This window comes from Phoenix dactylifera, chromosome 16 (assembly GCF_051530095.1).
Source record: "Phoenix dactylifera cultivar Ajwa chromosome 16, Ajwa_hap1_PhDact_Kaust_v1.1, whole genome shotgun sequence".
NCBI classification, from domain to species: domain Eukaryota; kingdom Viridiplantae; phylum Streptophyta; class Magnoliopsida; order Arecales; family Arecaceae; genus Phoenix; species Phoenix dactylifera.
The window spans coordinates 16,457,525-16,529,613 of NC_143205.1; the positions used below are offsets into that span (position 1 = coordinate 16,457,525).

Consider the following 72,089-nt stretch of genomic DNA (forward strand, 5'->3'; position numbering starts at 1 on the left):
TTCTCGGCCACTAGCAAGGCCAGCTCAGTTGCATTCGATCAGTAGCATCTTTGAGCCCGTTACAGTGCCTCTTGGCTAACTAAGACTTTATAAACTTACATGCATGATTAAAATATCAGTATCATCATGTCGCATACATAGCCATAGCTTCTGGGATCATGCAAGTTACTTATGCATTGTAACATATCAGGCATGAAACATATATACTTAAAATAAATGCTTAGGAAACATTAATAACATAATATGATCCATAACAGGATTAGGACAGGTTACTTACATTCTTCACTAATCATGCATACAATTCAAATTGTATAAAAAAACACTGGTTCATCTTATAAAACGTATTACAAGATCTACGATAGGATTAAGACAGATTACTTACCTCAATTCGCTTTCCAAATTGCTCAAGTCCAGGTGACTAATCTTCAATCACCTAAAACAACATCATAGGGATTACATTATTCCCCCTTCATTTATTATAAAATTTCTTAGTTCATCATACTATGAACTTACTTGCTTGGGTCCTATCCAAGGATTTAGCCCAAGTCCAATTTGAAGCCTTTGGGATTCGATTTAAAACCAGATTGGGTCCACCTGGGTTGATTGGGTTTTTAATTAAAGGATTGGGCCTCGTTTATAATTGGGTCCAACCTTTTCTAGCCAATTGGGTCCTCTGATTTGGTCAACGTGGCTCATTTGGGTCTGAGTCAGGATTAGCCCAAGGTCAATTCGACCTTCTGTCAGTTAAATTGGGCTTGAATTGGGCCTGATTTACAATCAATTAGGTATGCTGAGACCAACTCAGCTTAATTGGATTCGGACCCAATTTAATTTGGGCTTAACGTGTTTCGGATCCGAACCCGATTCCGGCCCGTTAACCCACTCTTTTCTTTTCTCTTCTCATTTTCTTTCTTTTCTTTTCTTTTTCTTTTTCTTTTCTTTTCTTCTCTTCTCCTTTTTCTTTTCTTCTCCTTCCCGACGCTTCCTTCCTCCCTTCTTCTTTCATCCCGATCTCCTCCTCTCTTCTCCGACGAAGGCAGGACGGCGAGCGGAGGGGAGGATGGCGAGCGGAGGGGGACGGGCCACGACCGGCGGCGTCCGCGGCCAAGCCCCACGGCATCCCCGGCCGAGCCCGCGGCCGAGCTCTCGGCTTCCCCGGTCTTCTTCTTCTCCTCCGGCCGGATCTACGGCCTCTTCCTCCTCTCTCTTTCTTTCTTTCTTTCTTTTCTTTGGTCCTTCCCCTCCGGCACCACCCCATATTCTCTCTCTCTCTTACTCCCAAACCCTCTCTCTTCCTCTCTCCATTTTCCCCTGTGAAGGAAGAAGGGGGGTTTGGGAGGGCCGAGCCACAGTCGGCAGTGCCACCACCGAGCTCGCGGCGTCCACAGCCGCGCCTGCGGCTGAGCCCACGGCCGCGCCTGCGGCTGATCCCGTCGGCGCGGGCGTCGGCTGCTGGCAGACCAAGGGAGCGGCCGCACGCGGTGAGCCCTGTTTCTTCCCCTTCCTTTCTGTCTTTGTTTCTTTCTTTATTATCTTGAATAAATCAGGAGGAGAGAAGGCAGGGGGCTTACCTAGCTTTTGGAAGAAGTCACGAGCCTCTCCTCCGGCGACGGAAGTAGGTTGGCAAACCCTCTCTCTCTTTCTCTCGTTCGGTGTTTAGGGGGGTCTGTGATTTGGGGTTGCCGGCAGAGGCTTAATTGATTATTTAGAGGATGAGACCCCCCTCTAAGAGGTCCCATCCTCTCCATTCCCTCCTGCTCCGGGACTGGCCGCCGCCTCCCCTTGTCTCCGGCGCGCCGGCAGCGGCTGTCAGCAGGGGTGAGGGTCACCCCTCCCTGTCGGTCTTATCCCTTCGTTTTTATTTCTTTTTTTTTTTAAATATGATAACAGCACTGCCCACAGTGAAATTTGGGCCCAACCCTTAACTGGGCCCATTTCTTATTGGGCCTAGTAGGTTCTGGGCCCGGACATTACAGCAATATAGCTAAGGGTGGCAATCGGATTGGGCCGCGTCAGATATAGGTCGGATTGGATGTGGGTCGGATTCATCAATCGAAACCCGACCTGTTTATTAAACAGTTCAAAATTTCAAATTTGAATCCGACCTATTTATTAGATAGGTAACCCAATCCGTCCCACATAACTTATTTATTAAATAGATTAAACGGGTTACTTATAACGAGTTAAATGGGTTTAAATAGATTAAACAGGTGAAGCATGATTCAAACAGGTTAAACGGGCTGGATCATAACCCGATCTAATTATTAAACGAGTCAAAATGGGTTAAACAGTTCAAAGGTTTGAATCTGAACCCAACCCATTTAATAAGCAGATTTAGACGGATTAGCTCATTTACAATTTAAATCTATTTATGTCAAACCCAAATCTACTTAAAGCAGATCGTTTATAAGTTGAATTGACGAGTTGGATCATAAATTACCATCTTTAAATATAGTTGATCTGAAAAATACCGAATCTAATTTTTGCCGAGACAGGCATCTAGCAAAATTTTAGATATGCTTTGTTTCAGCCTCATCATCGTTCAAAAGTGAGTTGAAAAGCATCCGCCTATAAAATAGCAGCAAACTATGGATGGGCTTGAATAACAAAGTCGGACGTCCTAGCATTAATTGTTTGCTAAATAATCATGAGCAGCTAGCCTCACGATATGAATGAGAAATCCGAAGAGTATGAAAAGTATTTTTCCAAGCCAACAAATCCTGTAACAGAGGGTGCAGCTTTGGACTAGTAGCAGAGGTTTTAGAGAGCCATTGCATTGCCGTTAGTGACATCCTCGTACTGTGTAATAGGTGACGAGGTCACCTTTGCATGTTTATAAAGCATTGCAAATATCTCAAAATATTAAATCAGAAGATACAAATATTCTTTGAGATATGTCAAGTTTATTTATTTTATATTTCTTGAAATATGATAAGTAGTTCTACAGAAATCTTTTTCCTTCATGAGGATATCTTTTGGAACTTCCTCGAAAATTATCCTGATGTCATCAACTCGGGTTGGCTTCAGATCATTGCATCTCACGCTTCAAATTTTCAGAATGTAGGCGGTGTGGTTTGTTAATGAAGTTCAGTTATGTGTTGAGTTTGGATGATTTATGCGGCCTAATACTTCCTGAGCATGTGTAGTTCTAGATAACCAGAAACACTGTATAAATGAAATTACATATTATTTGAATTACTATATCTGAAATTGTGTGATGATCGTTTGGTGTCCATGGTGCAAATGGTAAAAGGAGAAGCACCATTTTGCTCGATCTGATTGAGAATTTTACTCTAATATGGATTATTTAAAAAATATTTAATTATGTGTCATCATAATTTATAATAGTATATTTATATTTTATTTATATTATAACGACACTATCATATATTATGTTATATCAGTTTACTATATCTTATAATATACACTATTAATAACTACTAAGTACTTCATAGATAATTTACGTGTATAATTACAAGGTTTCAATATAAGTACTATCTATATATATAAGTTTTTCAATATATCAAAATATATTTGTGAAAACCAGCCCATAAGACAGTGAGCTAATGGGCCAAGCCCAACATGGCCGGCCCATCTGGAGACCCAGAGGTGGTGATCGCCAGCTGAGGCGGTTACAACCGCCTGACAGCCACGATCACCACCATTCTTCTCCCTCACTCCCCCACACCAGGGCTATAAGAACCTAGGAGTCTTCTCAGAGATGCTTCATCCCTCACCCTCTCACTGCCTCTCACTCCCTCTTTCTCCTGCTACAAGGAGCTGGATCGGGAGCGGCGGAGGAGGAGACACCCCCAGCTCGGCACCATAACTGAGCCGCCGGAGGAGACACAGTGGCTCGCCGGAAAGGATTCACAGCTCCTAGGAGCTAGGTAAATTTCTTATCACCAATGTTCATGAGTTACATTCGGTCGATCTAGTTTAATCATGGAACAACAAAACAGAGAGACAACGAAATAGAAGAGATCAAAAGAAGAAAAGGAAGGGTAGGAATAAGATGCAGTGGAGGAAGGGGGGAGATCTCACTCGTGATCTGACATTGGCCAAAGATCTTTCTCCTTCATCTGATCATGGCTTTTACCACTGCAATCAAAACCCTAGGTCTAAAATCCTAAAATGCAAACATACCATGGAAGGGTCCTCGGCTCATGCAAATCCGATTCCCATGGGTGGAATCGGTTTGATCTCAGCCGGAGGTGACCGGAGAAGAAGAAAGTGAAGAGGATTCTCCCATCTCCCAGTCGTGGACGCCATCGGGTTGACCACGGGCGGCAGTCGCAGAGCCGGCCGTGGGCTGTGCGGGCACCCTGGGTGTGGCCGCACACCCTGCATTCACCACCAGCTTCGGCTGGTTTCTCTGCTCCTCGAAAAGTGCCCGTGCCCTATCTCCTCCATCGGAGGTGGAGGAGAGCGGCCAGTCGGGCCGCGGCTGCTGCGGATCGGACCGTGGCCGCAGCGCCACCGATTCCGGGTCGGCTTCCTCCCGAGCATTTCCGAGCTTGCCCCTTGCCCCATGGGAAGAGAGGAGAAGAAGAGGGAGGGGAGATCGGAACGGGAGGAAGAAAGGAGGAGAAGAAGCTTCGGGAAGGGAGAAGAGAAGAAAAAGAAAGAAAAAGGAAAAGAAAGGAAAAGAAGAAAAGAAAGAAAAGAAAAGAAGAAAGAAAAATAAATAAAAAAATGGCTGTGGGCCGAAATGGACCTGATTCCGGAGTGGGCTTCAAATAAATTTGGCTTTAGAAGCCTGAGGCCAGGTTGGGCCCTGGTCCGAGCCCAGTGTTCTTAAAACCAAAACTAACTGGGCCTGAAGAGCTCAAATTTTAATATAGGGACTATATTGAATATAGTTTGAGGCTAGGTTCTCTTTAAATTAATTAGAACTGATAAGGTATAATTATAAATTAATCAATAGTATTTTTGGGCCTGAATATAAGTGGGCCCAGTAATTGAATCAGGCCAAGAGCCTGATCGAGAACCCAATTAAACATCGGGCCTGAATGCAAATGGGCCCAGACCTGAACCAGGGGGCAATTTGGTCTAAACCAGAAGTGGAATTGGCTCAGACCTGAACCAGAAGCTGAATCAGACCTGAGCCAGAAATTAAATCAAACCCGAACTAGGAAGTAAATTAGACCAGAACCAGAAATTGAATTGGGCCATGGGCCTGAACCAGAAATTAGACTAGGCTATGGACCCGAAAATGAAATTGAGTCCTATGGATGGGTTGTAAATGATTTTAAGATTATAAATAAATAGAAATTAAATGTGTAAGTGACATGTAATTTAATGATCTTGCTAGGTATTGGAGAATTGGCATTTGATGGGCAAATTAAGGTAAGTAACCTGCCTTAATCTTATTATGGATCATGTATCACGTTTTATAAGATGAAAAAGTATTATTTATGCAATTGGAATTATGTATAAGAATTGTGGAAAGAGTACCTGATATAATCTTATATTTTATCAAATACTTGTGATTACTTGATTATGAATTTGTATATGATTATTTATGTTTCCACAAAATTAAGATCAAGCATGTGTTAGCAAATGATTACATGATTTTGGATACATAGCATCCATCATTATTATTATTATTATATTATGTACACATGACTATGATGATGTAGAAAGATGCATGGAAAAAAAATAAAGTTTTCAGCATAATCATGAGTTTGATTTAGCATGATGCCATTATTCACTTTCCAATGTTTCTATGAAATGAGATTTATGAAAAGCATGATATGTTTTAAGAACTCTCAGATCGCTATGTATGACCCCCGCCAGTGGGTAACAGTAACTAGGCATATGACCCCCGCCAGTGGGTAAAAGTAACTTGGCTTTACGACCCCCGCCAGTGGGTAATAGTAACTGGAAGATGACCCTGCAGTGGTAAAGGCCTTGCCGTGGGAATAAGAGCGGCCATAGCTACACTACCATCTGAGAGTATGAATTTCAAAGTATGGAATAATGGCAAAAGTTTTATGTTGCATAAATGGCAAAAGTTTTATGTTGCATAAATGGCAAAAGTTTTAGGTTGCATAAATGGCAAAAGTTTTATGATGCATAATCATATTTATGAAGTTGCATGAATGGACAGGCATAGTTTTATAACTAGTTTGATTATGGCAAAGATTTGATTATATGAAATGTTTACTTTATTACAATTCTTTAGTTTCTTAAAATAATGCACTAGTATGAAAAATATTATGCTTGATCTGATAAGATTATGCATTGTTACTTACTGAGCTTTATAGCTCACACCCATGTATTTATGTTCTTACAGATGAATAGGAGATGCTAGGAACAAGGAGCGTGACAAGCCTCAGGGTTATGGGAATAATAAAATATTAAATGATGATGTTGTTTTTAGAAGCTATGTATGGATTTAATACCTGAACATTTAATGACTTTCATGAATATAGTTGTTTAGTAATTGAAGTTTTAAAAAGGCTGCGTGTTATTGTATGCTTAACTTGGCAATAGCACGGCCGTGTCATGATCCGAATTTGGGGCGTGACAATATTTGCTTTGGGTTTATATAAAAATTATCAAATTTAGATTCAGAATTTAAAAGATGAACAAGAGCTGTGGTCATCTATTTCCCATAATGCAAGGAATTACAAATAAGAACAATCCAGGCATTACATTGATCAAAATTGACTACTATAAAATTATCTAAATAATTTATTATCATAATATTTTTAAAAGAAGGCCGGCATGCCTCAAAACAAAGTAATGTGAAAGAAAACGAGGATTTATAGGAGATACATTACTGACTACTGAGTACAGAATGCACCATCCATGATTCAATACTAGAATCTAAACTTCTCATAAGGTTTGTTTGGATATTTCTAAAGTACTGGGCTGAAATTCTTATAGGAATCAGATTTGCTGGTCCATCTAACTTGCATTTTCTGAAAGCGTGTCCAAATCCAGCTCAGATTCTAGCCTTTGGATGGTTTAATTCATAATTTTTATAAAATTTTTAGTTTAATTTTATAAAAATATTTAAATAGACTAATATGGTTGGTAAAATCATTGAGATTCTTACTAATCCGGATGGTTGGGTGGGCTAAACCAACCCCATCTCCCCAATTGTTCGCGTCACCATACGGGTGAGATCATCACCATCCATCCAATACACCTCGTTTACGCTTCCGTAATCGTAGAGCGGTTTCAAGCGTCTCGGCGCGGTGAGCGGAAGAGCGAGGAGGGCTTGGAAACCTCGAAAGCCCGAATCAAGCTTCGATTCTTCCGTGTTTTCTCTCTGCCGTTGCCTTCCCAGTTCGAAAAGAGAGGGAGGAGGGAGGCGGCGGCGAGGACTAACGGTCGGGAAGGTTAAAAGGAAATCTAGGGTTTTCTCGTCGGAGATGCTGAGCAAGAAGAGGCGGCGGGCGGAGTCGCCGGCGATCCACCCTCGCAACCGGTACTCGGAGAAACCACCGGATTTCGGACTCCTCGCCTCCCTCTACCCTTCCTTCCGCCCCTTCGTCTTCTCCTCCTCCCGCTCCGGCCGCCCCACCATCGAGTGGACCGACTTTAACGCCACCCGCGAGCTCACCCGCGTCCTCCTCCTCCACGACCACGGTGTCCACTGGTAGCTTTTCCTCTCCCTAATTTAGTGTCATTTTAGTGGGTTTTCCCCTTTAACCATTTTTCTGCTTCTCTTCCCCCTAATTTTGGGTCCTTAGGTAGGAAAAAGATGCTTAATTTTTTTTTTTCCATGGATTTCATGTAATTTGCCCAAATTTTGTTTTTCTGTTTGTTTTTGAATCAATTTTGTGCAAAAAAAATTGGATCTTTTTTTGCTATTCTATTTGTTGTCTCTAGTCACATTTGTGGTTAATTTTATAAATTTAGAAGAAAAGTTTGGAACTTTAGGTTATGCTGAGAAAAGTAGGGTTCTGAGTTACTATGGATTTAATGAACACATTTCAGGTGGATTCCCGATGGGCAACTCTGCCCTACGGTGCCAAACAGATCGAACTACATCCATTGGATTGAGGACTTGCTGTCCTCAAAGCTTATCCCGGCGAGAAATGATTCTGACGGAAAAGTTAGAGGGTTTGATATTGGGACTGGAGCCAATTGCATATACCCACTCCTTGGAGCATCACTGCTGGGGTGGAGTTTTGTTGGGTCTGGTGGGCTTCCAGTTTCCTAATCTAAAACTCTTCTATGAATCATTAAGCACCAAGAATTTGATTTTTATGTTGTTTCCTCGAATGCAGTATGGTAAGCAACATTTGCACAACTTTGCTTGTAGATGTGACGGATGTGGCCTTGGAGTGGGCTAGAAAGAATGTGGAGAGCAATCCCCACCTGTCGGAGCTGATTGAAATCCGAAATGCTAATGATGCATTGTGTTCCGATGACAAGAAGCCAACTTCAGAGAAGTTTGATAGTGAGGTGACTATCGATCCAACTGCAGCTGCTGAGGAGGCAGAATCATTAGATCCAAATCCAACAGAGGGTGACTTCTGCGAACCACCTATACTTGTAGGTGTTGTCAAGGATGGTGAAAATTTTGACTTCTGCATGTGCAACCCTCCATTTTTTGAGAGCATAGAGGAGGCAGGTCTAAACCCAAAGACTGCTTGTGGAGGGACCGCAGAGGAGATGGTTTGTCCTGGTGGTGAACGAGCTTTTATCACCCATATCATTGAAGATAGTGTTTCACTGAAGCATTCTTTCCGGTGAGGTTGAAACCTATTTATGATATTGGCAATTGCTTATATTTCTTCAGCAAATAACTTGCAAGGTATTTCGTTTAGGTGGTTCACATCAATGGTTGGAAGAAAAGCAAACTTGAAATTCTTAGTGTCAAAGCTCCATGAGGTTGGGGCCTCAATAGTCAAGACTACTGAGTTTGTCCAGGGTCGTACAGCTCGATGGGGTCTTGCATGGTCTTTTCTGCCCCCAAGCAAAAAGTTCATCGCGGCAAATATCCCAACAAAGAATCATCTCTCGTTCATGCTTGAGGTTTGACATCTCACATGCCATTTTATTTTAAGTTTGATGATTGCTTTTGTCTGTTTGTTATCCCTTTAAGGCTGTAGCTGTGTCAAACCAACTGTCGGGTGAAAATAATATTTTGTTTCCACATCTTTCTCAACCTTAATAATGCCCTAGAAATTAAATTATTGAGAATCAAAGAAGGTGCAAGCACATAAGGTGAACTGAATTTAGTCAAGTGTCTCCACTCCACCTGTAGACTAATGCTTTCGCATATAAGGGTCCAGATGTGAAGATGATGTGAAAGTTTGAGAGACTTCAAAACTGGGGATTTTCGTGCTTTATGTTCCACTAAGCATGTTCTGTTTTACCCCAAAAAAGGGAAAAAAATTGTACTGGTTTTCTTTAAACCTATTGATTTTGAGCTGTGCTAATTTTTTTACTTCTACTCTTGTTCTGCTAACATTTTTTAACTGCAAGGAAAAGTTTCAATTCGAATTGATCTGAAAGTTGTTATGTCTGCATCTTGAACAGTATCCTATCTCCTGATACCTTCAACTTTTTCTTTCTTTTTGATGCTTAAGGGCCTTCAACGTCAATTTGGTGCCTTTCAAATATTAAAATCAGTGGAGTCTTTTTTCCAGGCAATTGGTGCCTTCTGTAAATCTGATTTTTCATCATTTTGTGTCAATGTAAGCTCTCTGACTTTTGGTGCTCTGCTGTTTGTGTTTGTGTTTGTGTTTGTGTTTGTATAGTTGTTTCTAATCTTGGATAGTATGACATTTTCACAGATCATGATATCAAATAGGCATACTGGTGTAATACTAAAAGATTGCTCTGATAATGTTGGTGGAAGTGTTGCTAGTTTGACATCGAATGGGTCAAACAACTTGCAATGTCCATTAAATGAGCTATCCTTCCGTGTCTCTGTATGTTTACTTGTGCTTCCTTGATAGCTACTCGCTATTTCAGTGTAATATGTTGCAAAAATTATATGATAATTCTTCTTGTAGGTATTTGAGCAAATTCCAGGCACGCTTCTAGTTAAAGGATTGATGTTGCACAAAGAAAGTCCACTTTCAGGTTCAAACGCACTCAAATACCTTTGTCATGATGTATTTATATTTGGCCTAAGCATGGAAATTGTCTAAATGCTGTCTGTTAATGTTCTTAGAGGTAACACTATTTAGAACGTTCCTGTCATCCAATGATTTATTCTTACTGGTTTAGGATTCTTGTCATTTATTTTGCACCGTAATATTACTTCCTCTTTTAGTGTTGACCATGGCAGCATATAGCAGATGAATGGGAGAACTTTAAATGTTCTCTTTTCATCCTTACTTCTTTAGAGCTTTCAATTTTTCTAATTAAAATAACCTTTAATTTTCTTGCATTAAACTTATGGCAATAGTATATAATGCTGACGTATTGCTTTCCTTGTAGTTGCAAAATATAAGCTGCGAGAATAAGTTGAGTCAGTCCATAGAAATTGAAATATAAAACAGTTATAAAAGGTTCTGGTGCATGCTACGATCTTATCGATCAGAGACATGCACATGCGAACCAATTAAATTTAATACTGACAATACAAAGTTGACTATTTCTTTTGGAACAAGAGCCATCTCTTTCTTGGGGGCTATTCTGTTATCCAACCATCTCAATAATGCTGCATTATCACCTTTCTATGTTTTATGTATATCATCTCTGCTACTAAAACTTGGTAAGATACTATTTGATTGTTTATTTTTTATACCTACTTAGGAGCTTGTTAAGAATCAATGACCATTCCATGCAAATCTAAAGCTTTGTTAAACATTCAAGGAAGCTATAATAGCTGGCTTTTGCATGCTTAATATAGTTGGAACAACTGTGCTCAAAACAGAGTACTATGCTAGCAAAGGATCTTTAAATCAAACAGTATACATAATTCAGGCCCATGCTAGCATAATATTGGAAAATCATTGGTTTGGACAGTGCATCGCTATAATCTACTCCTAGGTCTGACTTAGATTAACAAATGCAGCAGAGATATTAGTGAAAATACTGAGTAACCTGATTCTGCCTTTCAGTTGTGTAAGCAGCTGAATCATTGGTAAACAAATACAGAGTAATTAGTTAGAGATATTAGTGAAAATACTTTTTGTGTCTAGTACTGAAACATTGGTAAGCAAACACATGCAAGAATGTATAACATCTGCTTAAGATACATATCTCTATTATGTGTGGTGAAAGGGAGAGAGAGGAGTGTGTTGGGATGGGGTTAGCAGGGTGGGACTCGTGGTGCTTGTGAGGACCTTTGGAAGGGAATATGGCATATCAATGGTAATGGATGGTAGAGTTGGAAATAGAAATTTGGAAGTCCTAATCTATAAGGATTGCTAGCTCTCCTAGGCACTTATAATGGGATTTTAGTTCCAATTTGGGTATGCAGGCAGCTGGGTGGTGGGTAGCGGATAAAGTGCCCTCTTACAGGGCCAGCATTATGATGACCCTTGAGAGGGGAAAAAAAGGCATTCCTTCTTGACACAGTATTCAGGTTAAAATGAAAATGAACATAAATATCAAAGACCGAACATCATACATGTTCAACAGTGACAAGAAAAGTACCCGTCTCCACATTAGCAGGTCATTGGAGCCAAATGTGATTTTAATTCTCGTGACTGCGAACAACTTACATTCTTAGCCCTCACAAAAATACATGTATGTTATATTGTAATTGAAAATTCTGACACTTAATACATCATATCCTCCTTACTTATTTCATTTCGTGTTCCCTATGAGCATTTGTTATAAATCTTGTCCCCATCCTAGTTCCAATATTCTCCCAATTATTGGACGATTCTCATATTATTCTCGATTTTTCTCTTGACCAAATGGTTATCTGAATTATTCTCTAAAAATAAATTGATCCAAAACTATTCAATTTTTCTTGGATTATACGCAGATATTATGGCTTATCTATAAATTATTTATGGCTAATTCAAAACAATTTATTTATGTTGTACAAAGTAATGATATCATATATCATTGCTAGAGGTGATTTTTTTTGGCTACCGTTTGTTACTTTTGCCTCTCCTAATAAGTAAATAAGTTCATAAATATTTTTGAAAATTTGTTATGTTTTAATTTTATTATTTTTTAATTCTTAATTATGCTAATGCTAGGGCCATAATTGGCATCATAAAAGCTGCACAAAATGCCAGTGCTCAAAATATCGTACCTTGGTCATGCTTTTCATTCTTTATAGTTACAGAGATGATTATCAAACTTGGTGAATTTGCTTGCATTAATTTATTGCAATCAGAAACTGTCTTTGCCAACGAACCATGCTGCTTATTTTACAGGAGTATTCTCATCGTTATTTTGGCAATTGGAGGAAGCCCTGAAGAAGGAATTTCTGAACAAGTCTCATGCACGCTAGCTTCGGCAAATGATTAGAAGGAAGCGGCATTGCATTATAGAGGATTATAAAGGAAGAGATGCATCATGGAACTATAAGACGTAATCGGAGCTCTATGCTTCAACCCTTTTAATCTTCTCTCCCATAGTTGTATCACATGAATATCCCCAAAATAATTTGCTTCATTGATTTCTCTCTGGGAGAGCTCACCAGCCAGACTCCATGTATTTCTTTTGGAGTATTCAGACGTAATTTAGGCTCAAGCATTCTCGATCCAGAATCGAAAGCTTCGTCATCTGTTTATTCAATCTACAGATAAAGTTTTGCTTTTAACGAGTCCTTGTATTCCCTCGATAATCTTTTTTTCTTTTTTGGTTTGTTTTGCTTGTTAATACTCTATTCATTTAACTTCTTGGTAACGATGGATGTGCCATATCTTTACCAACCAATGATTTCGTTCTGTCGGTGGTCTGCTAAATTCTTATCTCAAACCTTTTCTTTCTCTTGGCATAATTTTGCTTTTTATGCCTCTCGGTTTATGGAGATTCACTCCAAACTGCATTCCAACGAGCCAACACATAGAATCCCTCGCTACCATCAAAAGTTCATGCATTACCGAAAACACCAAACCATGTTCTAACATGAAGAAAAACAAAGATCAGGTGTATAGGATAAAAATTCTCAAGCGAAAAACTCTAAAGCGCCACTAATGGCCTGGTCATGCTGATGAACATCAAAACATGAAACAAAAAAGAAAAAAGAAAACAAACTTTTTTCTGCCATCATATATTCATTATGTAGTATAAGATTGTATCATATAATCTGAATAGCCGTAAAAGCTATTCAATTTTCATGTCCTAGATCGAACAAAGTTAGTCTGGCTGCAGCCTATTCAACGACCTCTACAACCAAACAGCACCATTGACGTCCCTAGGACAAGCAACGAGAGAGAGAGAGAGAGAGAGAGAGAGAGGGAAAACAACATCCGATTTAGAAGACAGGCGCGACGCGAGGAAGTGGACCCATGTTGACCAGCGCCTCCAAATGCAGCCTCACCCTGTCGCGACCCGTGTTACGATAATTCTCGATGCGATCTCTGCGGACGTCGAGCTCGATCACCCTGGCGCGACATATCGGACAGAGGTGCGACCTCGTAAGCAGCCATTGATCGATGCAGGCCTTGTGGAACATGTGCTTGCACCGCGGCAGCACGCGCGTCTCCTCGCCTTCCACGTACTCCGCCAAGCACACCGAGCAGCTCTCCTTCTCCTCCGAACCGCCGCCGCCGCCGCCACCACTATTGTCGGAAGAAGGAGATGATTCCGAGCCGAACACCCGCACGGGGATGCCCCGTAAATAAGCATCAGAGAACCGGGCGGGGACGATATCGACGGTTTCGTTGTGGTAATTGGTGGTTGGCTGGAGATCGCGGCGGCGGCGGCGGCAGCGGTCGAGCCAGCGGTAGATGGGCTTGAGGATGAGGTAGCCGAAGGTGATGAAGAAGACGGCGACGAAGACGATGCTGAGGGTTTTCTCGAGTTGGATGTGGCCGTCTGTATCCGACGGCGACAAGGGGAGCGGAGTCCGGGGACTGTAGCGGCGAGAATGTTCGTGAAATGAGTTCATGGTGGAGTTTTTTCCCTTTGTTTCTTTTGGGAACGGAAACAAGGGAGAGGTGTAACGAGGAGCATCCAGGCCCGACGCGGATAATGGATTGCGAAAGGCTTTTATGGTATGGGAAAGGGGGCAACGACATGGAAACCTCGTATGAGATGACAAAGAGATTCGGAGATTTAGAAAGAGAGAGAGAATATCTCCGCGGGGATTGCAAGGCTCTCCTCAGTTTGGCATGCTTATAACTCTTTTAGATCCATCCTCCATCCACCCGATGCGGGGACGCTAAAATCGTTAAATCGAATGGTATTGGTTTTTGGAAGATTAATGCATCCCAAAAGTAGAATTATACCAAAAATGGTATCATAAATGTGTTAGCGATATATCATCTAAATAAGTAAATAAAATTATAACAATAATTAATAGAACAATCTTAAAAGGATATATCATCTAAATAAGTAAATAAAATTATAATAATAATTAATAAAACAATCTTAAAAAGAATAATATATATTTTCTTTAGCATCAAAAAAAATTTATTTTAGCAAAAAAAACTATTCTATAAAGGATGTAATAAATTTAAATCATAAAGAGTAAATCTTACATATCTACTAATATTAAATTTGAAATAAAAGTAAATAGAGATAGCCTGAATGAAGACAGGTCAAAACGTGTAGACACTATCCCAAATAAGTATTTGTCCCCACGTACGAGTCTTCCAACAATCTTCCTCAGAGATATGACGAGTCAAAGCTTTCTCTTCGGTGCCTCTCGGAAGAAGCCAACATAAATCCGATCGGACTTGCAGATTCAGCAAAGAAAGAAATAAAAAGAAAATAGAACTTTGCTGAATGAAGACGCAAAAATAAAAATCAGAAAGTGGCTAAGAGGAGGAAGAGCAATTTTTTTTTCAGAATTTTTCTAGAATTTCTTTTTTTCTTTTTCTTTCGTCACCAAGAGACGAGAAAATGGAGGAGTTCTACAGGCCCCTTGGGCCAACATCTCGGTGGCTCAAAAAGGCAGCAAGGGGCAATCCGCGGACGCGTCCACGCCTTCCGCTAACACGGTCAGCCTGTGGAGGGCGCCAGCGCGCGCCCGCGAGCGGCGAGCATGAGCAGGCGAGCGCCTGCGAGGCGCGCATGGGCCGTGCGTCGAGCATGGCCCAAGACGCGCGAGCGCGCATGGAAAATTAAAATTTTTTTTTTCTAACAGAATGGCCGTCGCCAGTCCGCCATTTATAGTTTTGGCTCCTGGAGTTCGAATATACTCATATTCTTCATTGGATTTCCGAGTCGAAGAGATCCAGTCTCCTGTGACGCATTGTACAATAATATGATAGAGCTAGCCTTATATGTTATATGGAACAACGCCTCGCATGTACCAAAGTCAGGTTCATTTAATCATCCAGGGAATTTAATTGCCGGTCCATCCACTGCAATAAAAAGCTTCCATCCACGACTGTTTGTGTAATTGCCTCCACAGGACTCTCGCTTCTTTAACATGCGGTCTCTATTCCATTCCTCCCTACTCTGAAATTCCAACTCTCCCTTTCTCCATCCACCCCCCATCCGCTCAAAAAAAAAAAAAAATTGTATCATCATGTGCTCAACTTCCACATCTTATCCATCTTCTTCTTCGATTCCTTATCCACCAACTCTGAAGGAAACGAGCCTCTCCCCATGAAGTAGGGATGGACCAATGCCATCCCTTGTATCCTCACCTCGGGATCAAGCTCCACTGAACCAATGCGCAGCACCATGCATGTATCCCATTGTATGACATAGCGAACCGTGATGGAAATGGCTGCAAACAAGGCACCGTCTCTCTCTCTCTCTCTCTCTCTCTCTCTCTCTCTCTCTCTCTTGTTTGCAATGCATGACTTGCATGAAGCGACAACCATTGTCTTATCTATTTCAGGTCGAGCTTATGGATATTATAACCTAGTTTTTCATTCTAGCTGGGCTAAACAGAGCATGCCATGCATGCGTGAATATGGGAATGCATGACGGAGTTGACGCAGGTGAGACAGATGCCGGGGACTAAGTCGGTATGGTTTAAAATGGACTGCAAACTGGCCCAAAGAGTAGATTAATATAGACCTATGAATTTGGTAGATATCATTAGGCAGATGTTTAACTCATTTGCTGATTCTTACATTGGTGGCATGAAAAAACTGACCCGAGCATGACCTGGTGAAACCCAACCAAGTTTTTAGGGCAAAGTAAACTAGTCCTGACTTGGCCGAGCTAGAAAAGCAATCAAAACCAACAGAGGGAAATTTATTTTCAATTGTTTCAGACTATATGATGAGGCTATTGCAGAGGTCGGCGCTGGAGAAGCAGTCGACATGGGCAACGTCGACGGAGGGTTGCAAGGGCGACCCACTCTCCAACATTTGGGTTGAAGTTGAAAGCCTGGTTCTTGTGGAGAACGATGTTGTTCTGGCAATAGAGGAAGAACCATGGCCGCCGACGGTGGGTGGCGGCGGCGCGGGCAGCGAAGGCAGGGTCGGTCACCACTTCCCGCCACTGACAGCATGCCGATCCGGACTATCGAGCAGAAGGGGAGGTCGGAAAGTATCAACTCCCGATCCGTCATGTCCCAGCTCAAGCTTGCGCACCCCGTGGTTCTATTTTTCATTGTCATCGTTCGGATCAAGGATGGACTGATCGTTAATTTCCCTTTCATCGTAATGGTTGCAGAATATATGAATTCGTTATGACCGAGAAACAAGCTTTCCCTGGGAGGCCTCGTTCATGCTAGAGTGTATATGGGCGCGAGGCGAATCTTCCTTGAGCGTGATTTGGCTATAGTGATCAATTAGATTCAGGGCGGGCGCGTCAAGACAGATCTGCATCCTCTGATCCATGACATTTGCCATCTGCTGGAGGAGTGTAATTCTTTCAGTACCATGCATGTCTTTCGGGAGGCGAACAGTGTGGCGGACTGAGTCGCCTCCTTTGCAGCACACCATACAAGCGCCTTCACATGGGGGGCATCGGAGCATGTGCCATTGGTACTAGAGCGTATTTTGCACTGTGACCATTCAGGATGTCCTCACGGCCGCATATAGTGAGACGCCGTTACACAAAAAAAAAAAAAAAAGAAACAAGCTTTCCCCAATTTAACCCTTAAAAAGTTAAGAGAACTAGAGAACAACAAAAGGACTTTTATGTACCACCAAATTCAAAATGTTAGTAGTTGAAAAATGAAAATCTAAATTGTTGATGCCATCTTGAATGTTTAAAGTACTTTCTACCCAAAAAAAAAAAAAAAAGAATATGATAAGCTTCAGAACTGATGATAGTTGTTGTGGCAGACTGTCCAATAGGAGCTCGTGATGTAGCTATAAAACAACTAACATGAGCTCGCCACTTGGGCAGCCCCAGAGACCGAAGGATCCTTCAAATTTCAAACTCTTTCCTTAGTTGACAACAACTCGGTCATGATCCCAAATAGTTTCCTGAACTGTGCAATGTGTGAACGATCCGTGCAGGCGAGATGCGGAGGAGTAATTCTCGAGCGAGATGCACGATCTGTTACCAAAACAGCTAACACACATGCTTGAATTGCTTGGTAATGGGTGCTGGCCCTTGTCTATATATGCAAACCAAGTCTGGAGAATGTTTGGAGAATCCTCCAAATAAGTTTTCTAACATCTCTAAGTCCACTAGATACTCTTTCTCGTCCTCATTACATTGTTATTCTGCCTCCGTCATAATACCTCCATTGTTTCCTAAGAGTTGAATTTGACTTAGGCATTGAAAGGCCCACCATTTGACACTCTCCAGCAAGTAGACTTTCTTTATTTGGGTTGGTTTAGGTCGGATCTAGTCAAAGCCACCACCTGAGCACAGCCTTCTCCATCCCTTTTGCCTTAGACATGTGTAGCGGCTTTTAAGCTAACTTCTCCGTTCGAGACAATAAATAGGCCGACTTCTCCCGTGATCTTATCAGCTCGGCACCTAGGTCGGACCAGATCTCAGCGGCAACAGTACCTCATGTATTTTTGGATTCTTAACATATGCATCCAATCATCTGAAGTATATAGTTGAAATGGAACAAATAATATAATTTGTACATTTCAAGATGGCTTCATATATAAGCTAGAAGTCTCCAAAAGATATGACTCTTTATAAGTAGATATTTTAATTCTTCTACTTCACATCCAACTGTTTAAATTCTAATTGTTCAACCACTAACATTAAATTTGATGGTTGGTGTAAAGTTCTTTCTTTACACCTGGTGTATATCATAACCTCACCCCTTAATAATGATTAATCAGCTTATGCAGCATTTCCAAATCTTTAAAACGTAATCATATTTCCTCAAATGGCAAAGTTCTTGCTATATCATATTTCAATGCTTTCTTCGCAGTTTTTTAGTCCCAGATTTGTGCTCCTTAGCTAGTCCAGGTAACCTGGTCCTCGTTTTAAGTGGTCCATGATATTTTAAGGCTGTGTCGAGCCGGATGCAAAATTCGTCTCAACTTGGGGAAATCTAGAAGTTTGGGTATAAATATAACACTTCTATACTACATTTGGTTTGCTGGAATGAGTGCCAGAAGGGAACGAGAATTCTAGTTTTATTCCCATTCCGACATTTGGTGTGACAATAAACTTAGGAATCACGTTTTCTTTGGAATCATCATTCTTTCAATTGAAGGAATGGTGATTCGGCTCTTACATGGCATGAATGACCTTTCCCATGAGGATGCTAATAAATGATATCTTTAAAACAGTCAAATTAGTCGTATTTATAATATAAAATAGCAACAAATAATATATTCACTATGAGTTAATTATTGATAATTATGATATAAAATTAAAAATGATATAGTAAGTATTTCATAATAATATTATTTTATTGGTATCCCATAACAGATATTGTATATATTCTAATATTATGCCAATTACGGTATATAGGTTTGTTATGGGATATACTGACAAATGAGCATTGAACTATGCAAATTAAATGGAGGGATTTAAAAAAACTATATATATAAATATATATAATTAGTAGTGCTGAATACAAAAATAAAGATATATCAGCTAACTATTAAAAATAAACCAAAATGATATATAAAAATAAAATAAAAAGTAAGCCAAGCTTAATAAAATCTTAAGTCTTAAGTCGACTTGGATGCCAGCATAAATTATGGGGGAAATATTCTTCAAAGATCTGATCAGTCGAGGGAACATAAAATCTAATTAAAAATTCATAAATCACAAAGTTTTCATGAGAGTGGGGACACCCTAACTAACATCTGTCATCCTAAATTACGAGATTGTTGGCTAAGGAGGCTTCTTAATTGATGCAATCACGATCTTTTCCGTATAAGGTCAAAAAATAGGATACCTCGGAGTGCCAAGGGCAACTCCCCATCGTCAATCCACAAGGTGCCTCCGGAGTGACAAGCTACATACGCAGTTACCCAATCCGCAGCACCATTACCTTCACGGTAAATATACTTGGCCTGAAAGGCCCATCCATCCCTCGCCATAGCCCAAATGTCACGAAGCAAGGGATGGTCACAACCACCACGCCTTGGACCCCCCTGGATCCAACTGACAATGGTGGCTGAGTCACCCTCCAGAATAATTGACCTAGCCCGTAAGACAACCGGGCATGGTGAAGGCCCGCCCAGGCTGCTGTCAGCTCCGCACTCGGAAACGAAGTGTCAGATAACTGACTGCCACCGGCAGCCACAACCCTGGCACACGGGTCCCAAATAACAAAACCCGCGCCTCTCCGCATACCACCATCCAAAACAGACCCGTCAAAGTTGACCTTGAGGAAACTCGGGGGTGGGGGCTCCCAGGTGAAAAACACCGTACGAGAGACTGCCAAAGCAGAGTGGGAACCCCAGGTGTCCCGAGCTATCAAGGTCCCTCCAACAGGGATAGTGTAACACAGTTCTGCCGCCTGAACGCGGGCACTCTCAACAACAAATCGCGGCGATATACATCGTTCGCTGAAGGTGCGAGCATTCCTGACCAACCAGATCTGGTAGGCAGTGCAGGTAGCTCGGACAACCTCCTGACGAAGCACCAGGGACTCCGATCCCTGACGCATGGCCTGTAAGAACAGGTCCCTACATCGCCATACCACCTGTGGGACCCCTACCAGCCGCCAAGTGCCCCTAGCCCATGTGCACAGAAACAGGGCATGGTCCACCGTCTCAGCCACACCACAAGCCCCACACACCAATGGGATCCTCACACCTCGACCTGCGAGTACAGCTCTCGTAGGGAGACGGTCTCAGGCCACCTTCCAGAGGAACAACGCAACCCTCGGGTGGAGCCCCAATCGCCAGATCCAGGCAAAATTCGGGCCAGGCTCATACTCCCGCCGAAGGATATGGGAGAGATCGCCCATCCTGACCCTGGATCTGGTCGAGAAACCCCACACACGTATATCTGGTCCGCCACTCTGTGGTAACGGTAGTGAGCGGACCCGCTTCGCCAAATGCTGCCCGAACAAACGGGCCAAGTGAATCTCATCCCAGCCAGCCACCCCGGGGGTCATGAGATCATAGACCTGTAGACCCTCCCCAGCCTCGACACTAACCATAGTCGGCCAAAGCCGCAGAAGGAGGCCGTCGACCCATAGGTCTCCAGCTACATCGATGCTACGTCCGTCGCCTATCAGTCATCGGGTGTGACTCGACACCAATAGCAAGTACCTCGCTATCTCACACCATAAAAAGGAGTATCTCCGCCCTCCTCGGGCCCAGCCCTCCGGGCCTGCCCCCCCCCCCCCCCCATAGCGGATGTCATAATCCGGCTCCAGAGCCCCTGCGGCTCCAGGATGAAACGGGAAGCATGCTGGGCAAGAAGCAGCTCTCGTCTCTCCAGGAGAGACACCACCCCTAGACCACCCTCCCTAAGGGGGAGGTAGATACGCTCCCATGCCACCATGTGCACCCCACGACCCCCTCCATGTGAGCCCCATAAGAAGCCCTGAAGAAGTCGCTCAATCTTCAATAAAATAGACCTTGGCACCACCGTATTTGCCATAAGATAGATGAGCATGAAGCCCAATACAGATCGAATCAGCATGACTCTGCCCATCATAGACAGGGACGCTGCCCGCCAGCGCTCTAGTCTGCTCTGAACCCGCTGCACCAGCCCGGTGCACTCGGAAACTCGCAATCTCCTACTCGAGATCGGAACACCCAGATAGGTCCAGGTCCCGTCCTGCTCGGGCATCTCTAGATTCCTCCGAATCCCCCGTCGAACCCTGAGTGACGTGCTAGGGCTGAAGGAGATGGAGGATTTCTGGCCATTCACTCTCTGACTGAATACAGTGCAGTAGGCAGCCAAAACCCTCCTGATAGCCTGAGCGTCCGCTACGCGAGCCCGAGTCAGGAGGAGGCAGTCATCTACAAAGAGTAAATGTGATATCGGTTGGGCCCCTGGAGCTGGGACATAGGCCCCCAGCTCTCCAGCGGCGCACGCAGCCCGCAATGCCCGAGACAAGACATTAGAGCAAATGATAAACAAATACGGAGATAACGGGCATCCCTGCCAAAGCCCCATAGTAGAACTGAAGAAAGGAGATGGAGAGCCGTTGACCAAGATAGAGAACCTCGGTCCCCGAACACACCCCATAACCCACCCAATCCATGTCTCATGGAACCCCAAACTCTCCAAAGCTAGCCTAAGAAAACTCCACCTGATTCTATCGTAAGCTCGTTCCATATTAAGCTTGACGGCCATCAAGCTCCGCCGCTGCGAGGCCCGTCGAAGATCCCACATCATCTCCTGGGCCACCATAACGTTATCGGAAATACTCCGACCTCTCACAAAAGCACCCTGCTCCTACAGATGATGCCGGAGAGGAGGGGCTTCATACGATCCATAAGTATTCTTGCCACAACTTGTATAAAGTATTGCACAAGCTGATCGGCCTAAAATGACTCGGCTCGGCCGCGTCCTGACGCTTTGGTATAAGCGTGACAAATGTGGCCTTCCAGTCATCAGGCATACCTGCCCGACTGAAAAAATACAAGACTGCTTCCACCACTGCAGTCCGAACGATCCCCCAGTATCTCCGAAAAAAGAAAGGCGCATAACCAATACCAAAGCGGTCCTCAGTATGAATGGCGCATAACCATGACCCATGAACATTTAATTAACTTGTAGGCATGATTATGTTCATTCCTAAACAGAGATTCCTTCTTTTTCAGCACTTTTTGTTTATCTTTTCCATGGCAAGACACATTTTACTTCAAATATTTGCATCTTCCCTCTCGGGGGCTGCAAATGATCAGCCGCTCGTGACTAGCTCTAGCTTGGCCAAGTCCAGGCTCGATTCGATTTCGGTCTAGCCAGAAAATAAGGGCTCGTTTGGTTCGCGGGAAGAATTTTCCCTCCTAGGAATATGATTCCTGGAAAACAAATTCCTAGGAAAAGAATGCCTAGAAAAGTACTTTTGGTATGTTTGGTTGACCATGGGAAAATGACAAATTTCCAAAGTGCTTATGTTTGGTTGGCCATCCACTTTCCTAGGAAAGTTATGTATAATTCCTATTATGCCCTTAATAAAAATTAGGTTTTTAATGTCTCTTTAATGCTTCTTTAATGCTGAAGGGACTTTTTGGGAAAAAGTAAAAATGGAGTAATTCCTGCCTCATGGGAAAGTAACTTTTCCATGTTTCTCATGGGAAAGACTTTCCCATGAAATGTGGGAATCATATTCCCATGGGAATTCAACTTTCCCTTCTCTCTCCTTTGAAAACTTCAACCAAACAAGAGGCATCTCATTACTTTTCCGTTGACCACACTTTCTCCCCTTCTTTTTTCGCGAACCAAACGACTCATATAGTTTTAGAAAGCTTGACTTATAAAGAAACCAAGCTTGAACATGAGCCAGTTGCAAAAGTAAGGGAGAAGCTTGATCTTATATGAGCCGTGCTTGAATAGCTCGTTATATCAAGCTCGGCTCGAGTGGAGTTCAAGCTTGTTGTCACATTTGCATCCTCAGCTTTAGCTCTCTCCAAAGCCTTTATGAGAATTCATGATTTTTTCACAACTGCTGGAGATTGATATTTAATTACTTTTTTTAAGAGATGGTTACGTGGTTAAATAGTAAGGTCACTCTTTTGTTTATTCCGTGCACGAGAGGGCAGGCGAGAGTCGTACCATGAGTTTTGCGCTCTCCCTCTGCAAACCTTTCAGAACTCGTCCGGTTCACGGAGAAAGAAGGAAGGAATGTGAACGAATACTTTACATTTGATTTTTTTTTTTTAAAAAAAAATTTAGAAAGCTAGCTCTCATATTTTATAAAATAATTTTATATGGTTGAAACGAAAGTCCAATTTTTACCGGCTGAAATTTAATTTTTTTAAAAAATATTTTTTTAAGCTTTTAAATAAAATAGATAACATCTTTTTCTTTATTAAAAATATAACCGCTGTTTTACATAACTTTTTTAGAAAAATAGATGCACAAATAAACATAAACTAATCTAAAATATGTCGTTTTTTTATAATTAATTAAATATGTAAAATTATTTGTGTAGATATGGTATATTTAGGTATCATTTTTTTAAATAATATTAAAATATTTTTTTCGCCAACTAAATGAGTTTTGATTTTTTTGTTGATTTTAGCAGTCAGCTTTGTTGTAACCTACAAGAAAATATATAATATATAAATAAATTTATTTTATTCTATCAACTTAAGTTTTTACGATAATTGGTAATTTTAATGTGGTATTGTTGTGGTTGAAATTTGGCCTTAGGGTGACCATGCCGGAGGAAGCCAAGGAGATGCTGATCGGAATGGAGAAGGGGAGCCACCTCCTACGATTCTGGGGACCTGTACAAAGCCTTCGTCGGAATTCTGGCAAAGGCCCTTCATGATTAAGTTAGCAGAGTTTTTGTAGAGAGTCTTTTTTTGTAAGAAAGAAGAAAAGTCCCAAAGTGTTGTTGATGTGGCTTATTTATAGCCCTTACAAGGGCGACCAAGTGGCCGCCGTATATTTCATCCTCATCATGGGTGGGGATGGTTTTGGCCAGGTGTGGTAGGGTATGGCTCCTGGCACGTGTAGCAGTGGTATGGCCCTTAGCAGGTGTGGCAGGGTATAGCCCTTGGCCAGTATGGTAAGGTATGGTTTCTGGTAGGTGTAGCAGAGTATAGCCCTTGGCATGTACTTGGCGAGGTCGGCTCGGTCCTTAGCGGGGTCCGAGGTCGGTTCGGTCTTCGGTAGGATCCGAGGTTGGCTCTGGCCGAGATCGATTCTGGCTGAGATCGGTTTTGGCCTATGGCGGGCTGAAGTTGGTTTTGGCCTGCCTGGCTCTTGGCGGGTCCAAGGTATGCCTACGGTCGAGAAAGCCTCTTGGGCTTGCTCAACTGAGATCTATTCTTGCCGGAATTGGGAGACTCTATGTCGAAATAGGATGATCCGTCTTGCTACCCATTTAACCCTATTACTTTTAGGATAGATGGCGCTTTCAACATAACCTAAAGGGTAAGATGCCTCGGGCCTCTTGAGGGCTGACCGGTAGAAAATTAGAGTGGTGGTGGGAGCAGGACATGTCCTGTCTTGCCGGACGTGCTCAAATAAATGATAGAAGACATCCCACCAAACTCCAATAATTGCCAGATTCCTGTTGTTTAACATGTGGATTTCATCCTCCCAGCTCCTCACCCTCGCATGCGCTTGGTTGGATCTCTTGAATCAGCTTCTTATAAACTAGATCCTGTTCCTCAACCTTTGAAAACTTCAACCGCATCAGGAGGCCCACTTACGCCTCTCATCTCATATGCTGTGATATAGCCAGGTTACTCATATTTCTCCCATACGAACACTTCCAATATCATTTTCTTGGGGCCATAGAAAAAATGAAGAAATTTACCAGCCATCCTTTCTTCCCTATGGACATAACATATGCTTTCTTTTCTAATGTATATTGTAAAAGTAAACGAAAATGCCACCGTGACAAATGATTATGCTACACTACCTTCTGCTTGTGGTCCAAAGAACAAAGCAAATGGTAATTAGAAAATAACAAGTGGGCAAAAGCAAATTGTATATCTTGATAATATCTTTATCTCAGCCTCATATCAAGCGATATATATCAGAGTTCCATAATTTTAGAAATTTCAGAATTTAAAATTTAAAATTCAAAATTTCTAGAATCTTAAATCTTTGATATATGACTTGACATAGGGCTGAAATGAAGATACCGCCAATAGTATAATCCCTTTCCATTATGCTGAACACCCTAAATTAGCTAAGCTTTCCCTTGATTATTCAAGGATTTGGTGATCTGTCAACATTTATTGACAACCAAACAGAGCCTTTACTCCACCAACCTTATCATGCAAATATATGATCACATACATAACCCGGATAACACCCTTCCTAAAATAGTAAGTCATATTCAAGAAGATAGATCCAATCTGTGGCAACAAGCTCTCCTGGTTTACCAAAACAAAGATACATGTTGCCAGAAGCTTTTTTTGGAGTTTAACTCGAGCATTTTCCTTGTGGATATGAGCAAGATGAATGGCCTGCATAGATGTGAATGGTGGAAAATGAATGAGGCTGACTTGAATAAATGAGAGAAACGTGGTTGGTTCTGGTTCTGGCTGTCGTTGTGGTTATTTAAAGAAGACTAACGACAATCACTTGACAAAACAAGGCTAACCCCCCATCGTTCTGGTTATTTAAAGTCATGCGTTTTGTTTTTGTACCACGTATTAGTTAGCTCTTACATATTTCAGTTGACCCAAGCGTTTCTATGGGCAGCATCGAGATCTAGGTTGCTTCTATCAAGTTGTTCACACGATGACCCATTCTTTTTTGCATCTGCAATATGTTTTAATCTTATTTCTATGATATCACATTCTCCCCACACTGTCAGAATCATAATATATTTGGTATTACCCTGCCAATTTCATGAGCAAAGGGGCATGAGAGAAACGATGTTTGCTGAATTAAATCTTGCAGATAGAGGGGCCATGAACACATGCTGTGCCTACCAATAGAGAGAATGCTCTTAGATATGTTAAGCGAAACTTAAAAAGATCTAGAAAATAAAAAGATTGGAGGAAAGTCGAAAGCTGCCATGTAGGACATAGTGAACGAGTTTTTGAGTGGTAACGACATGAGCTCAAAAAGAAATTATATAAAGGTTGATTAAAGATAACTCGGACAGAATTAGTATGGCATAACCTGAAAACACCTTATTGTTTTAGGGGGCTGAAACCTAGTGTAATATGAGTAATTTTCTCAGGAAAAACGAAAAAAACAGGAAGAAACGCGCAAGCACCTAATTAGTTGCACCGAATTCGATTTCCTTCACTGATTTCTAAACCTTTTTTCCCATTTTCTTTTAGGAAAACAGATTTATCATTGGATAAATTTTTAATAACCATGGAAAGATAAACCCCTCCACCAAGAAAAAAAAAACTCATGACTGAGGAAACGATCACAACCTAATTCATATGAATAATATATAGAACATCTAATAACCCCCACAATTTACAATAATAATAACAAATTAAAAAAAAAAAAGGAAAAAAAAACCACGCCATCTTACCAATCAAGTTCTCTCCCTTTTTTTGTTGGAAAAAAAAGGAAAAGAAAATTCTTTCAAGCCTTGCCTTCTATTCTTGCATGGGTCATCCCCGCACAAGCATCCACAAAATCCCCATCAATAAAATCCGTGGAGAGGACCTGCAACCTATCAGCGAACCCCCTCTTGAACGCCTGCGATATGAACAGCCTCGCATAGCCATGAATCCTCTTCGTCACCGGCCTCACGCACACCACCGGATTGTCCGCCTGCGGCGTCGCCGTGTTCTCCACCCGATAAAAATACTTCCTCACCGTCACCGGCTGCTGCTCGCTCAAATGCTTCATATTGCTCTCGAACTTGGTGTTCGGCAGATCCGTATCGATCCAATTGTCCTTCAAATATCCACTGCTCCAGAGCGGGTCCCCGCGCTTCGGCGCCGGCGACTTCGTTGGCTTCCACACGCATATAATTCTCCCCGGAAGCAATTCGGCGACGGTTTTGCTGAAGACGGCGTCGTCCTGGTGGATCAGGTGGCCGCCGAGCTGGTCGACGAGGTACCTGTCGAAGTCCGGCGGGTCGTCGTGGCCGAACTCGGTGCGGACTTCGAGGATGATGATCTCATGTTGGGTTTCCGAGAGGAAGCGTTTGACGTGGTCAATGACGACGTCGACGGAGTAGGTCGTGAGGACGCCGTGGCAGACGCGGCGGTCCTGCTGGACACGGACGTCGAGTACGCGGGCGCCGGCGGCGAGCTGGCGGTAGATGGAGCAGGACTGGCACTGGGCGAAGGGGCGGGAGACGAAGCGGACGCCGATCTTGTCGGTGGCCGAGTCGTGGGTGCCGGGCCAGACTATCTGGTTGACGCGGAGGCGCTCGGGGCCGAGGGCCGACATCCAGGCCTTGCGTTCGGGAGGGCGGTAGTCGGAGCCGGGGAACTGGTCGCCGGAGGAGTCGAGGAGGTCGGCGAGTATTTTCTTCTCGGCGGCGATGGACTTCCGGCGCTCGACTTGCTTGGAGAGCTGGGAGCCCATCGTAGGGGGGTGTGGGGGATGGCTGTGGGGGTTGGAAAGGAGAGAGCATTGTTAGCTTCAGGAGAGTTTTGGTATATATAAAGCATGGATGAGGTTAATCTTTAGTTTTCTTTTTTATTGTTTGGGTTTTTCTTCGAGTCTTTGGTTAATACAATGATGCTGTCGTCGTGATATTTGGTGGTTTGGTGGTGGTGGGCCGGCAAGATTTTTTTTTTTTTCTCGGTATGATTGGAATTTGGTGGGGATGAGAAAGAGAGAGGTGGGGTTGGTGTCGTTTGGAGAGAGAGGTGACGTGTTTGGCTGTTCGTGGATATCTCTTATTAGTTCTTCTATTCTAGCTTGGTTGCTATGAGGTCTGGATTCTAGTTTAGTTTGGATTAGGTTTGGAATCGATGATTTCTTTTGACTGCTATCCGGATTGGCTGCTACCGGATCTATATTTATCCAAGCTCAGGTATGGAACCGACGGCCATGCACGGTAGGGTGGTGGAAGGGATGGTGAGCTGCTTGGTTTCGGACAGGTTGTGAATTCTATGCATGTTATGTCTTTGTTGGCTAGGTGATGCTATGGAACCCCAACATGGCATCAAAAGTAATATTTGATGCTATATGGCATAAGTATACATTGGTGCAATTCATGGGAATATTGGAGATTTTGGTATACAATAGCATACTCTTCATCAGGCATGGCAATGGAGAATGGTGTTTATTTTCCCTTAAAAAGCTTAGGGTTGGGCTTGGATTTTTTTTTTTTTTTGATGTTTTAATAGTTTATAACATGGGGTTTATATATTATATCAAGTAAGGATAAGGTTATTTAATTTTTAAACAAAATTTAGAAAATAATATTGGAAGAAACAAAAGGTCACGAGGCTTAATCCAACATTACCTTCGCAATTTTTTTATTTACCCTTTTTTTTTTTTGAAACTAGCAGGACAGCCTCTTAGATATACTAAAGTTTTTTTAGAGATGATGCTCTCAAAACTACTTATGCCTGTTAAACTCTCAACGATTCTACTTATAAAAGGTCCCTAAAAAGTGAAATTTAATAAAAATAATAGTCAAAGATGACATTTGACCATACCAAATTTGACTGTGCGAATTTCCATTAAACGATATACATTTGACTGTGCAAATTTGACTCTCCCATGCGATATACCAAGATATTTGATTTTAGATTCAATAAAAATTTTAAGATTAATTTTAAAAATGATTTCATTTGAATTCTTTTAGATCTATCAAAGATGACATGATTGTAGAAATTTTCCACAGCTAAGATTGCGGAAGATTTGGAGCCCACACAGTTAGGAATAATAGTCAGGCAATAGCTGAAATGCATTGCTGCCCTAACATGTTTTGTAGGTCAGAAAATATGTTCCTATTAAAGGGCAACTTGAAAAGAGAAAGCTCACACTAGTCTTGTTTATATTCACGAGATCTAGCAGTGATGGCTTAAGGTTCAATATTGTTTGCCACTCTTTCTCGAAAAAAAACCTTTTTGCCACTCAATACCTAGTTGACTAGTTGCTGTGTCTTGAGCTTGAGAATGATCAGCACTTGGAAAGCTAGTACTTGGTCTAAAATTAGATTAGTAATGTATTAGTTGGAGAAAACTAGTTCAGGAAGTCCCCAACCTCATCTTTATATTTCAAAATAATTTAAGGGTGGTCTAGAAAATTAAAATTATATAGAAACTCATCATCTTCATTTACATATGATCTTTTCAATTTCATTGGTCTTCTTTGTTTCTTTCTTTTCCTCCATCTTCTTTCTAATTGTCTCAAGTACACAATTCCTGCAACTCTGCTAGATAAAAAGTACTCTTGCACTAATTAAAGCATTCATTTATTCTCCTCAATAAGAAAAAATGGGCAAAGTAAAAATGAATGCATTCTATTAGTTTCTCCATATTTTTTTTACCTTTAAAAATATTTTTAAAAGAAAATAAACCATTTTAGAGTTACATAATCAAACTGCAAATATTATAGAAATATGAAGACATCCTTCATGATTGTGGTCTATTCGGTTCTTTTCCTCAAAACAAATAGGAAGATAGAAAGAACTAGAGCGGCATAAACACTAAAGAAACACAATGTTTTTTCTAAGAGAAACATAACTAATGAAACAAAATTTAAAATATAAAACAAAACCAGAATCATATCTTTTGTTTTTTGATTGGAATGGGAGGAAGGTATTCCACCCGAGTTTGTTGCTGCAATTATGTATAAAAGTGGATTTATGTACAAAAGTGGATTACAACATGAGTTGTATGATAAGTTGGGTTTGCCTAGACCTAATTCGGTCCAACCAGGGTTGCCTTGCTGCCCTGTGAGGACCCTGGACATGCTACATAAATCTCAGCGATCAAAGTAAATAAATTCGAGTAGTTGAAATAAAGAACCAAGATGAAAAGAACAAGCTATATATAGCTGTTGGCCTCGAACAAGCTATGTTACTTTGTTTGATTGTTATGAAAAATCTTATAGCTAGCCCTGAATTTTAATTGCATATCTGAGCTTAGACTTTCATATGCCTTGGCCAAGTTTTTTCCTTTTTTCCCCTTGTTTTTAGTTTTTGTTGTTGTTATTGTTGTTGTCGTCATCATCATTATTCTTTGCTGAGTCCTTGTTAGATTTTAGCGAATCTTCCTTCAGGAGTATATATCCTATAATCTAAAAATCTATGATGAGTGTGCAGTGAGATATGCAACGATACTTGGCAGTGACGAGCAAGAATTTTGGTTCAATAGTAGTTGAATGAATTGCTCCACCAGTGCATAATAACATAAGAAAATCAGGGGGAAAAGTATATCTATTTGTAAAGGAAAAAATTATTTCCATCGTCCAGAGACTTGCATCATAAGCGATATGAATAATGGACTACTCGTGGATACAACTTCAGAATTTATATATAAAGCCTGATTGGGTTTTACCAACCTGGGATTCGCGAGAGGTAAGATGGATAGTCCCAAAGCTGAGAAAAAGCCTTTCACATGTCGCTTCCTGCCATTCCAATTCTTCTCCTTGGGTCCTATCTCTTGTACAATGTAAACATTATAATGTGCATTTTTAGTGTAAATGATGCAAATGAAGAAGAAACCTTCCGAGTTAGATTAGGAAAATTTGGGAGATTAATTGTGTCATAGATAAAAGGTTGGCCTGGCCACCATTTTGCCCAAAAATTGTTTCAAAGCTAGTTTTAAGTGGAAAGCAGCAATTTTAAGAATCTTAAGATTGGTAATCAACTAATACTTTCTAAACATAGAATAAACATCTAGCTGTGTATTGAATCTCCAATTGATACATTTTCCTCCTCCCAGATTATTGTAGCATGTCATTGCCTGAAGTTTTTCTTCATTACATCTTTTGGATACACTTCTCTCTCATGTTTCTAGTGAAATAAGCATTAGGAATGGTGTGATAGGGGCATCTGGACTTTGCCACGGGATGTCATTATGAAATCACCGTTCTTCTATACATGTTCCGCCAATTGCTCCGGATCATTTGGGACAACATAAGCACATTCTGAACTAATAAAGAGTAGTTGAGGCAGCCATTAGTGATGCAATGATGGGACCTATTTTTCAGTTTTTTTTTTTTTTTGCTTACTTTTTCACTTTTCTTCTCTTTCTTCACTTTATTTTTCTTTCTAAGAGGATCCATGGATCCAAGCACGGAGTCCCATTTTCTTGTTCTATGGATCTGGGTTAGCGCTTGCAAAAATGTTCTCCTAGTGCCTAGGCAGCCAGCCGAACTGATCATCCGACCCTGTTGACTATCCCTGAAAACTACCATTAATGAATCTCATTGAACAATCTTAATTTTGATCGAGTCCTATGCTTCATGATTTATTAATCGATCACTTAAATCTAATCGATCTGGAGCCATCGAATGTCGTTGTCAAGTCAACCGTCGTTATTTTATTTAATAAGATTATATGGATAATGCACAAGCTTACCTGCAGCGTCGTACATGATCTTCATCATCGTTTACACATGGTCCTCCTGTCTTCCGCTTGGCTAGGTCCACTACAAAGTGGAAACTTAATTTCTGCTTCATTATTATACTCGATTGTTTTAAAATTTGCAAAATACATTAAATATTATATAACACCAGAAATTAGATAAAAAAAATTCACTGTCCACTATGTATGGCAAGCAACTTCTAAATAGGCTCCTCTTATTTCTTTTTTTTTTAATGATAATAGGTCCAATATATAGTAGCTTGTCTGATTCAATGTTTTGTAGGACAACTTAAGTAGACCAATCTTGGTCGGTGATGTCACTTGATTTTGTTTCCTTGCATTGCTTCCTTCTGGAGATGCATTTACCACTCTATTCTTTCCTTCTCTTTAATAACAAAGAGCAAATAACAAATGCAATATGGTAAGAAATCAAAAAAAGGGGGCCATGTAAAAAAGGTGCCATAACTTTTGCAAAGATCATCATATCAAGCCATGACTGCATCTGATAGGGTCCCTAAGGCAAATCCTAGCCAATGTTTTGAAACTAGAACTAATTTGCAGCGAGCCATTTTCTCCTAAAAATGTGGGAAGAGATCCACCAAAGGATATCAAGGCTATAATAGATGGACGTATAACTTCAAAATTATGGATTTAATATCATAGTTGTTAAAATATTTACAGAAGAAGAAGAAAACAAAGCAACAGAGAAATAAAATCACTTTTCTCTTTCTATTTTTTCTTGTTTTTCTCTTCTTCTGCAAATATTTTAATAATAGTCAAACATGAAAAACAAGTACTTGGCAAGATATGGACGAAAAATTTCAATATCTTACCCGGAAGCCTTTGCAATTCCTACAAAAAAAATATTATATAAGCCTAAACAACAAAAATACTTAATGGAGTCATAGTAATTTACAATGGGATCAGTAGGATTGCACATGTTGCACTGTGCTAATGAGGAGATATCAAGTACTTCATGTTGACCGACCATTTTTCACCTGCGATTCTCTTTAGATTTCACAGAGGCCCACTGAAAATGATCACAATTTGCTTCTTGATTAGATGCAGGTCCCTGAAAAAGGGCATTAAATATTGGCTTATTGTCATTCTCAGGATGTAACCAAGACCATGGATAAAAGACCAGCAATCCTTAACATGTTTCAAATACAAATAAAGAGTTGATTGATAAAGAGAGAATCTCAGCAGATCAAAATGCTTCTCAACAAGCTTTGATTATGCTTTCCAATCAGCAGGAGTGGATATATTGACGGATGGATGGACCGATCTGTCTATCTTTCGACCAATCAATAGATGGGATAGGACAATTCAAAAAACACATGATCATGATTATCATCGAATTTGTGAGACTACTTGATTTCAGTTCTTGCATGCCTACCACTTCACCATCAAGTTATCTCGAAAGCAAAATGTATTCCATGAATATGATATCCATCTAATATAGTGTGTGGAAAGTGGCCATTAATGAAGTTACCAAATTCTGAGGACACGGTAAGAATTTATATCTGATTGCTTATCTCTGTAGTAATCAGATGAACAAACCTAGACATGAAAAATTAAGAATTCAACAGGACCTTACCCTCCTTTGCCTGATAAATACAGTATGGTCCACCATGTAAGGTACGACTACATAAAGCAGAAGCCAATCTACAAGAAAATTCCTACTGCTATCATGGTATAAGTGCGTATAAGAGATGAGATAGGACTGGATTCTTGACATCAGGTGGATATGCGTGTTGAGAAATAAGAGATAGAGGTTCTGTGAAATCTTCTAAGATTTAATTGGTACAGGTAGTGGAATTGAGTTGGCCGAATGTAATCTCCTAAAATAAAGTATGACTCAAATTCAAAGCCTGGTTTATATCTTCGGCCAAAGGCTAAAACATGTTTCAGCAGCGACCCAGTTTTTGCAATTGAAGTCTTAACCTATGGCACCATTGCCTCTCCCCGATCCAAGACCTAACCGATGCACTGCGGACCAAAAATTGGTAATCTCATTTATAGTTCTCTAAAGATTACCTTATTTGATCAGCCTGTTGAAACCTATAATAAGATTCTAAGCAGTTATCAGGAGTTTAAATAAATAGCAACATCATTGACATACCTTGGCACGAGCACAGACATAGAACTGACGACCTGTATTTGGACCTTTCTTCACAGACCTTGCAACACAAGGTTCACGATGACCCTTGCACAGTGGTAAGCTCTTCTTCATTTTCTCTTGAATCCTTTGCCACTCCAATATTGCAACATTATCCTTATCTTTTTTATAAAAGAAGGATGGATCTGAACAGCCCTGTTCTTGAACATGTGAACTTATGCTAGAGTCATTCCTTTCAGAACTGCTGTCTTTGACATTTTCGGAAAAAATTTTACCTGCCCCTTCTGTTACATGAGATAAATTATCTCTTGGTTTTTCAGTATCCTCTGGAGTAGATGAGCCACCAGTATTCACAGTCTCCACACCAATGGTCCTAACAATATTAGGTTTCTGAAAAAAGGATGTCAATGTCAGTTGAGAGCTGTTACTGTGTCCGCCCTTTTTCTTTAATTTCAATTTGCAGTGAGATAGAGATCTTGCTGGCTCGGTCTTCAACCTAAGCAAAGTGTTTTGAGTGCCATCAACAGTGATGCTTGAATCTTTAATTACATTTGAATTGAAACTTTCTCCTCCTGAGTTAAAATAAGGAAGATCCTGGCCAGAGGAATGAGATACATCTGATGCATTCACATGCTGTGATTTTGTCCCACAAGCTAGACTGCATTCGACACATTCACCACAATTTTCTATCAAAGTGTCTTCAACCGACGAGAAATTTGACAGGCTGTGGTGTTTACAATTGCTTGAAACTTTTCTTTTCATTAGAAATGACACTGTATACAAACATAATAATAGTCATTTAAACATAGTATTGGACAAATAATAATAACAACCAATAATAAAATTAGTAAATGGGACCAGTAACAATAATCCGACAAGTAAAAGTGGATAATTTAAAACTATACTACATAATATGGGCAGTTTAGGAAAAACATTTACCTCATTATAAATTCATATGTAGAAACACAAAAAAAAACAGAATATGCACATGCATGTCTGCGAGTGAGAATAAAAGAAAAGCTTATCTTATTAGAATTACCTGATTGGTAATTACAAACGAGCTCCAAAATTAGGAAACAAAAGCTGTATCACGAAGTTGCAGAGGGAGTAATAATATATTATAATGAATATCTCATAATTTACATGTCTGTATACACGAGATATGGATGTTTGCATTAGAATGTATGAGTAAGAGGTTGTATTTTCATCTTATAAATCAACACCAAGAAAAACTCAAATAGATGTTTATGTCCAAAGCCTCGGATAACATTAACTCTTCCAAATTTCTTGTGCTTGTCTCTTGTTCATCAACCTTAATTAGTAAATTTCAGTCTGACTATGCACCATTACTTGCTAATTGCTATCATTGTCATTATATAATGTTGTTCAGTTCTTTCACTTCTATGCCATGACTTTCATGTCCTAGTTACTGGAAGGTAATAAAGTTTTTTTACATGTCTGACTTTTGTTTATCAATCTGTTGGCACATGTATAAGCATGCATAAATAAGCAAAATACCGATGGGTATCTGGTTTCAGAACTATGTTGCCATCATCTCCCCTGCAAAACACTTCAGATCTTCTAGTCCATCAAAGGCATCCTGTCAGTAACTACCATCATCATCTATTGCTTGTTTTATATCCTTATCTCATAATATAGATGCTAGAAATAAAATAAGGGAATGCAGTGGCAGAGCTAGGATTTTGATGAAGTAGAGGCAGTCAATGATTTAGCCAAGTCCTAGTCTGGCTCCATCCAGTAAATTTAGTTTGTCTTCCACCTGAACCAATATGAATGCTGCTTGATCTTTCACCTTACTGGTACCATTGTACAATTTTAGACGACAGGATTATGATAGTATGATAGCCATGCCCTCCGTTTCTTGTTAAGCTATAATGACCAAAAGAATTTCTTGTTTCATCAAAACCTTTTGGGAGATATTTCAACATAATATAAGCCTACTTAATCATATATGCCAGTCTGCAAACAACCTGAGTATGATTCTGCCCTCTATTAAACTTCCATATACTTCATCCCAATGAACTCCTTTGCTAAGGCAGTACTAGGTAAATTTAAACTTAAACAGCACCAAGAATATGAAACTATATGATAACGACTAAGAAGTATATAAACATGAAAGTGATCCTGTCAAGGTGCATATCACTTAGGAGAGGAGCAAGCTTTCCACTCTTAAATCTTGATGATTTCTCCCAAATATTGTTTTCACATGCAGACCTTCGAATTCATGGGCACATGTTGCGATACATGGATCTTGACTTGTCAGATAAAATAAAAGAGGATAAATTTCAATATGTTCATGAAAATAGTCTGTCCGCTTAACTGGAGAATGGTTTCCTCACCAATAGTCTGCTGCCACCCACGGACCTCAGGAAAATATCTCACAGCTAAAGATGGAGTGTCATGTGTTGAAAGGTCAGGTATATCTCTCAATACAACATAAACAGGAACATGATCAGAACCTTCCAATTTAGTACTCCTCCCCCCATTCCACCTGCAGATCAGGTGAGGTTAGGTCACATCCATAAAATGCAAAATTGTACATCACATAATCAGTATTCATTTTTTACTTGGGTGTATTGTCAGAATTTCCTCGTTTGAACTGAGTCATTATATCACATACTTCCACATGGCAATCTAAAAGGTTATGGCCTTCTAAATTATGATTTTGATGCAAGCATGGTCCAGCAATAAGAATATGGTCAATCCTGGAACCATAATTGAATTCTTCAGCTCCAACACATTGTGGAAAGCACGTATATGCTTCTTTTCTGTATAAAGTAGATGAAAAGACAGGAATAAGTAATGAAAATAAAGATCATGAGAACATCACATAAAATGAAATACAATTTGACAATTTAACACTTCAACAGTCCTGAACGTGTCTGTGTGTGTGACAGAGAGAGAGTCAGCAATTTTTTTATGTACATCTAATCAAGGCAGTATTCTCATAAATCTGACCAAGGGAAAAAGAAAATGTAACATTAGCAATGAAGATCAGATGTTGGCAAATCACAGACCAAATCGAAGGAGGGCCTGGATTTTATTTTATGCCCCAGAGGACTCCATCAAAACAAGAAAGAATGCAGTTTCTTTGAAAACCCAGAGGGACCAAGCTGCGGCAAAAGGCAGCTTGTCAATAAGCATCCAGCTGTTTTTTCCTCCTTGTTACAGAAAGTTGACCACATGCATGGGTACATACACGAGCACTTGGCATGTGTCTTGTACATGATTAAATGAAAAGAGATAAAGTATCTGAGGTATTATGAATGGTTGTATTCCCTTCAACTTATTAGTAACATGTTATGCATATGAGGGATCAAGAACAATGAGTCTGCCATGGATGGTTGCTATATCACCAAATTATGAGATCATTCCATCAATTGTTGCAATGTTGTTTGGCACATTTAATGTGCATACTAGATTGAAAGGACGTATTTGATGAATCACAATTTTCCTTGTCAACCAACAGAAAAATTATTCCATAAGGGCAATGCACATGACCAATTTAGGGGGAAGAAGAACTTTTTAGGTACAAAGGGGAAAGAAGTAGTTGACAGATGGCTGTGATTCAAGAAAAAGGAGCACTCAGTGGAATAAGGGAGCTGATCCTTCATTTCAATACATAAATAAGCGAAACAGATGTTTGATTCAGTGGAAAGGTGTAACTAATGGATGGCTGCATCCAATCAGTTGGTAAGTATCTTAAATTTAAATTATTAGATAACTTGTCATTGCCATTGTCTGGAAAGGAAAACTTAATTTTTTTTCTTCTATGGATGGATGGCTGCTGCAATTAACAGCCGTGATATGCTTGATAAGTTGTGATGGAATGTTAGAATTATTGACGTATCTATAATTCATGTTGAGAATATCTCTTTGTTACTTTGTCATGTCCTGCATTCATAAATTACCTGAGAAGAAATACGACTACTGTAATTCTTATGTTTCGTAAACCATTTCCCCCAATAGTAGATTCAATGCAAAAGCAATCCATGCAATACTTGCTCTTCAATTTTCAATATTAACTGTCTTTTTGGACTTAGCACCTTGGCCACCTTATATTAGACAATTAGGTACGTTTATAAGAGTATTACATATTTTCTATAGGTGAACCTATTGTATCTTATAATTATATAGGTACCTTTATAAAAGTATTACATATTTTCTATAGGTGAATCTATTGTATCTTATAATTAGCCCATCTGTTATAGTGAACTGTTGATGTTTTAGTCCACCTTGAGTTTGATAGTGGTGCTACCAAAAGGTAATATAGCAGCCATGGTGCTGTTAACTAATGTATTTATCCAACTTGTGAAGAGCGAGTAAACCAATTTAAGTAGCAGTTTATCGCATATGCATGCTATATGGACACATAACTAATGTGATGTCCACTTACATAATTTTAAGAAGTATTTGCATTCCACATCATGGAGTTTTTTCATTGATTATTATAGATGCACCCTTAAGCATGATGTTTCATAAGTTTGACTCCTCTATGATCTTATTTATCTGGCTTTATGCATTAACAAGTACCAAGAGAATGCATTAGCTCCAGTACCTGCTGCTTTATCTTCATTTTCAGCCGATGGAAAAAGAACGATGTAGTTGTTATTTTTTACTTTGTTATAATCATATTAGGAGAACCATGCAACTTGAAACATAACTGCAATATATAAAGTCACTGCATATTTGGTTTCAAGGGAATTAACTATTATCTACAGAGTTACGTAATAAGAAAGAGTTACTCATATGTAAATGCACATGAAAATATTGGACTCGATTATTTAATATCAAGTCTACCAGCATGCCCACAAACGTACAACTCTACTGCTGCAGGAAGAACTAAACAATATAAAATATTGGTGATTCCATTTTATTCAGAAACAATAAATGCAGTCAGTTACAGTCATTGTTTAGACTTTTGAAACCATAGTTCAGAATGTGGCAGTGAATTGTACCTCTCTGGGTGTTTTGATCTGAAAACATCAAAAAATGAACCTCTGCATTCTTGCAACAAAGATCGTAGCCATTTCCTAAACCTACAATGTGGTAGAAGAAACCAGTTATTATTGTTGACAAGAAAACAGCTGATAGATTAACCGGGACCTGAGAAAGAGCCCTTAATTTGGTAGCTTGATGGATAAATTTAGATAATTAAATTACAAAGTGCAACATTCTTAAAAAAAGGAAATCGACAGGAGTGTGTAGGAAAACAAACATCTGGACATCCATACATTTGTTTTTATATGTCTGCATATACATATATGTATACAATCATATGCTTATACACATTGTGTGTGCGTGTGTAGAGAGAGAGAGAGAGAGAGAGAGAGAGAGAGAGAGAGAGAGAGAGAGAGAGAGGTGGAAATAGTTACATTTGGAACCTAGTTTTGCTGCTAGTAGCATGGCCATTTGTATATGCCTAAAACACATACGATCTTACAATGCAGAAAAATGGTCTCTCCCGCAACATCAAATGTGGAAAAATTGAGTGATTAGGTAATTTTATTATGCATGACTGACAAAAACACTACCAGTTTCGTAGTTGCACTCACTATCGACTACTGGTTTAGAAAATAAGAATAGACAAAGAATGCAATTGTAGGAAGGAACTACTTTTATTGCTTAATGAGTTTGGAAAGAAAATTCCATGCATCGGACACCCCACAGAGTGTATCTGCATGTGTGCACACATGTAGACATGTATGCATAAGAGAGAGAAATTAAGGTGTGGTTGGGACCTTCCTGCTGGATCTGGCAGGATAGGCTAGAGAGGGGAGACCTAAGGAAGGAAGGGACAGAAATACAACAAGAGGATAAAGATAAGATTTTTACACCATTGTTTCATATTGAACAACTCTGATAAACAAATTCTGGAGAAATACAACATGCCTATAGGATCAGCTTGCTAGACATATTAATTATATTCTATTTAACGAGCTTCCCACTATGATACAAAAGAATTATCTTAGTAAACATCTATTAGATAGTATGACCAACCAAATGAAATATATTATAGAAACTTACATATTCTTCTCAAAACCAGGTTCTGCATCACATTTATCTATAGCAGCAGGAGCAATGTTCAGATCACCAGCAACAAAAACTCTCTTCCCTTGAGTCAACAGAGATTCCAATCTTTTCTACAACAAAAATTGATGGCATTAGCAAACAACCAAAGATTCGACTTCATAAATTTTTACAAAAATAAGACAAAAGGAATCATCTGAAAAGAAAGAAAAAGAAGTTACAGAGCAAAATTCTGTTAATATCATAATATGTGCAAAACCCATGAAACTATAAAAAGGAAACTGGAAGCATGAAAAAATTGGTAAAGAGTCTAAAAATTCATGTATAATTATCACTTTTTCTACATACTTATTTCTATTATATGACAACCAAGCAAATTACTAATTTTATATAATAGTTTAAAAAACAAGCAGTTGTGTCACAAGAAGTCCCCTAGGCAAGATAAGCTTTCAAGTTTGAACAGCTATTCAAACTATGTGATCCAACTATTCATATTACAAGCCAACCCACATCAACTCTCCTAATGCTATTTGTGAATGCTCCACCAACAAGATCACTTGTTGAGTACATGACAAGTGGACTTCTAAGATTCATCACTTTTGTGGACCGCTCAATAGCACAAGATAAATCATGTTGATGATCTATATCCCAACATAGGTCAATTCAGTATATACATATCTATATTTAACATACCGGCACATGCAACACATGGGAATAAAATATCAATAAAAACAATATAAGTACTAAGGAAACTGAAAATAGAATTAAAAAAAATTAAACACAAATATAAGCAATAGATAAAACAGAAAAAATATAAGAACCATGAAAAAAGAAAAGCATCATATAAATTAGAACGAAAAAAAATAATCCTGAAGCTGGCTAGTAACCTGGAGCAGAATTCCATGCTGATGAAACATAACAACAAAGACAGACATGAATACATAACATAAAAAACTAACACAAGCAAAAATTAGAACAGAAAAAACCCCTAAAAGGCACGTTTCTGCAAAAATTTACTTAAGTCATAAAAATAAGAAATAAAAATAAAAGCATGATAAACTATAGATAGAGGTAAAAAGAAAAAAATGAGCAAAATTAGCTTTTCCCATTTTCTTCTTGCAAACCTGTAGTATCTAACTTGAAATCAGGGAAGTTTTTCTTAACTGTTGTTCTCCAAGGAACAAATCCTACATAAAAACTTCTAATTTTATTTATCTTAGGACTCAAATACAATATTGTTCTCTCTGTAGAAGAGATTGCTTCTGTTTTATAGATGTAGTAGAATTATGCACGGCATAGTATCACCTAGTCCTGGAATGCCAATCTACATAAAGTGTAAGTGATATATAAATGAAGTAAACACTCCAAAAATGTAAAATGGTTGAATATAGTATGGGAAAACTATAATTAGTATAGGATGTGAGAACTTTAATAGACAAAATTAGCATTTTAGTATATCACAAATGAAATGTAAATTGAATTTGTTGCCTATAAAGAGTTTATAACCTTTTGAACAGAACCCTTTGTGCAAGTAACCAAAAACTAGATATGATAAATAAGTGAAAATATAATGGAGTATCTCCATGAACTAAGGCGCAAAATCCTTTACCATGCATAATACAAAGTATTAAAAAAGATTACCTCTAACATCCTGAAAAATAAAAGTTTAAATTGGATCCTTTCTTTATCGTCTTCCTCAGCTCGAGGACCATATATGTTGAAGAGGACTGCAGAAGTAACATTAATAAGTTCCATCATAGATATTAATAAAATGAGCATCTAAGCATGTTACAGACATCAATAAGAAGGAATCCCAGCCACCATGTAGGCTTGAGGGTTTTACATGTATCCTGCATGTATTCAATCTTTGATGGTAAGATACTAATGCAGAGTAGTTTTGAATCATGATGTTCTAAGAATGCATTGGGAACCAGTGAAAAATTGACTCACCAAAATGGCCATGATCAGTTATGAGACAACGCCCTTCACTGTCTACCTTCAATAGATCCTCATTTGTTATGTCCGAAAGACCTTCCACTTCCACAGGTGTATGAAGGAAATCCCTTGTTATCTCCCTCTTTTTTAGGCATTCAAGAAGGCCAGTAAACCCTTCTTCTGCTGCTACCGGTAAAGCCACCTCATTGCTGGAAAATGAAGATCTGACCCGGCAAAATGTTGCAACACCTGAAAAGGTAAAACTAATATAATGAGAAAGAAATGGGTGAAGAAATAATATGACACAGAAGGGGGAACAGTTCCTACAACAATTTCATATAAATAATTTGACAATGACTAAATGTAAGGAAGGATTTATAGGATGATTTTGAGAGAGATGGTTTCACAAACCCTCTGAAAATTGTTTCTTCCTTACAACAAGCTATTAATTATTCACGAATGATTAAAAATGATAGCAAAATCTAACATCAGTCTTTGAAATTATTAAGTTTCCAAAATCATATCTCACTAATTTCCCCTTGCCATAGAAAAATCCCATAAAGAAAAAACAAAGTGTTTCGGCTTAAAATGCACAATATTTAGATTAATTTATTAGCAAATTTAACTTTTCAAAATATTTTACGTACAATATTAAATGTGTATCAGGATGTTATAACAAAAGAACTTATTCCGCTGAATATTACTTTCAAAAAAAAAAAAAGGTTGAAAGACTAGGATTTCACTGTCTATTACCAAAGTAACATGCCTGATTCAATCCACCAAGTTCAGAGATGATCATCTTTTCTATCTCACAAATTCCCTAGATTTTTCTTTCAGGGGCTTTGTTCAGGGAAGAAAGGGGTGATATCTTCACCTTCTTCCTTCCCCATCAACCTAAACCAAGTCAATATCCTCTTGGTACTAATCCATGCTCATTAATTGACGAGATGCTGCATGGATAGCTCTTGTCTAGCATCTCTTTTTTTTTTTTTAATTTCTTTTGCAAGTTACCTCACATGAGGGTCACTTCAAGCATGCCTTGATCCAATGAGTTATGCATCCACACAACAAGATATCCCTTTTGGAGGAGTATCTTGTTAGTTCACAGGCAGGCAGTTACTACGAGATCTTGCTTCAACTGAACCCGAGGTAGGAGATCAGGATATAAACTCTGCATGGGAACCCTCATCACACATGGCGACACAGCCTGGTATATCTTCAGCACAATTGAGTAAGATCCATCACTTCTCCAAAACCATTCTCTTAAAGATCCATCACTTCTCCAAAACCATTCTCTTATGAAGTTCCCCTAAGGTTTAGGTTTTAAAGAACAAAAACGGCATTGGCGCATGGATAACATTTTTGAATTATTAAATTTTTGCTACAAGGTGAAATAATAATATTAGGAGAATGGCAGGAACATTGTTGGAGAATAAAGATTAGGAGGCTATACTGTTTGAGATAGATAATTTGTATTATTGTGCATAACAAAGCAAACTAATAATATATAAAAAGGAAGTTAGTTGACTGTTTCAATTTTAAAAGTAAACCCTATACCAAAAAATAATAATAACAAGAAAAGTAAACTCAGTAATTGAACCTGAGACTTTATGCAAATCTACCTTCATCAACAATGGAACTGTTTATGATTAAAGTCAGTGTGGCATGCAAGTCAAGCCTCCTAATGATCAAAAATCGACATTTCAATAATAATTAAGATTCTTTGAGAAATTTTAAACTTCAAAAATCCAGTCCTGAAATGATCAAGACCTGCTGGTGCAGGTTAAAACTATAACTAAAAATCTATACCAACACCAGAACTGCATTGAATTATGAAAAACATTATCCCTTCAAATTGTTCACATAATATGAATCGCAGCTTACCGGAATAGCCTGTCCGTCCTTTGTTAGAAGTACGAGTGCACGAAACAAAAGCTTCATATCCCTCAGCCATGGTTACATCTGCAGACAGTTCTTGTCTTGATAATTTTGTCTCCTGCCATATATCATCTTTTAGCACAAAAAGAAAAAGAAAAAGAATGACAGACAAACAGGAAAATCCTACGTTTTCCATCGACCAATCCCTTGACCACTGACGGAACAATGCAAAATTTAGAAAATTTAAGCCTTTATTGCAAGATATTTAGAAGAAAAGGCGAGACAGCAGAGGAGATGGACGAAAGAGAGGGCTTTTGGTGGGACCTGGAAGCAGATGATGTCGGCATCGAGGGAGTTGAGGAGGCGGAGGAGGGAGCCGTGCTGGGACACGCGCTGCCTCAGCCCGTTCACATTGTATGTGACGATCTTCATCGCGCCCCCTCCTTCGATTCCTTCACATGTTTTCCGTTCGTAACATTGCGGGCAAAGAGGAATGCCGGCAAGATGCTCGTGTTAAGGCCCGAGAGGAAAAACGAGGCACAGCGGAGAGGGGATTGCATCGGGAGAGACGAGGGTTCGATAGGGGGAAAACGGTACCCCGGAAGGATGAGACTCGGGTGATTTCCGTGTCGGTGCCCGATCTGCCGCCTCTGGATACTCGCAACCGGATCGTGGTTGTATCTTTCAAGCGAAAGAAAGATTCCCGTTCCTTCGCGCGAATCCACTGTTGGATCACCCACCGCACAGCTCTCAAAGCGGACGTGGATGATCCAACGGTAGATACGCCCCGACTCCTCGCAACCCGGTATATTGGGTCCGAACGAATCAAACTCGAGCAGGTTTAACCCAATCCAACCAGTGTATCGGTTTGGTTTGGAATTGGAACTAACCCTCTTGGATTCTCTTGGTTGGTCAAGAATCAATAGACAGTTAGACACCGAGTCTGAGTTCAATTTATCTTTTTTTTTCCTCAACCAAGCCCAACTCAAAGATGGCATATATTTCCTTCAAGGGATGTTTTCAGTTTGAGATTTGATTGAATTGGCTGAAATTAAGTGTCTTTTTAAAATGTTGAACCAACTGAAGTACTGAAGTAATGATATATTTCAGTGAAGCTAACTCAATCTAACCCAAACTCATGAAGAGTTATATTTGTAAAAGGTAGTTATCCTAATCATACTTGTCATATGTGTGTGTATGTATACATACATATATATATAAATACACACACGCATCGGTCATTGTTTGTATTCTGAAGGGTATTATTATGAAGTGACATCCTATTAATGAGAAGCTGAAATCCAGCAGGGATTCTTTTCCTTCCAACAATCCTCATGTGGAGTGTCTTTCCATGTCTTCGTTATCTTCCGCCGTACGAGTGTTTGTATTCTGAAGGGCATTATTATGAACGAACTTCCCCTTCCCTTTGGTACATTTTATGCCTTCCAAGATATCATTTGGTGTTTGGACTTCCACCACCGACTCTTGATGCCATAACTGGGGCTTAAAAAAAAAAAAAAAAGATTACAAACATTAGGCACCAAGAGTCAAAACATTCATCAAGTCTTCTCTGGGCATTCTCTGAATAAACTTCTATCCTATGTTCAAATGATCCTGCAAACGTGGCTCTGAGTGGATGTTCCAATAGAATTGAAATCTCAAATGTTCTGTATTTTAATGGCTGCCTTGCATGACTAATTCCCTCTTTACCCTGTGGGAGTTGACTTTAAGAGCTCCATTGTGAGGCAGTTTGTGGACGAAGGGATTCAAAACAAGCCACATATAAGTTTATGACAAATATTTTGTGTTGGGAACACAAATTGATGCTCGACATGAAGGATGTTATTAAATGTTTTGCTTTTGGCACCATGGTTGGTAGAAGCAACTCTTAGGGACGGCTGAGTATCAAATGTGCTGATGCCCAATGCTTAACCGATTTCATGATAAATTGAATTTTATATTATAATAAACATAACTTGTTAATGGACGAGTGATGATCTGAATGATTTATCATTTCATGCACCGGTATCATCGTATATGTGTATACACATGCCTAGATGCAAATTAATTGTCGGATGCAAATTAATTGTCAGATGCTAATACATGTAAAAATGTGCCGATTTATCCTAGGGCAGCACTTCAAAATGTTTATCTACTAACTAGGTTTCATATAACCTATTCATGATTAAGGGGTAGGACTTGGTGTAATGATATGCTTGCTTCATTGTGACTCGAAGGTTATGAATTCGAAATGCAGAAACAACCTTTTTATATATGGAGATAATTAAGATTGTGTACATATTTATCCTTCCTTAGCCTGCACAATGATGGAAGTCTCGTGCATTGGACCACTCTTTTTATATAACCTACTCCCTATATCACAATGATCTAATTTATAATTAACTCAAAAGAATGAAGATAATGAGTGAACTTATTAAGTTAGATCTTTGCACTAAGTTCATAACAAATGAAAGTTGATAAGTGAGATCATTTAATTTTTAGGTGTGCGGTGATCTCGATGAGTTATGATTTTATGCATCACTATCATCATAGATTTGTATACACATATTTGAATTCTAGTTGATTGCCAACACTCATGCACGAGTGACTGGTTCACCCATTGAAAGCACTTTGCAATGCCAATGCTTCTACTCATTTTCATATAACCTGCTCCGAATATTATAGTAACATAATTTGTAGTAACTCAAATAGTTTGCTTGATGGCTACTTAGATTGCCATAACAAAATTGCTAAGCGACTTTGTTTTCACCCTATTTTGTTTTTTTTTAAAGTCATATAGACTTATCAAGGTGCCAATTTTTTTACGTAACTGTTCCAATTTTTTCAATTGAGTTGTTAAAATTTTCAATGTTCTTGATAGGGCCGTAGACTTTCAACTAGGCTGTTCCTCTCAAACCGTCGCAAGGCGTGGACTTTCAACGGTCCACCCTCCACGGGCTGCTTTCCATAACTAAGGATGGTCAGGGTCCACAAAGATAGGAGAACTTTGCTAGCCCACGGCTCCCCGTTGGCAAGGACTTTGTTTGGATATTATTTTGTTTATACCGTATTCATTGCATATTGCTGTAAATTGCCTAGGATAACTATTTTCTATTATTTAAAAAAACTAAAAATATATTTGCATCTTTTATTTTAAAAAATAGAAACCATTTCAGAGAAGAAAAAAAATAGCCTACAACCATTTTAAATAAATGAAAAGATGTTTATCAATCATTTATCAGTTCACTACAGTAGTAGCTGAAAATTAGTGCAGTATATGAACAGGTTGGAGGTGTCAGTCGCCTACAACTCATGCAATCACTGACTTTTTTTTTCATCGGACGAGTGAATTTAATGGTAATTTAGCAGGTGATTTTTAGCAAGTGCAAATCAATTTAGGTTTCAGATGGAATATGACGGGGTACATAATTTTAGATATAAGTAAAAAGTTCAATATAAACGAAACATATAAAACTGACTTTGTAAGAAAAAGTAATGCAGCAGAATCAAGACTATACTTTTTCTATTTTATTCTTACAATTAAAACATCTAACAATATTCTTTCACTTCTTTGATTCCTCTAGATCAATGCCAGAATTCTTGTATTTTTTCGGAGATCAACCTCTTACCGGTGCAGCTACTGAAAACAAATGCATATTCATCGGGTGCGATAACAAAAAAACTTTTGAGATGGTTTTTGTGGCTCCATTCATCGAATACATATCTCGATGCCAATGATCATGATATATTATATGCACTATTATGCTGATGCATGCAGTATGGATAATAATTTCTCCTTGAAATAGCACAATCATTTGAAACAGCATCTCCTTGTCTTCTCCAACTCTGGCCATCACAGTCTCCACGTTATCCATGCACGCAAAGCCTCGCACACACTTGTAGGGCCTCGTGATTTTTTTATCGCAAAGCATATCGACATTGCCACCCTATCATGTTTATCCACACTCGCGTTCGTACCCCACAACAAATTCGTTGCCACCCTATCATGTTTATCCACTCTTGCACTATACAGCTGCGCACATGAGCAATCACGATCGCTGATTTCTATAAACCTCCTTCATCAAACGCTTATTGTTGTGCACCGGTATGGAGACCAACGGTTGTAAAGTAGTAGGTAATAATTTCTCCCAGCGGACCCGCCCCTGTTCCCGTATCCCCTGTCCTGGAATCCTGTCTCCAGCCGGACCAGATGTCGCTTATCGTAGACGACGTCGTGGACTAGAACAGCCTATCCCACCCTTTGCTGACTCAGCCGCGTCCTGGATATATTATCCTCGGATAAGCTCTCCCATCTCATCCCCTTTTTTTTTTTTTTTTTTTTTGGTACAATGGCTGATCCCCCAACTCTAGGATAGGTGTTGCCTACAGAATCAGAAGTGAGGAAATAGCCCAAGGATGGAGGAGAAGTCCCCTGATGTGTCCAGAGGATGTCTCCGGAATGCTAGGCGGCATAGATAGCAACCTAGTGTGTAGTCCTATTTGCCTCCTGATACACATGCACGGCCTAAAAGGCGCTGCACTCGCCTGCCAACCAATGGATGTCGCAAAGTAAGGGGGACTCCTCTCCCATCCGCCCCTCCCCACGTATCCAGTCGACCACCGTGAGCTCTGCTCCTATAACTGACAAACCAACGATACTACGGCCTCATGCAGCAATCAGCTGTGAGTCAGGGAGTGGAGGCTTCCAAGAAATAAGGACAATTCCACACTAGCTCGCTCTATCTTTGTCGCCTAGGATACTACCATCAAAATTCACCTTAAGGTGGCCGGGGGTGGGGCTCCCAAGAAATAAGAACAATCCTGAGCGCTGTCACAGCAGTAGGGGGTCCTAGATGTCCCTGCCATCCCAAATGAAATCATCGAGGTAGCTCTAGTGACCTTAGCCGCCCGAAAGAGAGCTTTTTCCACTACACTCCTTAAAGGCGCTCACATGTCCTCAAAGACCTGGGCGTTCCTATAAAGTCATATGTGGTATGCCAGATATGCCCATATGATCCCCCACCCCATTGTCCTCGGACTCCGCATGGCGGCCCTCATCTAATGAAGTAGGTCAGCAACTGATCGGATAGCCCGATGTAAGGGAAATGTAGCCCACCTCCAGAGGTGTACTGCCCTCGAGCACTCAAGCAAAACATAGCTAATGGTCTCCTCCAACCTAGGGCATCTACCACAGCTCGAGGTGATCCTGACTCCCCTCTCCACTAGCACGCTCCTAGTCGATAAACAGCCTCATGCCACCTTCCATAAGAACAAGGCTACAGGGGGTGGACACCCATCCTCCAGATCCATCTGTCATTCATCTATCTAACTACATCACCCCCCATCGCCTCTTGTAAATCCGTAGCTCGCTCCTTGGACCGCCCGATGGCCGCCTAGACCATCTTGTCCGCTGTCTCTCTCACATGTAACGGGATGTCCAGAATGCTCTCAGCCACCTACCCCTCGAAAACCTCTCTGATCAACGACTCGTTCTACCTGCTCCCCCCTGAACAATCAGATCGTGGACTCTCCGATCCTCCACCCTTGTTGAATCCACCAGTGTCATATCCATCTATCCTCTAGGACACCAATAGACCGATCGTCACCAACTGCCAATCTGACCGCATCGAGTACCATCAGAGCATACGAACAAATCTTCCTCCAAATGAAGAAACATCGACGGCCAACCTAGAAGTCCGTTGTCCCGGTGCGAGACCCGTACTTGGATCTTAGTAGGGTACTTCATAGGCTATCGGGCTCTAAGATATGCCTGGCTACATGTCTTGCCGCCAAAACCTCCTGTCGTGCCATCAGGAACTGTACCCCCAAGCCACCCTGTTGGATCGGCTGACAAACCACCTTTCATGCCACCGAGTGGACACCCCTTCTGCCCTCCTTTCTGCCCCATATGAAGTTTCGAAATCTCTGTTTTAGTAACTTCGAGAATGTCATGGGCACCATGGTATTTGATAGCAAGTAGACCGAAATCAAATTGCGGACCGACTGCACCAAGGTTACTTTACCAGAAAGTGCACCCATCATAGAAAGTACACCCATCTGCCCGCCTTCGTTCTCCCCCTCATTTTACCCGCCGGTAACAGTTACCACCTCCCCCCTTCCTTCTCCCTTATTTAAGCAAATCCCGAATCCGATTTCCGAGCACTTTATACCTTATTCCCACCTCCAATTCCGCTCGAGATCTGATGATTACCCCGTCCGCTCTCGCTTGTTCCCAATTCCTCGGCGCTCGGATCCCAAGTCCCTCCTTCTCGCCGATTTCTAAGCTCCGTTCGTCCCCACGCTGCGCTGCGGCGATGGCCACGGCGCCGGAGGCGACGCTCTACGACGTGCTCGGGCTCACCGCAGGGGCCACAAGCGGGGAGATCAAGGCGGCGTACCGGCGGCTGGCGCGGGCGTGCCACCCGGACGTGGTTGCGGCCGACCTGAAGGGCGCGTCGGCCGACGAGTTCATGCGGATCCACGCAGCCTACTCCACCCTCACCGATCCCGAGAAGCGCGCCGACTACGACCGGCGATTGATGGCCGCGACGCCGGCGGCCTTCGGCCAACAGCGGTGGCCGCCGCGCGGCCCGCGGCCGTTCTACTCGTCCGCGTCGAGCACCTCGGCGGCGACCTCTTTCTCCGGCTTCGGTCGCCGGACGTGGGAGACGGACCAGTGCTGGTAGCAGAAGACCGGCCCGGGGAGGTCCGGACCGAGTTCTGCAGGCCGGAAGGGGGGTGAGCCGGTCCGGTGGGCGGACCGGTATTGTTTGTGTTTACCAAAATCTATGAAGGATTTTGGGACTACCGGAGCCGTCTCCGGCTTGCATGATGTTGGTGGATGAAGGCAAATATATTTCTAGCAGCCTCAGCCATCCTTGCACTGATTTCATCATTCTAATTTATTTTTTTCTTTCTTTCTTTTTGCTTATGATATGTAAATATCCAAGTATATTACGATGTTTCTTGAACCGGCTTATTATTGGATATGAGATAGCTTTTTGTAGTGTAATTTTGTTTGGCTTGAAGAAATTGAATGGCTAGCTGTGCCGGTATATGAAGCAAACTCTTACAAGCTTTTTATTTACCATAATTATATGAAGAAAAAAATAGGGATCAACTAAAGAAAGTCTAAATCTCAAGTTGAAAAAATCTTTAAAAAAATTAACAGATAAAGAATCAGTTCAAGTAGTTTGAGACAAAACATGAACACCATATATGTTGCTTCTTACATGCATCAAATAAGCTTAATGCTAATAGCAAATTAAACTAGAGAATTTATTTTTTTGTTAAAATTGAAATTATATATATATATTGGTCCAATGAGCAGTCAAAAGATCTCAATAATGAAAAAGATGTAACCACGATAGTCAACCTAAACTGACAAGGATAGATTTGGTGGAATAATATGGCCTCATCCAAAAATGATAGCTAAAAGGTATTATTTGAATTCTTCGATCCCATGAGAAATTGAGAGGTATAAAGGAAAATTTGTAATGTGAGCAAAAAAGCCATTTTCAGAAGAATGAAATCGTTTTCATATTATCTTCTTCTTTAGTTTTTATAATAGATTTAAGTAGCATTCTATGATCTTAAGAGTTCTTGAAGGTTTAAGACAACCGAATCTGATCCTATCTTCTTCAAATTCCGCCGTAGGCCAGTGGTACGCTGCCCAAATCCCTTCGTGTTGCCATTTGGTTGATATCCCAGTTTTGGTCTAAAACCAAAAAATACAAAAAGTGTTATTTGATTTTTCTTAGCCCTACATAAATATTTGGGATCTTTCTAGCGTACAACCGGTGGAGCTCTCATAAGTATTCTAGATTAGTTCGTTTACTGCTAACCAGTCCGCACATTTATTCGCTTATAAGTAGGCATGACAGAGAAATACACAATAGAATCCTTGATGTATTGAAGAAGTGGATGAGTAGTATTGTTTCTTGTTGACAACTATTCAGTCCATTGTACTACGGTAACGAAATCTCCTCTCAGCCACATCCTTTGAAACTTCAATTTTCTAACAGCTGCTATTAGTCCCTCCCCAGGTTACACACAATTCGGCTATAGTAAGCTAAAATTATTTTGAAATGCCTAACACCAGCAAATATAACATGCCCCATATTATTTCTCATAATAAAACCAACGCTGCGTTACATGGAAGAATCCATCAAAGCAGAATCCATCAAAGTTGACCTTACGACCTCATGGGAATGGAGTACCCTAGAGACCAAGGAAGGAGAAACACTTGTCATTTTTGGACACCTTTGTATTGGTAGGATCTATTATGTCTTGCTTTGTATCAAACTTTGTAGATAATTTAGTAATCAATAATTACCACACTTACAGCTGGTATCCTTAATATCCCAACCTATACGCTCACTAAAACGTTTCCAAAATAAGAGCATGTAAAACTTGAATGCAACCATGGTTTGCATAAATTGAAATGTGAAGGAAAAGGCACGCATAAATAGCATATGAATCTCATCATAAATGAATAAGAAGGTTCCATTTTACTTCTCCAAGCATGATCACCTATCTGCAGTTGGTTGTTTTGTGAGAAGGTTCCATTTTGGTGCTCCTAGTCTTTATTTGATGCCCATGAGCTATAGTGCTGCTAAAAGTTGAATCCATTTATTGCCCTATAGCGTTTTTTTTTCTTTTTCTTATCAACGCTCTTCGTCGAGTATGAATATACAAATGACAAGGTGGTGAAGATTTGAACTTGTAGACTGATCATGATATTTTAAAATATCTACTTTTATTAGGATTTAAAGCTGAAATCCCCCTAAATCAAAGAATACCATATATTAGTCATGATTCATGTCAGTGACTTATGGATCAATTGAAAGAAAAAAAAATATTGTGATTCATGTCATTTCTCCTTTTGGTAGGAGAGAGGCGAAGATGCATTGCAGTAAATGCATGCATCGCGGTCGGCAAGAACGATTTGGAGAAGGTTCAGGAAGGATCCTGGAAGGGAATTCGATTGATTTCATTTGTTGAAGATGAAGGCAGATCATTAGGGAATAAAAAACTTTTAAATAAAAACCAGAATTCCTTTTAGCCCTAAAAATATAAAATCTTTTTTATTAACAAAAAGATTATATTAATGCATCAAAGTAAGGAAACTTCCGCGGACATTCACAGTTCATGGACGGTGAGCTACCATACAGCTAGGACCAGCTTTTTTTTTTTTGACTTATTTATCTATGATCTACTGGGGTCCACCTTGATATGAAAGATATCTAGCAATCTTGGACTAGATTTTAACGCTGCCGGTTCTACAGAAAGTGATGATGTCGGGGGCACCTGCCATGCGTATATGAACATTTTTTTTTATTTTTTTGGCTATGAGACCCGGAAAAATTGTGACTTGCGAGATTTATTATTAAATACCAGGAATTAATTAAATAGAAAGATATCAAAGCCATTGTGGGTTTATGAGTTTTTCTGTGTGCTCCTGCAAGCATTTTCTTTTAGCTTTTTTCATGCAGCAGCTTTTATTTATAACGATCAATACTGTTGTTAAATGAATGCCTTTTGATTTAAATTGGATCTTAGATTTCTTTGTTCCTAAATAGTATCATGTTTGGTTTTGTCTTATGGCATGTGGAGATGATTGGGATACATCCACCGAGATAATACGTGCTGTGCTGAGCTTTTTTTTTTTGGTTAGGACGGACGATTCATATCTGACGAGTACGAATACATCCAATAAAATCAGAAAATAGAATATTTCGGAGTACTCAAGGCAGCTTTCCATCTTCAGCCTACACGGTACTACCCGTATGGTTGGACACATAAGTTGCCACCCAATCCGCAACCTTATTAGCTTTACGGAAGACATGCTTGGCCTGAAAAGCCACTCCATCCCTTGTCATGGTCCAGATGTCACAAAACAGAGGCGTACATGGCAGGTCATTGATGAGCATGGATCTCTTATGGTATATGGTTTGCATTGCTGAATAATATACGAACATGGCAGGTCATTGATGAGTGATGGGGGGCAAAATGGATCTTCCTACTCACAACAATAGAACTATCCAATTTCAATCAAATAGACCCCAGCCCCGATTGAGCCGGATCTCGGTCCCGCTAAGAGCCCATCTGAGCTCGGACTTCGTCGATGGCTCAGCCGACCTCAGACATGTCTCTCTGCTGCTACGACCAGCGTCAATCTTTTCTAATGATCATAGCAATGACCTGAGCCCGAGCTCAGAGCGCCCAACTGTTCAGGTTACGAGTTCAAGAGCTCCTTCGACCACAGGTCTATTTGCCAGTGCGCCCTGGGCTCGGCCGGGGCGCCTTTATGTTCGCTGACTTGCCCCGACCCGAGCTCGGGGCGCCATTAATATTCGATGATACGCCCCGGTCAAGTTTGGGGCGCCCTATCTAACAACGCGCCCCGACCCTTGAGCTCGAGGTGCCTTACCGAGCACACCTCAGGATCAGAAAAGCTAGGCCGACCTCAGCACCCGCCAAAACGACCTCGCCGAATCCATGATGCGGCCCCTCATCGAGCTCAGCCTCGCCCACGACCGCATCCACGTGTATGCCCACACCTGCCTATGTGGACGTACGTTACGACATCACCGCGCCATGCTTCGCTTACTGGCCAACGATAGTCAAGGACAACGCCATGCTGCTCTAGCTATATCCCGTCACACCTATCGACGCCTTACCGTTCACAAGAACGGCCTACGCTGTGCACCTCAAACAAGCTCTAGCTGCGTGCCATCTCGCTAAAAGCCATCTCCTCTCATAATGAAGACGGGTCATACCTCCATCATCTCGGCACCTCTATCAGGACTATAAAGAGCCCCAACATGTAACATCTCGGGGACCTTTTTTGGGTTAATTAAATTCTACCCTAACTTGAGCATCGGAGGGCCCTCACCAAAATCACCGGTGAGGCTTTGTGCAAGTATGCCGTCGCATGAGAGGTGGCTCACCTTCTTCCTCAACATTCCGGTAGCTCTCTCGACTCTCCCAGCATGGTCACCCTCGGGCCAGATTTGAACCATAACAATGAGCATGGAACTTTTATGGTATATGGTTTGCATTGCAGAATATTGTCTCATCTATCGACAAAGGATTATGGGTCAATTTAACATATTATCTTAATATTAACAGCAGCTGGTTTGTGCCTTTGTAATAGGATGGGAGTGACATTCTTGTTCTTGTTTTGGCGAGACGGTATCAGCAATGATGTCGGCAGCACTTTGGATCATATTTTATAATGGGTTATTTTATATTGTTACGTACATCATCTTCCGATTTGGAAATGTGGAACGGCTACTGAGCTTTCGAAGAAATCTCGGTCAAGGTCCGAAGTCGGATTGGATTTGTGCACAAGTTTGGGGCCACAAATGGGATATCCTGTCGGTGCATGTGGGAACGATAAAGAGTAACGGCCGCGCTTGGTTTCTTCGTGGAAACCAGTAGGTCGGCGTATCCGTACGAGTGGACCGCAATTCCATCCTTTTATAGAGTATCTATTTGAAAAGGGCAAAAATATTTTTATGGTATAATTAGCTTAGGGTTTGCTAAGACTAGTTAGATGTGGTGCTCGGAATTAGACTTGGGACTCACAATAAAACGATGCAATCTATATATCTATTATCTAATATATATATATATACACACACACATACTAAAATTAGGGCTATTAGCTCTGGATTAGATGTCCATATTATAATTTATCAATAAAACTCTCTATTTTAGATAATAAACAAGCCTCTTATTTAACACAATTTTTTATCAAAATATAATAATAAAATCATTAACAAGAATCATATTAACTTATTTTAAAGAATCTTTCGTTAGCAAATCAATATAGTAATTAATGATATTATTAATAATCATATTTGGTTAATATATGCTGATATTAATGACAAGATCTTTTGATTAGTATTATTTTCCGCCCATACCCCATATGGATCATTAGAATACACAAATGTTCTCTATATGCAAAGCCTTTCTATTTCTTATTATACGTGGGTAGGATCATGATCTTGTTATTTTATGATAATACATTACTTGACTATATTCAATAGATATACATATACTATTAGAATTATCTATAGTAATAGTTTACATAATATTAAGATCGAGAACTTTTAAAAAAAAATTAAGCTCTTATATCCATTTTATTTCTCTTATTTATTCTATTATAGTTCTTATCTGATCTATTATAGTTCTTATTTTATTTCTTATAATAAAACCAAGCCTACAATTGTGTACGAAGACCCAAAATCTATCTATTAGTTCTTATTTGATCTACTATAAATAGGCTTAGTCTTCCATCGGTTAAGACCCAACATTTCTATACATCTAGCCTATACATTACTTAGTATTTGTTAGGTATGAGTGACGTATAAATCCATAGTAGGTTCCCATGAAAAAGAATTATGAGCTGTCTATTTACATGCAATTAGCAAGTTGCAGTGGCAATTGGCTATAATTGAAATGCCGATGCCACAAACAAGTGTTTGGATGGTTGTAATTGCAACTATAGACTATAGTTTACCGAAAAAAGAGGTCCAAAATTTATACTTTGAACTGCAACCAAAATTAGCTCTTATTTTGTTACATGATTTCTTGTAATTGAGAAAACTCTTCTGAAAGAATCCCCTCACCATTGCAACCATTTTCCTTCTTCTTTTCTATGAAAAATAATTTATAAAATATGCACACAAAGTTTATAAAGATATACATATAATTTTAATATATATTAAAAAATTATAAATAGTTTAAAATGAACACATATGACTCATATTAGTTTGGTTAGGTTGGATCATGGTGGAATTTTAAGAGTGGAAAAATGTTCTGAACATTTTTGTTAGGTTGCCGTGAGCATTGGTTGAATTAAGCAACTCTATAGTTCAATACAACAAATGAAAAATTTAAATATTTATGTACAGCATAGTTATAAATCTATTTATTTTCTTGTTTGGGCTTGGATGGTCATGAGGTGGGTTGGATTTGCGTCTCGGTTAACTTTAATCTAAGCTCCCTATGCAACTTATTGCGTATAAGTGTCTTAGCTAAACGCCCTAATTCTCCCAAGACATCAGGCCAAACTGAGAGAACAAGTGGGCTAAACTCAACCCAAGTTGCAGCCTACCTGAAATCTTTTGCAGGCTGGCCTTGGACTCTTGTCCATCCCAGGCCTACTTGGAATTGGAACTGATGGAAGTCCAAATGATAGTCCCATCTTTAGAGGCCTCCAGGAAGCAAGTTGACAGCCCATTGTCCCATCACTAGTTCTTTCTTTCTACATTCTTTTTGGTTTTTCCAAAGAAAACCATCAGTTCTTTCCTGTTATTATGTATCTGCTTCCAAGTTTTTTTATTTTTCATTTTTGTTTCTATTTTATCAGTCGACAAGGTAAGCAAACTCGCCGGTGCAATACTTCAAAAATTTAAGAGGAATAAACCCAGCAACATATCAAGTAATCTGTTTAGTTTTCTACCTATTTCTAGAGGAGTTATCAATATTTACAGACAAAAGAGAAATTGTTCAGATCCCGAATCCATTTCCCTAATAGATTTTTGACAATGCCCACCCCAAGTAGAATGGTGACACCTAAAGGGCCATTAGGTTGGTTCAAGTTTATTGGGTACTCTTAAGCTTGACTCCAGCAGCAGGAGCCTTGTTACTAACTAAAAAGACCAACTTTGGAGGTCACTTTATAATTCTTAACTAATTTTATGTTGCAGGTGTTACATGGGATGGGAATGAAGTTTAACCTTGGTAAACTAGGTGCCGTTTTGTCAAACTGGAGAAGTGTGGGCTCAATTGGTATGTTCACTAGGACAATTGTGAGATTAGGAATATTTGAGATGGGATAACTCATTACAGCAAGACAATTTAATTGCAGATAGCATTGTTTCTAAGCCATGCCATGCAAAACTCTGCTTGCCATAGTTTGTGGTCTTTTAAAAAGAAAAGCATTTTTTTTAATACATAAAATGAAATATGTATATAATTGATTACTTGAGCTTGGAAAAGTATATCGGTGCTCCACATTTGATTAAAAGTATATCCTTCTAGAGCAGCAAAAATATTATACAACCTCGATGGCTTTGAAGATATTCACACCAAGCCTACACTTCTAGGTTCTCCATTTTTTATATTATATTTTTGGTAGATCGGGTTCTGACCTGATCTGATCTGACCCAAATCTTAATCGTTCTCGACATCGCCCAAGAATCTGACCTAACCGGAGGATCCAACCTGGTATCTAAACATTGGGAGTTTGCAACCCGACATAGAGAAAAGAGCTGTTCGAGAGGCATCAAACAGTGCAAGTAAAATATATGACTCCTCAGGTAATGCATAACCTGCAGGAAATTGAATAAGGTTGTTTGGATATTAGCATATAAATGCTTGCTTTATCTTTGTTGTGACCAAAGATATATCGAAGCCATAAAACATCTACATATGGTTTTCTTTTTGAAAAGAATCCATTGAATTTGGAGGGAAATATGATTTATGTACAATACGAAAGATGCAACCATAAAATTTGATCGGTAGAACTTGAACCTAGCAAGTGTATGCTGACGAAGATCTTAACAGGAAATCACAATAATTATGTTTGTTACCAATTGAATTAAATTTAAGCGAGGAACTAAATTAGATTTTTTTTTTTTTTTTTTTTGATTTGAACCCATTTGCGCAACTGGACAAATTTGATCTCCAAAAGCCCTATAAATCATCTCAAATCAGATGTGCTATATGTCTACAAGCCAAGCTAGCTTTATTCTTCCCTATTTCTCTTTTTTCAGTTTCTTTTTCATTAAGTGAATTAGAATTTTTCACCAAGGACCCAAACTTATAGAAGCCATAAATGCTTTAATATGATATCAAGTCTATGTACTCGAGTCCAAAATCAATAATAAGTTATCTGAATTGAAGAGCCACACTATTGATTATGATCTATACTACTAAATATATCTAAAAATTAAATATCATGTATTCTGGTGATTTCTAACCTTATGTATCATGCGAATACAAAGATAGATAGTTTTCATCATACTAGTATATTACAATATGTGGTCAAACATTTATATCGAAAATTTATCTTACTGATTACTATCTACACATGTTAAAATACACATAGATTGAAAATAAAAATTTAATTCTTAGATCATAGCGGAACATGATCTTAGATCATTTTTCACCCATTTGATGCATATATTGAAAACTGCCAAAATCTATGATTTGTAGTTCTTAAGCATTTTTAGTGGTACAAGCCACCATCAATATGTGAATCTTTAATTTGAACATCTCATTATTGATTTTGAACCCAAAATGAGTAGATATCCTCACATCTCGAGAGGAGCAAAATCCATCGATAAGTTAAATCATGCTTTATGTTGAATCTAGATTTAGATAATCCACTTACTCCTTGTTACCTCCAATTAGTGAATATATGCAAACATAGCAGCAATTGCCTATGATATTACTATTAGTAGTTCTAGGAGAATTGGATTTCTTGACCTAGTTTTATGCATATGGTGCTTTTTGATCCAATCACCATAGCTATCAGCAACTCCATGGTTCTTGAATTTTTTGGAGCACAATCAATGAACTAGAGCTTATTTGCCTAGAAAATGCTTTCTTTGGCTTGCCTATTAACTATACATAGAAACTTTTTAGGCCTACTAATTCTGACATGACAACTTAATATTCAACTATTTCTCATTGTTGGCAGCAACTCTTGCAAGTTGAACCGATCTTGTGATGCCAAGTGGCACAAAAAACTTTTGTATGCAGAAAATATGCTTCCCATGGCTTACTCCATTTGCTTCTCTTAGTTAAACTAAATGACATTTGTTTCAGCAAAGAACACCCGCCAACTTGACATTTATTTAGAGCCACAAAGACTCTTGGCATTCAACTATCAAAAATGATATAGAATCAATTGTATAAATAATTAATGTTTGCAATCTTTTTAAGATCTACGCAGTTTGACATGTTCAATCCATTGAATTCATGACCCAAAAGCTTGTCAACCTCGCACAAATCGAAAGACTTCTATGCTTGTTGACTTGACTCGGGTCAACCCTTGACCCATCTGAACGATGTAATATCAATCCCTATGGATCAACCACGGTAAGAATGTTTGAAAAAAATATTAATTTCAAATATTATTATTTTTATTATAGATTAGTATTTCATTATGTGGGAGCAGGTTTTCATTCAGTTATACAAAAAATTTGTCTAAGTCCAAATTCCTGTAATCGTGATTGCTATCCTAAGTTGGTTATATGACATGGATAATTCTGTTTTATAAAAAATAAATTAGAAAATTATATCCTCCTTCCCGTAGAGATGTTATACATATGTAATGAAGTTATTATCATTATAGATTTTTCAATTATATTCATATTTTTAGATTTTCTAAAAATTTTGCATATCTAAATATTTAGTTATATTTTATGGGTCAATGTGTAAATTCATGATTAACCAAAAATTAGACTGTTGGCATGTGATTCGGAGCAGGGCCATTGTCGACCCATGATTAACTTGCCAATCGAATATCCAGATACCAAAATGAGTGAGAGGTTGGATCAAGTTTAGAAGATATGATTTTTTTTTTTTTTTTTTTGTTAGAACGGATGATTTATATAATTATAATACGTACACATCCAAAAAGATCAAAATACATCTTCACTGTTGCCCAACATTCCCATCCCATTGATTTCTCTCATCTCATTCATAAAGTTATTTAACTTACAAGTAACCAGCATTTTTCATAATTGTGATGATGACCTGCCATCTTCGTTCATAGTACATGGATAAGAGGAAAAGAAATTGTGGTACCAATCCAATAGCAAAAGGCTAAGCCTGTTAGATGCAAATAGCATACTTTTTAATTAGAACAGTAGAATACTTCCAATCTTCATGGCATCTCCACAGGAGGAAAAAAAAAAAAAGTGGGCATCCCAATAAAAGCTATAGCCATAAACTATAACCATAGAAGAAAACAGTGAGAACGTGACCTCTGGAAAAAGCTACGTACCAAACCCTCACCTCCCATGTGAAACCCTCACCTCATCCACCCAAACCCCGTTACGTAAAACACAACCCCACCAAGGACGATTGGAGCAGTGAGTGCCACCGTGAAAAACGATGAAGAGCATGAAAATATGACGCCCGACTCCTCCCCCCCATCATTCCCGAGGACCAGCTTCTACTCTTCTCACGGCCTCTGCCATGGCATAAACTTATTTTGAGAACTTGAGCTCCAAACCCAAGCACACGCAATAATCACCTCTTAATCAGCACTTGGTGGAGAAAAGTTGCAGGTGTTGGACCCAAATGACCAATGGACCAGCTGGGAGAATGCCACATGGCAGGGCACCATTGGACCAACCAGCACATACCTGTGACAGAACTAATAATAATTCAGATGCTCGATTGAGACTCCCTTGGAGAATCGATCCCAGTTGCTATTTTCATTAAGAAAAAGAAAAAAAGAAAAGAGGAATTGCAGGAGTTCTTAACTTGTGCAACCAATTATAAATGCTCACATTAAACTAAGGCTGTAACAAGGAAGGGAGGAGGTGGCGGGGGAGCAGAGGCAAACGCGTTTGACCATGTAAAAAGCCGTCGGTCTCTCCTCCCGTCCACCTCAGACCCGGCTCCGAAACTCCAGGCAACGGAACCAAAGAAAAGCATGGAAATTTCCCGTTCCATATCTTTGTTCTGAACAAGGTGAGAGGAGGAGGAGAAGGCTTTTTAAAAAAATAATCCATTCCAATTTTCAAAACGAACCTTCTTCCTTCACAATATCATCATCTCGAGCATGTCATCGAACACCTTGAAATGGTATGATATAAGATTGGATTGTTGATAGTTGAGGTGAAGAGGAGGAGGAGGAGGAGGAGGAGGAAATTAAGATGATGGGGGATGGGGTGAAGCTGATCCTGGCGAAGCCGATTCAGCTGGCGGACCAGGTGACCAAGTTGGCCGACGAGGCCCACTCGTTCAAGCAGGAGTGCATGGAGGTGAAGGCCAAGACGGAGAGGCTCGCCGCGCTCCTCCGGCAGGCCGCCCGAGCCGAGCTCTACGAGCGCCCCGCCCGCCGCATCGTGGACGACACCGAGCAAGTCCTCGACAAGGCGTTTGCGCTCGTCTCCAAGTGCCGCGCCCACGGGTTGATGAAGCGCGTGTTTACCATCATCCCCGCGGGGGCGTTCCGGAAGATGTGCATCCAGCTCGACAACTCCATCGGCGACGTATCCTGGCTCATCCGCGTCTCCACCGCCTCCGCCGACGACGACGACGGCCACCTCGGACTCCCACCCATCGCCCAGAACGAGCCCATCCTCTTCCTCATCTGGGAGCAGATCGCCACCATGTACACCGGCTCCCCCGACGCCCGCGCCGACGCCGCCGCCTCCCTCGTCTCCCTCGCCCGCGACAACGACCGCTACGGCAAGCTCATCATCGAAGAGGACGGCGTCGGGCCGTTGCTTCGTCTGGTTAAAGAAGGCCGGGTGGAGGGCCAGGAGAGCGCCGCGCTCGCCATCGGCCTCCTCGCCCGCGACCCGGAGAGCGTCGAGCAGATGGTGCTCGCCGGCGTCTGCTCGGCGTTCGCCAAGGTTCTCAAAGAAGGGCCCATGAAAGTCCAAGCAATGGTGGCGTGGGCCGTGTCGGAGCTCGCCGCCAACCACCCCAAGTGCCAGGACGTCTTCGCCCAGCACAATGTCATCCGCCTCCTCGTCAGCCACCTCGCCTTCGAGACCGTCCAGGAGCACTCCAAGTACGCCATCCCCTCTAAGGGCATGTCCATCCACTCCGTCGTCATGGCCAACAACAACAATTCAGCGAACAACGATAGCCATTCCCTGCTGGTAGAAATCCCAGAGATGCAGCATCCATATGGAAACCAGAGCCAGAACAACAAGAACCAGATGCACAACGTGATCCAGTCCACCATGGCCAAGTCATCCGGCAAGACGCAGCCCACCGCCAACGGCAGCGCCAACGGGACGGCGGGTTCGAAGCACCAGCAGAATGTCTCGCTGAGCGGCACCAGCATCAAGGGGAGGGAGTTCGAGGACCCGGCCACCAAGGCCCACATGAAGGCCATGGCCGCCAAGGCCCTGTGGCAGCTCGCCAGGGGCAATTCAGCCGTTTGCAAGAGCATCACCGAGTCTAAGGCGCTCCTCTGCTTCGCCGTTCTTCTAGAGAAGGGAGCCGACGAGGTCTGGTACAATTCAGCCATGGCGCTGATGGAAATTTGCCGGGTCGCCGAGCAGGATGCCTACCTTAGGAGGTCCGCATTCAAGCCAACCTCCCCGGCGGCCCGGGCGGTCGTCGACCAGCTCCTGAGAATTGTCGAGAAGGCAGATTATGACGACCTCCTAGTCCCGTGCACGGTGGCATTGGGCTGCTTGTCAAGGACATTCCGGGCGACCGAGACTCGGATCATCGGGCCATTGGTGCGGCTGCTCGACGAGAGGGAAGCGGTGGTCATGAGAGAGGCGACCGTCGCGCTGACTAAATTTGCATGCACCGAGAATTTCCTACACGTAGATCACTCGAAGGCGATCATCGATGCCGGAGGCGCGAAGCACCTCGTCCAGCTCGTCTACTTCGGCGAAGAGGTTCAGATTCCAGCTCTGATCTTGTTGTGCTACATTGCCATCCATGTTCCCGATAGCGAGGCATTGGCCCAAGCCGAGACCCTTACGGTGCTCGAGTGGTCATACAAGCAGGCTTACATGGTGCAGGACGCGACGGTGGAGGACTTGTTGCATGAGGCCAAGAGTAGGCTAGAGCTCTACCAGTCCAGAAGTTCAAGAGGTTACCACTGATTCAGTCAAGGACACTCATTGGGGAACAAGGGTCAGGAAGAAGAAAGACCCAGTTCTGCTTTCCAATCTAGAGCGTCCAGGAGTGTACATACATCCAGTTACATCTGTTTAAATTGTCAAGGTTGCAGCAGATTGATCCCTAAAACTTTTATGATCATCATAGTGGTTGTTTGTTTCGTTTATGTTGGCAGTACTTGGGGTTTTAGCATGCAGGTGGTGATGTTTTATTTCTGTCTCAGGAGGGTTTTGTAGGCTGGAAAGTTTCAATTGTTTTATTGTGGTGGATATATGTAATATATATATATATATATATATATATATATATATATATATATATATATATATATATATATAGGTCAGCAATTTCTGCTTCTCTTTAGCCTGATATTCCATAGTGTATCCTTCTTTCTACTCCTCCTACTTCTTCTTCAATCAATTGCGAGGAGGATGGTAGTTCCTGAGAAACGATCCAACCGATGATTGTAAGCAGCATTCACTTGGTTGATGAAATGTAAACTCTTTGGGGAAATGAAATAGTCCTGAAAGAAAACTTCTGAATGGATATTGGACAAAGTAAGCTAAATGCACAGCAGTTGGAACATTGTATCCTTTGTTTGCAATAATTCCTGACCTAGCTTCAAGTGGTCACTGAGATTAGTATAGGAAACCTTGCACCTCCAGTTATCCTTTGCTCCTCCCTCTCGTTTCAATATTTTTTTTCAAACATCAGTGTGATACATTTCTCAATATCAGCTGTTCTACGCCTTCGAAGGCAGGACTAAATTACATCCTAGTGATGCTGCTTGATTTCCCACATCGTAGATGTGCTATATTACCTTGTAAGGATAATTGGATAGATTTTAATGTATAAACAACTAGTTTTTAACCAGCCAATTAATCCATCACTGGTTCTTTGATATGGACTGTGGCTTAAACATGCTTTTGATAATCAATCCAACTAATCTGTCAACGATGCCTATATTCTGTCTCTTCAACTTTTATTTTAGGTATGCTCCTCATTAAGCCACCTTGCAGCCTACATAGCTCATGCTTCCATACTTTGACCCACTTAAACAGGCCAAGATTTCATCATTGCGCATGTGTAGGATTTAGAAGTATACTTAAATCCCAGTAACTATCATATTCTTGAACCCAAGTAACTTTTCTAGGGCATTGAGATCAAAATTCTGCTCGGATCTCTGTATGGCAAGAGCATTATCTTATTTACTTGTCCAGTTCTTATAACAATGATCTCTTTTCCCAAGGATAGATCAGAAAAATAAGCAAGAAAAAATCTCTTCATGCAAGCAAACCCAGAGGGTGTTATCTCTCTTCTATGCTGTGTATTTGTACTTTTCTGAACCTGCACTTTCATGTCCGGTTCAAGTGGTCCAGCTTAATTTAAACACAGTTAGATGATAAGGCATAGCAGCTACCAAACATTTTTTAGTCCAAATCTTCTGCTTACAACTCTCATTGGATTCTAAGATTCAGAACCCCTGAAATAGAGAAGGCAACTTATTTCCCTGATGTCACTGGAGACCTATCCAACAATGAGAAATGAGAAGACCCTTTACCACATTCTGCAACTATAATATTAAGATACTAACTGTGAGCCAGGTGGATGATAAACCTGGAGGTATACAAAAGCTATAGTTCTCAGAGCCCACAACAGATGTATTTGAACTCCATAACTGAGAGAGCAGGTCCCTAGAAATAAATTGGTCATTCAGTCACCATTAGCTGCAGTCATGAGTAGCTAAAAATTAATACCAGTCCTTTAGTTGCTAGGTGAAAGACAATTATATGGCGTTACACCAGCAAGCAGGGCACTTACTGCTAGCACCAAATACTTGCCTGCCATGACACTGTTCTTGTTCCTAATTGAATGAGGCAAAAACAAAGGACATCATATGCTTGCCTGAGCCTCTAGGACAGACCACTGTGGCCCTACATATGGAGTCTAATTCGACCACCTAAGCGCTCAACATATCCCATCTGTACAAGGTGCATCCCCATTTGTGCAACATTAGATTCCCCAAAGCCTGTGATATGTCCACAGTCCACACCCAATACCAAACTTTGAATTAAATCTTTACAAGACTGACGAGAACTACATATGGAACATCAATAACCACAAGCAGATTCTGCTGAAGCCTATAGGCCAATCTGGAATGTGTTGGGGCGTGCATCAAGGATCTCAACCCTTAATTCTCATGCAGCTGCAGGAGCCCAGCATTGTGAATTGTATACACTTGGATGCTTGTGATGCCTTCATGCAATGCCCGGTCGTTGGTCCAAAATCTCGAGGACTAATTCGTCGCTACTGATATGTAACACTAGGATTTTGGGGACACACTGTACCACCATACTTTCAGAAAGTTCTGGTTGTTAGCTGTGACGATATGTATGTCAGATTGATGAACACATTGCATAAGGCAGTCTTGATAATTAATCGTCGCACAGAATCTAAGCACATGCTTTGTGAAAATAAAAAACACGCACGATCTAGCATAGAACTGGAGTACTGAAAACTTTAGCATTATATCTATAGGGATGGTTGCTATCAGTTCATTTTGACTGGTAGTATGAAGGTCATATTACTATCTTCCAAAGGTCTCAATTCTGAACATTTCACAAGAGCAGAATACATAATTTTCTTTTTGTGAATTGCCGACAACTTAGTTATGATTATTTCAACATTGGTTGTGATGATTTGAGAATGAAATATGTGAAATAACCCATGCAACAGGCTTTTCTGATAATTGACCTGGCACTTGATGCCAACTCGCAGAAAGATATGTAGTGTCATGCTTCAAATGACATGCACACATTTTTTTAAATATTCATCAAATTTTTCGCTACCGATGAATGTTAAAATATCATGTATTGTAATAGATCTATTAGAGAATATGTATAATGGTTGGCGCCTTGCCTAAACCCAAGCTGCTCTTGGGAAAAAGAGAAGAACAATGACAGAAAAAGAAATCAAGAACATGATAGAACACATCTTTCTCTGCTCAGGAACAGAAAGAAAAGAAGAAACAAAAAATAAAAAGAGAATATCCAATTCTCATTTTTCTTTCAATTAACCTCTCAATTTTCCAAAATGTTTATGTTTGATTTCCAACTAAATTTGAACAAAAGCATCTGGTCATAATATAGGTTCCATGAGCTATTTATCTCCAACAATGTACTATTTGAAAAATAAAAAAGAAATTCCATTACCATCAGAATGCAAATGATAATTGGGCCATTTCAATACCCAGGCAATTGCTGCAAACAAATTTCTTCTTATTCCCATCGATGTTACGATCATGGAACTGTGTCCATGGAGAATAAAAATACATAATGATCTTTACTAGCTTCATTGCTTCTAGGCATCAAAGCTAACCCATAGAACTCACAGCTTGCTGCTAAGTATCATATCAGATAGTTGCTTGTCATTAGGCTTCCCACTCTGAGGTAATTAATAATGCCATAGCAGGACCTAACTCTTCATTAAAGCACTCCCTGTGTTCTAATTGAAGGGCACCAAATTCCCTAAAGCTAATCATTTAAGCTCTCTAGAAATCAATTATGTTAACTGTCTTGTGCTGCGGCAGTGCAGCATATTTAGTTATTGAATTTTTTTTTTCTCTTGTGAAAATAAAGTATTGAACATTTGAACAAAACTTTTGGTCTTCACATCGAGCATCGGGGATCTTGCCACGGCTACAATAATTAAGACATAGTCCAGGAGGAAGCTGCCCTGTCAACCAAAACTAGATATCCTGGAAACAAGTTAATAATGTCTACATATAAGAATTCCTAAGGATTAATACATTGATGACATAAAGATGTTGCATTTGTTATTTGTTGTAAGTCTGTAACTAGATATAAAGAGTTAACCTGATGATGTTATACCACATAATAATAACGAAATGCCAGTTTACTGCATAAGAATTTGTGATGATCAACAAATGATCGGCCTAAACCATATGATTGGTACTTGTTCTTCACAAAGCCTGGCCCTCTTCAGCACCAAGGTCAGCACTTCATCCTTCCATGAATTCCGGTAAACATTTATCCTCGCTCAAACGGTGCAAAAATAATAATAATAATAATAATAATAATAATAATAAGAATAATTGAACTGTTTTCTTGTGTCACAAATAAGAGACTTGCATAAAGTATGGGTGCTTTTTTAATTGAAAAATGATGGAGAAGGGGACTATTTAAGTTTTAAAGAGAGGATTCTTCTCAAAGGAAAGAAAAAAAGAAAATCAAACAAAAGATGAAAGAAGCATACCACAAGAGTGATACACAACTTGAGTCTGATTACGCTAGTGAAGATACATACAAACCCAAGTGAACAACCATTCATCAATTCTCCGTGGCAAACTAACTATGAAACAACAGCCAGAACAGAAGCCCGGAAGAAAATTTTGGATATTTAAATTTTTCTTTGCATTTTGAGAAATAAGTGGTCTTCCTCACAGATCTATTTCATTGGGGTATCCTTTTTTTTTTGTAAAACACACACACACACAATTACTAACAATCAGCTGACATGGAGTTCGGAGTACAAGTTTTAGTAGGACCACTTTTAGCTATGTTTAAGTCCTTACCATCATCAAGATTCACATGATTCAGTGGAAAAATGAAAAAATCAGTGTTCAAACTGGGACTGAAGTGAAAGAAAATGCCATTTGGTAATGTCTGACATAAAAATCTAGTGACACTTACTTCTTAGGTATAGCTGAGAGGGTTGTGATTGGGAAGAAGATGAAATTGTTCTAGTTAGTGTTGATACTCGCATTTGCTAGTTAAATGCTTACTGTTTTCGCATATTCGACAAAATACTGGGAATCTTACTTGACCTTTAATGCTTAGCTACTTGTTTTGCGAGGCACAAGCATATCAGTGCTGGTTGATAGGAGTCTGATGGATAGGATGTGTAGTAAATCCTAAAGTGGGGGGATTTTCATCAAATTAGAAGCTGTGGATGTTCTTATTGCAACCAAACCAAATATTGATGCATATTGGAAGATGCTAAAAGAATCCTTTCCACAACAGAATGAATGGTGCTAGTGGCATTTCTTACTGCTGCTTCTTTTTAAATATTTGGAGAATCATAGGGATCTTGGACCACAGATCGATTTGATAAAAAAGGATGCTGTAGTTGTTGTCAAGAAGTGACAAATCTGTGCAGTGTTGTATTTACTAAGTTCTGTCTAGTATCGTTCATGCTTGGTTGTGAGGTCGTAATTATTGCTGAAGCACGACAAAGTTCTGCACTTCTGCATGAATTGAAGTTGCCCAGCATTGCTTTTGTATCGGCTGCCACCATTGCTAAGCTGGAGTTTTTCTCCAGGAAACATTTCATACATGAGTTGAAGGGCATGGGTGATGAGTTGTGTTTGTAGTTCAATGTGTGGATAGGAAAGAAATGCTTCCCAGTATGGCAACGGAAGGGCCAGAGGCTAGTCTGGACCGAAAGAATAGGAAGCCTGTGAGATCAGAATCAGATAACCTCCAAATAAACAAGACAGAAAGGAAAAAGAAATCGCTTTCCTAAGACATCTTCATGCAGTAGATTGCTGGTGAAAAGTTATTATTTCTGAAATTAGAGCATAATAAATGCTGTAAGAATCCACACGACAAGGTGCCAGATAGGATTGTCACCATTAGCTTTTGGAATTATTGCAAAATGCTATAAAACCAATGAAGTTGATGCATATATAGCACTGATTTGAATTACTCCAGCTAGCATGCATAACATACTTGTTTGGCCTTTAAGCAGGATATTTTATTCCATAGCCACTTTAGCGTCGGCAATTTGGTCACTGTGCCAAAATTTGTCGACGTTTCTTAGTAGCGTTAGATGGAATTTGAATTAGATGACGCTTATAAATGTCGTCGAAATCTAATAGAAAATTTTGGCCTTCGACGACGCCTTCTAAAAGTGTCATCGGAGGCCCTTCTACGCCGCTAAGAGTCCGTTCCATCCTAAGACGACGCTTTAGAAAGCGTCATCGGAGGTGCCTTCCAGACCCATCTCCCCACGCAGAAGTGGGATGATACTTTCTAAGGCACCGTGGAAAGCCCCTTACAGTCCCTAAGTAACTTTCTAGGTCTAAGATTTATTTTCAAAGCATTAAATTGGTCCCCTTTGGTATGCCACATCCTTTGTAAAAAAACCTGTTAAAAGTCCATATTATCATAGATTTTTACCTAGATTCGAGGACAACAAATTGTACTTCCTGACAGGAAGAGCCATATATTTGGTATTCCAAATAGCAGGCAGCTGGATCTCTTAGCTATTATAACATCCTGCTGATTTCAGATGTCATCTCTTTGATATTTACAACTCATCTACTTAAACCATGGTTCATTGAGGACTTCATCAGGGAGCTAAAGGCAACAGTTAGCAGCAGAGTAAAGAGCCTGGCGACAAATTTGAGCAAATTACGAGACTGCTGAAAAGTTTTCTGGCGCCGAAGACCTCCTCTCTATCATTTAACGAGCTCGATCCTGCCCGATAAAATTTCTGTTCTGTAGAATCTTTTGTTTCTCATTCATCCTTCTATGGTGGCGAACAATTTTACTTTTCCAACTGACTTCACACTGCTTCTTTAAAACCTGTATTTAAGCTTTACGGGTTCTCACAAACACGTTCTTCGTTCCTTTTTTATTTTCAAAAAGAAAAAAAAAAATCAGAGAGCATGCTGACTTTGGTGCAGAAACCATTGTGTTATAATGAAAAGATCGTCACCCATTCATACAAGTCACATTAACTAAGGTCTAATTTATTCTTCTAACTGTGAGGATCCGTGCGGACGTGTGTTTAGTCCCACGTCAGTTATTTGTCAAGAAAATCTTAAGTACTTATACAGAACTAAGAAACCTAAAAAATACCTTTCGGTTAGTCTTTTGGGTGAGGTTCTGAGTTGTTCCAAATAGGATCAAAGCGGACTCCGCCCATAACCTATGTGGAATAGGGACACTGCAGCACGAGTTCATAGAGGTTGACCACGGATCGATCGTAGTGCTTGTGATTAGATTTGAATAGATTTGAACTCTTAGTCTAATGAGGACGCTGTGGATTAAACGGAGAGTGTATGTGAGGACTGTACGAGCGTGTGTTTAGTCTCACATCGATTATTCGCCGTAGAAATATCGGGCTCTAGTAGGTTGGTCGCCAAATCCTACTAAGACAGCATGTCATTTTTAACCGTAAGCATGACGTTATAGAAGATGTCTATGAAACATATAAAGCACATAATGCCGATGCGCATGGATCTAATTTAAGTCGAGAAGAGTGCGCTAAGATTTTAGGACTTCATGCTTAAACTTGATTGGTCAACACTATACAAATCTTTGATGCTACATTAAACATCAGACAAAAGAGCGAATGGAGCTGACTAGCAAAGAATGCGAACCACCCATTTGTCCATGTTTTTCATTCGACAGGTTGGTACGAGTCCTTTCAAAAAAAAAATATTACTAGAAGAAAAAAAAATAAATCCATAATTTTATTTAAGTAATATTTTTTAAATATCAAAAATAACATTTTATCATGTATCTACCTCTTCTTTACGGTAGGATCTGCAACATTATTTTAGTGATATTTTTGAAATATATATATTAAATTAAAAAAATTACAAAATTATTTTAAGAGCATCCGTAAAAATTACTGAGAAATAATACTGTGCCCCACATTTATGATGAACTGCTGATTATTAATTTGTAGCTTGTATATCGCATAATATGCAATATTATTTGAGTGATATTTAGCATATTAGTGGCTTCTCATATTATTCTTGAAGGAGACTAGTTGACAATGATTAGGTGGTCATCAAATCTATCAAATTTCGAGGTTTTCCATCTATTAATACATGATTGCTGGAGAATAGCTTCCACTCTACTTTCTTATAAAGTGTTGTATGATTTTAGAAAAGCTGATAGTGTCGCTGATTGGATGGCGACATATCACATAGAAACTACTTTATCGGTTACATTATCAGATTTTTTTTTCATATTTTATTTTCTAATGCATATGGACGTATTTTAACTCTAGATTGGTTTAAATACAATCTGGATTCACCCAAAGATCAATGTTGAGAAAAAAATACTTTATATTACATTTAGGATAAAATTATTGGGTATTAGTTTGCAGGTTATCTTTATTTTTTCTGCTGGTAAGTCAGAAAGACTTTTGAAAACGTGGTTAGCTGACACAAAATATATATATATCACTGCAGATTCTATGTGGCCCAATTCAAAGATAATCGATAAAAGAGCATGCAGGTGAAAGTTTTTGCTTTCATTTGAAATGAGAAAGGGCATCCGCATTCTTTTTTAAAAAAATTTTCTGGTTTTTTTTTAACCTCCTGGATTTTATGAGGTCCGAGTCAAAGGCAACCTAGAAAAGAGATCATGCAGGTCCAGATTCTTGCTTTCACCTGCAACGAGAAAGAGCATGAAGTCTTTCCTTGCGCGATATATTAGTGCACCATCGAATCTAGAGAAGCTACAAAGTTGTGGACATCATCTAGAATGTTTTTAAGTATAGCTTGCTTCAACTATAAGTTTGGTGCTTTGATTATTTGGGACTCATTTGGAAAGAAGCAAAGTGAGATCAATAAAAAAACAAAGAGATGTCTCATATTTGGTTAGAATTTTCAAAGAAAAGATATAAAAAAAAATTCATATAAGATATAGAAAAGTCTACTTGCCACATGCTAAAAATTGAGAATTTTCTTTTTCAAAAATACCCTCA

The 72,089-nt window shown here is 39.9% G+C and overlaps 4 protein-coding genes and 1 pseudogene across 8 annotated transcripts; 3 read left to right on the forward strand and 2 right to left on the reverse strand.

Moving 5' to 3' along the window:
• The first annotated feature begins 7,118 nt into the window (after nucleotides 1-7,118).
• Nucleotides 7,119-12,819, forward strand: FIO1 (methyltransferase). Of its 2 annotated transcripts, none has more exons than XM_008790401.6 (8): nucleotides 7,119-7,612; nucleotides 7,954-8,159; nucleotides 8,282-8,711; nucleotides 8,790-8,997; nucleotides 9,555-9,662; nucleotides 9,762-9,899; nucleotides 9,984-10,053; nucleotides 12,315-12,819. In XM_008790401.6, exons 1-8 carry the CDS (start codon nucleotides 7,386-7,388, stop codon nucleotides 12,389-12,391), a joined length of 1,464 nt encoding a protein of 487 aa, XP_008788623.4. In that variant the 5' UTR covers nucleotides 7,119-7,385; the 3' UTR covers nucleotides 12,392-12,819. The 2 variants fall into 2 exon arrangements, with proteins under 2 accessions (XP_008788623.4, XP_088568700.2); XM_088712574.2 differs by having other exon boundaries at nucleotides 7,163-7,612; nucleotides 9,984-10,146.
• Nucleotides 12,820-26,414: 13,595 nt separating this feature from the next.
• On the reverse strand, nucleotides 26,415-27,708 carry LOC103706341 (PLC-like phosphodiesterases superfamily protein). The gene has a single exon (XM_008790400.6). It carries the CDS (start codon nucleotides 27,544-27,546, stop codon nucleotides 26,590-26,592), a length of 957 nt encoding a protein of 318 aa, XP_008788622.1. The 5' UTR covers nucleotides 27,547-27,708; the 3' UTR covers nucleotides 26,415-26,589.
• A 4,610-nt stretch (nucleotides 27,709-32,318) lies between these two features.
• Nucleotides 32,319-44,149, reverse strand: LOC103706340 (endonuclease/exonuclease/phosphatase family protein). Of its 3 annotated transcripts, none has more exons than XM_026804385.4 (10): nucleotides 43,818-44,149; nucleotides 43,500-43,611; nucleotides 41,631-41,864; nucleotides 41,322-41,407; nucleotides 39,678-39,793; nucleotides 38,609-38,689; nucleotides 36,218-36,418; nucleotides 35,990-36,141; nucleotides 33,633-34,402; nucleotides 32,319-32,582 (listed from the first exon to the last, which is right to left on the reverse strand). In XM_026804385.4, the coding sequence occupies exons 1-10, from the start codon at nucleotides 43,923-43,925 to the stop codon at nucleotides 32,505-32,507; spliced, it is 1,938 nt and encodes a 645-aa protein (XP_026660186.4). In that variant the 5' UTR covers nucleotides 43,926-44,149; the 3' UTR covers nucleotides 32,319-32,504. The 3 variants fall into 3 exon arrangements, with proteins under 3 accessions (XP_026660186.4, XP_026660187.4, XP_088568400.2); XM_088712274.2 differs by lacking the exon at nucleotides 32,319-32,582 and having other exon boundaries at nucleotides 33,649-33,824; nucleotides 33,905-34,402; XM_026804386.4 differs by lacking the exon at nucleotides 36,218-36,418.
• Nucleotides 44,150-49,509: 5,360 nt separating this feature from the next.
• Nucleotides 49,510-50,505, forward strand: LOC103706339 (chaperone protein dnaJ 11, chloroplastic pseudogene; annotated as a pseudogene). The gene has a single exon (XR_015974131.2). The product of XR_015974131.2 is annotated as a chaperone protein dnaJ 11, chloroplastic pseudogene (transcript).
• A 9,924-nt stretch (nucleotides 50,506-60,429) lies between these two features.
• Nucleotides 60,430-63,704, forward strand: LOC103706338 (uncharacterized). Its single transcript, XM_008790397.6, has one exon. It carries the CDS (start codon nucleotides 61,403-61,405, stop codon nucleotides 63,323-63,325), a length of 1,923 nt encoding a protein of 640 aa, XP_008788619.1. The 5' UTR covers nucleotides 60,430-61,402; the 3' UTR covers nucleotides 63,326-63,704.
• Nucleotides 63,705-72,089: the final 8,385 nt, after the last annotated feature.

What these genes read in the sequence shown, in the direction of transcription:
- LOC103706340 (XM_026804385.4), bottom strand. Translation starts at nt 43,925, where the DNA reads ATGAAGATCGTCACATACAATGTGAACGGGCTGAGGCAGCGCGTGTCC. An exon ending in AATTCTGACAATACACCCAA is followed by an intron (nt 36,142 to 36,217) that starts GTAAAAAATGAA and finishes CCTGATCTGCAG; the next exon opens with GTGGAATGGGGGGAGGAGTA. An exon ending in ATGTCTGTGCTCGTGCCAAG is followed by an intron (nt 32,583 to 33,632) that starts GTATGTCAATGA and finishes GCCCTTTTTCAG; the next exon opens with GGACCTGCATCTAATCAAGA.
- LOC103706338 (XM_008790397.6), top strand. Translation starts at nt 61,403, where the DNA reads ATGATGGGGGATGGGGTGAAGCTGATCCTGGCGAAGCCGATTCAGCTG.
- LOC103706341 (XM_008790400.6), bottom strand. Translation starts at nt 27,546, where the DNA reads ATGGGCTCCCAGCTCTCCAAGCAAGTCGAGCGCCGGAAGTCCATCGCC.
- FIO1 (XM_008790401.6), top strand. Translation starts at nt 7,386, where the DNA reads ATGCTGAGCAAGAAGAGGCGGCGGGCGGAGTCGCCGGCGATCCACCCT. An exon ending in ATCTCTCGTTCATGCTTGAG is followed by an intron (nt 8,998 to 9,554) that starts GTTTGACATCTC and finishes TTGATGCTTAAG; the next exon opens with GGCCTTCAACGTCAATTTGG. An exon ending in TTTCATCATTTTGTGTCAAT is followed by an intron (nt 9,663 to 9,761) that starts GTAAGCTCTCTG and finishes ACATTTTCACAG; the next exon opens with ATCATGATATCAAATAGGCA.